At 39.8% G+C, this 71,610-nt stretch overlaps 5 protein-coding genes across 7 annotated transcripts; all 5 read left to right on the top strand.

Annotated features, from left to right (window-relative positions):
• Positions 1-5,518: 5,518 nt before the first annotated feature.
• On the top strand, positions 5,519-7,002 carry cfap97d2 (CFAP97 domain containing 2; the record flags this gene model as incomplete). The annotated part of the gene is made up of 6 exons (XM_083921072.1): positions 5,519-5,565; positions 5,744-5,846; positions 6,051-6,131; positions 6,323-6,441; positions 6,573-6,708; positions 6,889-7,002. The coding sequence occupies 6 exons, from the start codon at positions 5,519-5,521 to the stop codon at positions 7,000-7,002; spliced, it is 600 nt and encodes a 199-aa protein (XP_083777198.1).
• Positions 7,003-8,391: 1,389 nt separating this feature from the next.
• cdc16 (cell division cycle 16 homolog) lies at positions 8,392-16,169 on the top strand. The gene is made up of 18 exons (XM_083921479.1): positions 8,392-8,523; positions 8,743-8,797; positions 9,497-9,594; positions 9,766-9,804; positions 9,937-10,077; positions 10,735-10,894; positions 11,001-11,095; positions 11,676-11,809; positions 12,084-12,163; positions 12,298-12,347; positions 12,442-12,515; positions 12,622-12,747; positions 12,915-13,067; positions 13,424-13,487; positions 13,615-13,676; positions 14,653-14,788; positions 15,194-15,284; positions 15,411-16,169. The coding sequence occupies exons 1-18, from the start codon at positions 8,476-8,478 to the stop codon at positions 15,662-15,664; spliced, it is 1,860 nt and encodes a 619-aa protein (XP_083777605.1). The 5' UTR covers positions 8,392-8,475; the 3' UTR covers positions 15,665-16,169.
• Positions 16,170-18,498: 2,329 nt separating this feature from the next.
• Positions 18,499-24,675, top strand: upf3a (UPF3A regulator of nonsense mediated mRNA decay; the record flags this gene model as incomplete). 2 transcript variants are annotated; one of them, XM_083921602.1, is made up of 10 exons in its annotated part: positions 18,499-18,639; positions 20,288-20,394; positions 20,528-20,634; positions 20,850-20,948; positions 21,068-21,178; positions 21,294-21,349; positions 21,437-21,595; positions 21,691-21,824; positions 22,613-22,913; positions 24,318-24,675. In XM_083921602.1, the coding sequence occupies 10 exons, from the start codon at positions 18,499-18,501 to the stop codon at positions 24,504-24,506; spliced, it is 1,404 nt and encodes a 467-aa protein (XP_083777728.1). In that variant the 3' UTR covers positions 24,507-24,675. The 2 variants fall into 2 exon arrangements, with proteins under 2 accessions (XP_083777728.1, XP_083777729.1); XM_083921603.1 differs by having other exon boundaries at positions 22,613-22,901.
• Positions 24,676-26,506: 1,831 nt separating this feature from the next.
• On the top strand, positions 26,507-30,854 carry p2ry8 (P2Y receptor family member 8). The gene is made up of 3 exons (XM_083921604.1): positions 26,507-26,577; positions 28,071-28,390; positions 29,696-30,854. The coding sequence occupies exons 2-3, from the start codon at positions 28,074-28,076 to the stop codon at positions 30,456-30,458; spliced, it is 1,080 nt and encodes a 359-aa protein (XP_083777730.1). The 5' UTR covers positions 26,507-26,577; positions 28,071-28,073; the 3' UTR covers positions 30,459-30,854.
• A 3,040-nt stretch (positions 30,855-33,894) lies between these two features.
• asmtl (acetylserotonin O-methyltransferase-like) lies at positions 33,895-42,086 on the top strand. 2 transcript variants are annotated; one of them, XM_083921597.1, is made up of 16 exons: positions 33,895-33,955; positions 35,771-35,886; positions 36,892-37,023; positions 37,110-37,157; positions 37,260-37,324; positions 37,419-37,483; positions 37,634-37,742; positions 38,224-38,572; positions 38,659-38,817; positions 39,268-39,430; positions 39,539-39,738; positions 39,852-39,984; positions 40,075-40,215; positions 40,331-40,453; positions 40,650-40,906; positions 41,082-41,216. In XM_083921597.1, the coding sequence occupies exons 2-15, from the start codon at positions 35,794-35,796 to the stop codon at positions 40,853-40,855; spliced, it is 1,986 nt and encodes a 661-aa protein (XP_083777723.1). In that variant the 5' UTR covers positions 33,895-33,955; positions 35,771-35,793; the 3' UTR covers positions 40,856-40,906; positions 41,082-41,216. The 2 variants fall into 2 exon arrangements, with proteins under 2 accessions (XP_083777723.1, XP_083777724.1); XM_083921598.1 differs by lacking the exon at positions 40,650-40,906 and having other exon boundaries at positions 41,082-42,086.
• The last annotated feature ends 29,524 nt before the right edge of the window (positions 42,087-71,610 follow it).

Consider the following 71,610-nt stretch of genomic DNA (forward strand, 5'->3'; position numbering starts at 1 on the left):
ATTTTAAGAGTCAGGCATGAGGTGGAGGTTTTGTCATGAACAACTTTACTCCATGGAGGGTTTCACTACTGGACCAGCCAGCTTTAATGAGTATCTTTGTTGTTACGGTGTTAGGGTGTTATGGGGTTGTTAAGGTGAAAATCCTTTTATTAGACATGAATTCATCTTATCAAATTCTCACAAATGACTTTATTAAGCTTTTGGTTTTTTTGATAGAATGACAGAGCTGACTCTCATGTTTCAGATTTCTGGGCCTCTCAAAAAAACCTGAAGGCTTGAACACAAGTCAGCAAATTCAAACTCAGTTCACACTTTAATCACGCAACAATAACAGATAGCACCGACAAAAAATATACAGTATACTGTATATTTGTTTTCTCACTAATACATCATACACGGGGCATAAGGTAAGGTGAACATTAACTTCAGGTCTCTGAATTATCTTGATACAGAGAAAGAGTGAGTAAACACAGACAAAACAACGTATGCTTACTACTAAACAACAAAACAATACTGATGATACGGATGACAGCTAAACAGGAATTGCTTGGGGGGGTTTGCAGGTTTTAAACCAAGATACAAGGACGGGGACCTTGCCATGAACCAAGGCGCTGAGATGTTCAGAATAGGTGAAGTTGCCAAGGGAAACAGGAGAACATTTATAGTTGAGAACAAAACTGAGGTTACATTTAAGAAGCATAAATCTGCAATTGTGTTTGCGTACTGCAGTCGATTAGCCCAGCATGTTACTGTACTTGGCCTCACTCTGCCTAATTTGTTATCCTCGTTCCACTGTTATGTAACAGCACTGTGGGTCTTTTTTAACTTGTAAAGACTGCATCTTTCATTATTTATACCCTTTCATAGCACTGATCTATCTGGGATATAGGCCTGTATGGGTTTGAGTATTAAAATAGGGCAAACTTCCTGCATTCAGGAGGAAGTGCAGCATACGTGTGCACCAAACTGTCATCAAAAGAGCCACTTTTAGAAGGATAAAGCCTATTTCCGAGTCAAAGCATCCATTCCTCTGTAGCTTGGCAGCATTAATGGAGCAGCAAGGCTGAGAGTATACCTCGGAATCGTTACCTATTCTACCATCCATTATCTGAAAATTGTGTTGACTTTAAAAGTACTTTCTTTAAATCAAGTGTGAAGGGTTTTCAGATTTTGTTAGAGTTGTGGGTTTTTTCCACTGTTAACCAGGGGAACTGTACGTTTGCTTGAGGCTTTTGCACAAATAAAGGAGCAGGTCAGGGGGGAAAGAGGGGCTGATAACACTCCCACGTAATAGTCAAACAAAGAATGTGTATTTTCTGCATGTTCTGATGCAATGTAAAGAGTATGTACAGCGTACTCTACCAAAGCAGATAATTGCAGAACAGGGCCAACTCCAATGGAAGTAAGTAGTGTGCCCAGAGATGTCTCTAATGACTGTTTCTATTTTTAAAAAGGTCAAGACAGTGTTTGTTATGCTTCATCAACACCAATCTGATAGATGATCACTGAGTGTGTAAAAGAGAGCTTTTAAGGTTAGAGGACAGAGCTTCTGTTGGCAAAAGCTTCCTGGCCCATTCACAGCGCACCACTTTTTTAAGCCTGTTGATCTGGAAGGTATGAATAAAGTGTTGCATTTGGGCCAACTAACTTTAGAAATATGTGGAGAAGGAACGTATTATATGAAAAAATGGAAGTCTTCTTACTAACAGACCTCCTTCACTACATGTTTGTGTTCGGTAACCCCACAAGCAAGCTTAGAGCAAGTGTGATGCAGCCACCTCTAAACAGGATCTTCTCACGGGACCTGTTACCGTAGTCACTTTCCATCACACCGATTTAAAAAAAAATAAAATGTAATCCTGACCTTGGGGAATGCACAAACTCCTGCTGCTCTCACTGCGGTTCAGGCCACAGGCATTGACTCAAAATATGAGCTTTGAGGGAACTCTTGGTATTTGTCTTAATCAGCAGAGACATTGTGGCCAACAGGGCTTCTGTTCAGTGAAAACACAGCAACACATGTAAAAAAAAAAAAAAAAAAAACCCTGCTTTATCATACATGACAAAATCAGATAGGAATAGTGATGCAGTTAACTATTACAATGATGAATAGAAAGAAAATACACCATAGATGTGGGAAAACATGAGAATAATGTGATAGAATTACCTTTTTGCCATATTTTACCACTTTTGCTATAGCAATATTTGTTATTTCCTCTTTTGTTATTGTTTTACTCTACCGTAGCCTATATACTGTACATTACAACACATCCCTTACATTACATATGTTCTACATAATGTTCTACATCCTTTACACTTGAAGATTAAAAATAGCGATATCTGAAAAACATTACATTTATACTGTACAGACACACACAGCAATTCTGTTATGTTGATATGTGTATCAGGTCTTCCTGTACTCATTAACAGTCATGCAATCCCAAAGAGACAGTCGTATTCCCACAATGGTGCAATGGGAGATCCACCAGTGCACCAGTGGGACTTCCCTGGAACTGCTAGCATCCCCTGCCACTCAGGACATGAAAACAAGCTGTATTATCTGAAATACATCATTATTTCACTTCTGAATTCACAATGATACTACCTGACCTAACTCATAGAAACTACACAAAGTATTTTACATTTTCAATGTTTGTTTTTTGTTGTTGTTGTTGTTGTTGTTGTTGTTTTTTCTACCACATTCAGTGACAATGGCTATACAGTTATTGAGATATTTGACAGTGATCCATAAAAACGTGAAAATAAATCTCTACATCTTGTGTATAAAAATCACAAAAAATATATTGCATAACTGTTCAGCCCGTTGTTTTTAGAACCACACGTGTGAAGCATCACTGATGAAACCAGGTGATTTCCAACCACATCGATGGTTAATTTCCTGGCAAAAACTACTTCATAAATATAAATAAACACTGCACACAAACACACCGTGTTTTCCTGAAAAGTGTTAATCAAAGAAAGGATAGAGGAATATTTCTGAGCCACTGAATATCCCTCAAAGTCAAGTAAGGTCACTCATGAAAATGAAAAGAATCTGGTGCAACTGTTAATCTGTTGAGAGCAGCCTGAGTGTTTGCGTGAGAAGGCTACAAAGTTCAATTGCTTTTCTGGCTTTGCATGTTCCCCATTTGCTTCTGTGGGTTTCCTCTAGGTGCACCAGTTTCTATAGACCGAAGGCAAGCAGGTTAGGTTAACCACGGTTACCCAGTGTGTGCTGGGATAGGCTCCAGCACCCTGCAAGATTAAGAATGTATAGTAAATGCATGGAGATCTGGGCTAGTGTTTGCCAGAAGGGGTTCTATGGTCTTATGAGACCAAACTTCTTGGTAATATTAAATTCTATTGTTAAGTGTAAGGCAAACCCTGTGCACCAGCAGAAAGTATCACTCCTTTCTCACCTTGAAGGTTGTGGTGGCAGCATCATGCTGCGGGGGATGCTTGTGATGGTAAAGGGTGAAACGAAGGCTGCGCTGTACAAGAGAAATGCAACTTTGGGATTTTCTTTTTTTTCCAACAGATAACAACCTTCAACCAAAAGAAAAGGTTACATAGGAGTGTATTTGGCCAGGAGTCTAGAATTTGTGGAAGAAAATTGTTGTTCCCTCACAGTACATTCAGGTAACCTGACTGAACTTGAACAGTTTCACAAAGAATTGGAGAAATCCGCCATGTCCAGATGTGCTGTGTGGCTGCAGACCTATCTGTATAGAGTGTAACTGCTGCCAGAGTTACCCCTACTTAATATTGACTTCATTTGGGTCAGCTCAAGAGATTCACATTCACTTTTAAGATGAAAGATTTGGTTCTGTCAAACAAATTTTGATCACAACACGCCCACTGTGAGTAACTGTGGAAAAACAGTCAACATAAAAAGTCAGTCGTTTTTAAAGACAGTGTTAACAGAGGTTACATAAAAGCATTCAAAATCACTGCATCTGTTTTGCAACAGTGAATATGTTTTTTGTTGTATCCCCACTTGAGGCTCAGCTACATACAGTAAAATGGATTTGTATTTTATATTATCAAAAAATACATACAAATAAAGAATGTGGGCACCTAACGCCCAGTACCTATTTTATCCCCCTGGTATCTGCCATCTGTCCCATCAACACATCTCTTCTTATACAACGAACTAACAAATTGGACTGGAAACGTTTTATTGCCTGTAATTCATTCACGAGGGCTCTTCCTATGCACTGAGATATGACTGCGCTGGGGGAAGGGGACAATTAATTGGCTTGTGAGGACATCTGTGGGGAGATGTCAGACATGAGGAATCGCCCTTTGCTACGGCAGCTTTACAACAATTCCTACAGGTATACACAACTGTATTATCCTGTAATATACTCATAAATTATATGTGCAAAATTGTTTACTAGTATATATCGTTGAGTGCAGAGGCAATGCATATGTAGGTGTTTCATGTTAATATTTAGTTTATTATTATTAGTAGTATATTCATTATTTAGTCCTACAGAGTACACTGGATCATGTTACACTAAAAATTCAATTCAGTTTTTATTATGGTGCGTGAATAAGGGTGACATAACGATCTATTATAGTTCAATCTATTAAAGTTTCATGAGTGCTTTGGTTGTTCATTCTGGCGTGGGATAGAATTATTAACAGCTGTGATCTCAGTTGCACCAAAAATCATAACCAGTCATCACCAGCTCTGGGCATTAGGGGGCAGTGTTGTAATAATGATGTTCATTCATGAAGTCACATTATCACAATGGGATTCATTCAACAAATCTTTGGTGATGTACTCCATTGTGTTTTGATATCCCAAACATATATTGGGTACATGATAGCTAATAATCAAACCTGATACCACAGCATAGTATACAGTTATATGTGGTGTATGTTACAAGTTTATTTTAATGTCGTTTTATAACTTAGAATGAACTCAGTGCCCTCTTGTTATGATCATGCATTAACTTACAGCCTGGTTAATGCCAGCAGATTTTCTATGGGTGTCTTCTGTTTGCACTCAGTGTGTTAGTTTAGTTAAGTTTCTAAGTTACTGTTACCAAGGCTGTAATTGTCTACATGCACCAAGAGGGGGACTACAACAATCTATGCCCTTGACCTCATTACTTCAATCCTGTCACGTTTTTTTTCATTAAATGTAATAATTCAACATTCAGATCAATCAGATCCATTCAACTATGACTCTAACAGAAAGCCTTTAGAAATGCATTTTTAAAATTCAGTTTGTATTCCAGTTGGTTTTCAGCTTTGAACTGTCTTCTGTGTGTCTTCACACAGCAGCTCATTTTACATTTTACACCCCTCGCTAATTAGCCTATCTCTATGCCTGTATGCGTTTCTCTGTGTGGAACTTGCTAAACAAGCACATCGTTTGAAACCATTCATCTCCGCTCTCTCCAGCTGCTGTCATGGCAACCATGTATGACTGGCAGAAAACAGACTGCAGTCTCTGAGCTCCAGACAAACCAGAGTCTTCAGAGCAGGAACACACTCTTATGGGCAGATGAAGACTTGTGATACTGAGACACCAGGGCAGCCACTGACTGTGAGGTGAGTCAGAGAGGCCTGAGGGACCGGGTTAGGTAGCATACTGTTCACTTTTACGTGATTAATTCTGGACCACACTACTACAACAGAAATGATACAACTTTAAGATGTGTGTTTATTTTGCTGGTGGAGGTTGTGGGTTAGTAGTATTGAGCCTTTGTTTCATGTTTTGTCTTGACAGGACCATGATCACGCACCTGGCATATCAACCCCTGCTCCCCACTGGAAACAAATATCTCCAGCAGAAATGGGACAAGGCCTCATATGATTTACACAGGGAAAAGGTAAGGAAAAACATATTTGGTTTTTGAAGTAACTTGATATCGTGTTAATAACCTGTTTTATTCCATATTTTGAATGTTTGGACCTTCACTTCAGGCTTTTATCCTAGTCACAAACTAACTGATTTAACCCTTTTTCCATTGGTATGTGTTGAAATTATTCAGTGCCTTATACAAAGCTGAAGGTTGTTTTTTTTTTCTCCCAAGGTGAAGTCAGCTAAGCCAACAATAAACACGACTCCACCAAAAACCTATGGTCACCTGGCTGTTAAGCTGAAGAACCTAAAGGTTGTTGTTGTCTCCTAAGTTTTCAACTCATGTCCACAGGGTGGCAGCAGATGTTTGAGTCACAAATGAGAATTAAAATAGCTCAGTAAATACAGGGTGATAATGTTTTTCACCTCATTTCAAAACAGAACATTGTATTGTTAAACCTGAGCTCTATGTTTCTATTTCCAATTGTTTGTTGTTGCATTAAGCGTGAAGAAGAATGGACTACGAAGATTCAGAGGGAAAACAATATGCTTATGGAGAAAATATCCCACATCATGAGGACAACTGGAGGAGTTGACAACAGGAACTATTATGACAGAAAAAGGTCTGTTGAGGTTGTGGCAGAACTATCACTTTAAAAGTACATACTCAAGACAGGCAACACGTTGTATTGCTAAGAAATAAGGTGACCCTTGAAACTAAAAACTAAACTGTTGTGTTTACTCTTCATTGCAGCCTTGGCAATGAGAAGCGACAGCTGGAGTTGCTCCGTATTACAAAGGAGAATCAAATGATCCTGTTCCGTTTGAGCCAGTGCAGGTCTCACTATAATCTGAGGAGCTGGCACGAGGACTGGCTCAAAACTCTCAAGGTGATGGATAGCATTGCACGTTACCCACAAGGAAGGACAAATCAGCAAAAGGTTGAAAAAAATGTCTTCTTTTCTAGATCAAGTAATATGCGTTAATCAAGCACAACCACCTCCTGTACTGTATTATATGATCTTTACTATACAGCATAATAAAGATTTTATTGTATGTTCCAATACCAGGTACAAGAAAAAAACGTAAAGATGCGCAGTTTTTGTGATAAAGAGCAAAAGATCAGTGCGGATGCAAACACACACAGCCCTGCAAGCAACAAGGCCAATTGCAAACGTGTCTGAGGAAAATGAGAAAACAAACCAGCGAGAAAGAAAGTACAAGACCAGAGATACAGCGGGACCTTGTTTTTTGGGTGAACGTATGCTATTCTGCACATTAAAGAAAATCTGTTAGTTAAATAGCTTTGCTGTTTAGGGCTTCTGCCATAAATTTATGAACACTGTTGAGAAAAATATGTATGCCCAGATATCTTAATCCTGAAATTTATATACTTCACTGCTTCTGGATGTCTGCTCAAAATGTGTACAGATGGTTGTTTTGTGGTGGCTAGCAGGCAAGGTAGTCCTCGATACAAATCTCTCTCTTTCTCTAATATGCAATGTGACTATGTCTCTGGAATAATTTGGTATCTGAATGTCTCTATGCAAACATGCTGTACCAAAGGTATCTCTGGCAAGATATTTGTATTCAATTATATATTCAAGTAAGGACAACTAAGGCTCTTAGAGTTTTCTTTACTCATCTACGGAAGGATCATCAATTAGTGCACTGGTTCTCAAACTGTGGTACTTGTACCATTGGTGCTACTCAAGCTCTCTAAGGTGGTACGCGAAGGAATCTCCCAAATAAAAACAGGAAACATTAATAACTATATTAATATAATACTAAGAAAGTACTTACATTTTTTACTCAGTAGCTGAATAGTGTAGCCCTACACAACTGTATTAACATTGGTCTTGGTGGTGGTACTTGAGAGAGCCTGATATTCCTGAGGTGTTACGTCATGTACAAAGTTTGAAAATCACTGAATTGGTGCAAGTTTTCTTCATCAAACACAATACATCTGTGGTTAACGGAGGCAGATTAATGCACAGGGTGGCCCAGGCTGCAGCCTGGGGGCCCCAGGTGTGCAGGGGCCCTGGATTGGCCAGACTAAAATTCTAAATTACTACACTGAGAAAAAAAAAACTTGCCTCCTATATTTAAAAATATTAGGTCACTGATTGGATAGATATGGGACACATTTATCCAATCAGCTGTCATCGTGCGGTATTTTTGAAGGTTGCGACTTTTTTTTCTTTCTAATAAAGCATGTTTAGTAATGTGGGGGGCCCAAATAAACAGTAGCCTAGGGGCCCATGAGCACCAATATCCGCCACTGGTGGTTAATGTAATTTTCACAAATGGCAAAATAACCTTTTGTAATTGTTTGATTGGTAACAAGAAATAAAACCACGAATAAATAAATAAATAAAAGGAATTTAATGTTTGTATATTGTTTTTATACTTATCTACAATGATTTTACAGCAATACAAAGCGAAAGTGAAAAAAATGTGGAACTGTCTGTCCAGCCTTAGTTTCCCGACGGTAGAATTTTGCAGGACACCGCTTGCAGAAAGAAGCCGCGGATTTGATTTTACGCTGCTAACAAGCTAGCTCGTACTGTTTTGTGCTTAGTTTGATACACTGTTTTAAGAATGACACATTTTTGATAGTCACACGGATCATTCTACAAAAAAAAAGAAAAGTCAAAATGAATCTCGACAGACTTAGAAAGCGAGTACGCCAGTACATCGACCAGGTAAGAGTTTTTTAATTATTATTATTTATTTCTGACTTTTATGTGTTGCTAGCTAATGTTAGCTTTCAGAGCGAACCTGTCGCCAATGGTAACAAACCTTGTAATAGCTTCACTGCTTTGGCTAACTTAAAGCTGACGCCCGGTCATGTAGCCATTCACATCACGGTAATAAATATACATTTAAGTGACTCTACCTGTTTTTTGTGTGTTTGTCCACAGCAACAATATCAAAGTGCTCTGTTTTGGGCCGACAAGATAGCGTCCCTGTCTCACGGTGAGTTAGGACCGTTATTTCTTGTATGACTAGTAGCCTGTATGTTAGCGGACTAAACCCACCAATCTGCCACATGAAGTAACAAAGCTTATGATGGTAGGACTGGCGTTTAATAGATGATTCGTGTTTGTCGTTTGTTACGTGCAGTCACAGCTGCTATGAAACTTTATTTTGAAGGCGGGTTATTGTGAATTTATTTATTCATGGTTTCACATGGGACACATACTGTTTACATAGAACAGCTGTCTAATGCAAGTATCATAGTGGTTTATCGCGGATGCTACAAAGATTAAAACGATGAGGTAAAAAGAAGGTAAACAGAGTACAGCGAGATACAATAAAGCACATGTTAAAAAGAAGACAAGCGAGGTTAAAACAGTGAGCTAAAAAGAAGATGAACTAAGGTCAACGAGATACAATAAAACACATTCAATAGTAACGTAGCTACAGACAACTAGACATGAGTGCGAGTTTGTTGCTGAATTAACCAGGATTTGGTAAATCTTAAAAATGTTGAAGTTTGCAGCAAATTTCAAATGATTAATTTTCAAGTTCCAGGACTTTCAAAGAAAAAGTTGTCTCAGCGAAAGATGTTTTGCGGAATGAAACTTTACACTTGCCACAGCAGTTTCCAAACAGTCCAATGTTATTGTTGTGTAGCCTGTCATTGAATACCATTCCTCTCTGTTTGTCATGCAGAGGATCCCCAGGACACCTACTGGCTAGCTCAGTGCCTTTACTTGACTTCACAGTACCACAGAGCCTCCCATGCCCTCCGTTCACGAAAACTTGACAAGGTAATTACAGGTTATTTTGTGTAAGTTGTTGACATGTGCAAAGCTTGGAAGTGGATTATTATGGCACAAGGATATGTGCGTATTTTAATTTGAACCGTTCACAACCATATCAATAGCATTATCTCCCTGAAGTCAATCTCTAGTCTGAAACATTTGTTTTCTTTCACACAGTTGTACGGAGCTTGTCAGTATCTTGCTGCTAGGTGCCATGTAAGTAACTTGAAAACGCACTCTGTGACTGTTTTAAACCCTCTTTCACGTGTATTGCTGAATATAATGTAGAGAAATCTACCAGATATTCCCTGTGCTTTAGATATCTTTGTTTATGACTGTTTTGTCTAGTATGCTGCAAAAGAGTTCCAGCAGGCCTTGGATATCCTGGACGCAGAGGAGCCAGCTAGTAAAAAGCTGCTGGACAGGACTCTGAAAGATGACAATGGGACACCGGAGTCAACCAAGGATTGGGACATGACCCCTGCCTCTGTAAGTCTGGGCAGTCAGCCTGTTGAAAAACTGGGATATATTGAATACAGTCTGTGATTTGGGTACTCCAATGCGACGATAGATTTTGGGCTGTCTTGTTTATCAGTGTTGCATGATGTGTTCTTATTACTCAGCATTGTTATGTTCATAACCACGCTATCTTTTTCATTTTTTAATAATATGTTTGTTTAATGATCTTACTGCTAATATGTAGCTTTACTGTCGGTGTATTTTCTTTTTTAGCCTTACGCAGTTCCACAAACCCACCACTGACTATGCTTTTATTTACCATACCTCATAATTTTTAAACATTATTTTGTATTGTAAGGAATATATAAGGTTCCCAGAATCCTCAAATGCAGTGCCACATGTATTTTATGTGCATATGTTATTTTCACAAGTTTAAAGACCAACATTAGCAATGAATGTTTTTCTTTGGTTTAAAAAAACTATACACAATACATAACACTGTAGATTTGTATTGCTCTGCAAAGGGTGTGTTGAAAACAATCAGATTTTTAACAGGAAAACTAAAAAAAACAGTATTGTTAATGTTGCGGGTGGAGCATTGGCCCCATATGAATGTATGAGTCATATTATGTACTATAGACTCTGCCCTCTTTCTGTTCAATCTCTTCCCTCTGTGAAATATTTCAGATCAACAGCTCTATCTGCCTCCTGCGGGGTAAGATCTATGATGCCATGGACAACAGACCACTGGCCACGTCCAGCTACAAAGAGGCCTTGAAACTGGATGTATACTGCTTTGAAGCATTTGACCTTTTAACATCCCACCACATGTTGACCGCGCAGGAAGGTGAGGCTGATCTGAGGCTATATGTGGATTCACCTTTTCTTTATTATCATTTCAAGAATTTGTAAAATGACGGTATTTGTGAAACGTGCTTTTAATTTTTCAAAAGAGAAAGACTTCCTCGACTCACTTCCTCTGAGTCAACAGTGTACTGAAGAAGAGGAGGAGCTGTTACACTTCCTATTTGAGAATAAGTTAAAGAAGGTAGGAGGACTTTGCATTTCATTTTACAAATAATTTTATAACACATGCTGTCATTGGTTAATTACATGATTAAGACTGATTATATTCTATATTTTTCTTATCATTAACTAAGCATATGAAAATAGCAAAACCAACAATTAATGTATCTACTTTTATAGGCAAAGCCTGATATAATGTATTCCTTTCTTGCCACAGACACATTGTTGTTCCAAAGCACATACTTTAGCCACATCGTTACACAGAATGACATGTTCCCTCATTACATTGAACATGGGCCCTGAGTCTATCTCAAATATACCCACCGTCCTGCCTTGTCCTTTAAATTTGACCTCATAGTAAGCTAACAACCAAATTACGCTTTCCAGTATTGCCAAGCTTCAGGATTCACTTATATGCAGTTAAAATTCATTGAAATACAAATGAATATTATGTATATTCTTTTGTTCTGTCCCCTCTTCACCCGTCTCCTTTCGCTGCCTTTTTTATGACCTTGCTTTATCTCCTTTCCCACCTTCTAACATTAAAAACCCAACACATGCATCAATCCACACACTCTCTTCTCTTCTCCTTCCCAATGCAGTACAACAAACCCAGTGATTTGGTGGTGCCAGAGATGGTCAATGGTCTTCAGGACAACTTGGATGTAGTGGTGTCTCTTGCTGAAAGACATTATTATAACTGTGATTTCAAGATGTGCTACAAACTCACATCAATGTAGGTGTCTTTGGGTTTCCTCTCAGTTAATTGACCTTTGTTTGTTGAATTGTTCAGCAAGTAATGTGGAGATTTATAAGGAGCCGCTCTGTAAATGTTGTGTGCTTTCATCATACAAACATCATACAATTTTCAATGTGTAGTCTGCTTTACTGTGCAGCTTTGCCTAAAATTCATACATTACCTCAACCAGAGACAGTGATTTGTTAGTAGCAGTGAGAATGTCAGTTAAAAATCCATGACCACTAAATTCTGCTCTGTTTTTATATTTCAGGGTGATGGTTAAAGACCCCTTCCATGCCAACTGTTTGCCTGTCCACATAGGAACTCTGGTGGAGCTTGGAAAAGCAAATGGTAAAATATATATAGCTAGGCATCCATTCTTGCATAAATTACTTTTAGTTGGATTGCATAGGCCGACCAATCATTATAAATGTTAATTGGTTTTGCTGAGATTCAAGCTATTTGTGTGTGTGTTTTTCCTGCAGAGCTGTTTTACCTCTCACACAAACTTGTAGACTTGTATCCAAACAACCCAGTAAGTGTTGCAGACACATCACCATCCATCATTTCCTTCTTTTTTTTTACAATACATGTATAGTATTTGATAACTAAATAAAAACCTTCATCAGGTATCCTGGTTTGCCGTCGGGTGCTACTATCTCATGGTTGGCCATAAAAACGAACATGCTCGGCGATACCTCAGGTATGTATTTGCACACGCAAAAGGAAGTGCATCCTGTTTGAGGCCACATTGCACACTGCATAGTTTTAGATGCAGTTATAGATATTGGGTATTCTGTCTCTTGTAGCAAAGCCACCACGCTGGAGAGGACGTATGGTCCTGCGTGGATTGCCTATGGCCATTCATTTGCAGTGGAGAGTGAGCATGACCAAGCCATGGCTGCCTACTTCACTGCTGCCCAGCTGATGAAAGGGTAGGTACATGACTGACAGGTCCTGGAGTTCTCAAATCCACATATTAACCTTTTATAAATGGGTGCTTTTTTAACCATAGACATACCTGTTTTGTCAGCCTGTATTGGTAATTTTGCCAATTTTTGACAACACTTTTGACACTTGATGTCTCCTGCTCCTCATCCAGGTGTCACTTACCCATGCTTTACATCGGTCTGGAGTACGGTCTGACCAACAACTCCAAGCTGGCAGAACGTTTCTTCAGCCAGGCGCTTAGTATTGCTCCAGAGGACCCGTTTGTCATACACGAGGTGGCGGTGGTTGCCTTTCAAAATGGAGAGTGAGTCATGCCGTCACAAACGCATACAATGAAAGGCCTTATGCCTCCAATTTGAGAAAGGCAGTCTTGTTGGCACACAAAGGGAATAAGAAGTGTGAAATGTGAACTGCATGCAACAAAATTCCAATTCACCTGTTTTGTATTCGGGTGGCAGCAAAAATCTCAAAGAATCAGATAAAAATTGTATGCAAAAATGTATTTCTGTAGTGTGGTTACTGCCACCTTAAAGCTATATTTATACATACAAAATTAAGTAACTCATAATACACTTGATGTAAATCTCACATGCTGACGTCTGATCGATTTTATAAAACATTCTGATGTGCCGTAACAAAGTTTTTGCGCATCTGTTTTAGCTGGAAGACAGGAGAGAAGTTGTTTCTTGATGCAATGGAGAAGATCAAAGCCATAGGGAACGAGGTAACCGCTAATTTATTTAAATAAAAAAGTATGAATGTGTGAACTATTAACGTCTTGGAAATATGACCATGTCCCTTTTAAGAGTTCCGTAATGTATGTTTTGTGCTATTTTTCTTTTAAACGTAAGGTCACTGTGGACAAATGGGAGCCTTTGTTAAACAACTTGGGTCATGTGTGTCGGAAATTGAAGTAAGTATGAAGCAGTTTTTTTGTTTTTGTTTGAATGAATGGCCATGAATAGGCTCAGCTACACTTGCAGCTCTGCCCTTTTTCTAAACGGCATGATGGATTTTACGGTCTTCTTTGAGGTAGCACATAGTACTAGTACGGAGGCTAAATTTATCTCGAGTGGATGATTGAAGAAGATTGGAGAGTGCACTATCCTCTAATTTGTTCATCCCCCCCTTATCTTATTCTCTTTCACCTTCCTCCTACAAACTATTTTCAGAGATGTGCTCACTGGTGATGTTGCAATCATTCAGCATAGGTAGGGACCTCATTGAGAATTCATGAAAAGACCCTTTTAATTAATTATGCATAGCCTTCAGTCAATAGATATAAGGGGCTTGCAGAATGTGTGCCACACAAGTGGTTGTTTTGAAAAGGTTTGGACTGATATTTTAAGGAGGGTTTCATCCATACAAAGTGAAGGTCTCACTTCAGTTGTTGATGCATTATCCTTACATTTATAAAGTTTTTTATGTTTCCATTCATCATATGCACACACAGCTGGGCGTGCGCTGATATGAAAACTTAGATTAGTATCATCACCGTGCTTCAAAACATACTTCATTCACTTTGATAATAGCTACTGTGCAGTGTTTACAGACAAAGATATGTTATTTTGTTGTGTTAATACCTTTGGCTGCCACTTTTTTAAGATAAGGTGCCATAATAAATGATTGCCTAGCCCTACTAAGTACGCATTGCCTTCAAAAGGCAGGAGTATTGAAAATGCTGTTACTTTCCTTGTGTGTAGATGGCATACAGACCTATGATATTGTCCATCAATATATATCGGCTGTATTTGTTGTCTTTCCTTTACTAAATACAGGCATGGAAAGGTTAATGTAGTTCATTAAATGTATTGTTATTTTCTGCAAACATCATTAAATATTTTTCGAATCAGTTGATATGTAATCGTATATCGTTTTTGTTTCTATAGAAAGTACGACCAGGCTCTGGAATACCACCGTCAGGCACTGGTGTTAATCCCTCAGCACGCCTCCACTTACGCTGCCATAGGATACGTACACAGCCTCATGGGCGACTTTGAGAGTGCTATTGACTACTTTCATACGGTAAAGTGCCATTTCGTTTTGTTTCTCACTGAAAAACCTTGAGTAACCTTAAGTGTTTAGCAAGACCTACCTGTACAAAGGACGGTTGAGCATCCACTGAGAGTGCATGAATAGAGTAACCATGGAAATCGGAACATTGAAAGGAGAACAGGGTGTCATTGAAGGTCATTTTGTTGAAAAGCTAGCTGTCTATTGAAAAAAAAAGATGTACATAAGATCAGCTCTAAGACCGAATAAATAAATACTACTTACAAGTGCAAGTAAACACCACCTGCTGTACAAAGTTGAAATGAAAATGAAGACTAGATAGAAAAATATATTGCATGATAAAAGTGACTGTTTTTTCCCCAACAGATGTGTTTTTGTAAGAAATGTATGAAGTTGGTGTGGTTTCTTCCTGTGCAGGCTCTTGGACTGAAAAGGGATGACACTTTCTCTGTGACAATGCTTGGCCACTGCATTGAGATGTACATTGGTGACACAGATGCCTATATAGGTAGGATACAGATGTTCTGCAGATTCAGAGGAGTTGTTTTTTGGTCTTTGAAATATCTGTTCTCAGATACTAGTGGGTATTTTAAGCTTGTGAAATGATGATGTGTTGTCATTTTTGTCCACAAAGGCACAGACATCAATGACAAGGTGCGAAGCAGCTTGAACACACCAGCACTGATGAAGATGCTGAACACATCAGAGTCTGGTGAACTTCTAGCCACGCCAAGATTGGAAGACCCCAGCATCACGTCTCTGGAAACGCCACTGCCAAATCAGGACAAGATGATGTTGGAGACGCCTCTGCGACTCTCTCTAACGCTCGAGTGTGATATGTACGAGAGCGACGTGATGTTAGACACCTTGTCAGACACCAGCACGTGATCTCAACCCATAAGGTGGTGGAACTGTCATAGCAACAGCTCGTCATAGGTTCACATATCCAAGCCCAAGGACAACTGTCAAAGCAATATCGGCACCTGTCCTCCACCAAAGGTTTCCTGTGGATTTCCCCTCTTGTGCATTAGATATGGTTGTGTCTGCAAGTGACAACACATAAAACATGCCAATGTGAACATTATGAGCATGAGTAAAAGTGTGGCTGGTGTACATCATATTAATTTTGCAAGAATGCACTTTAAAAGGGGAGTTAACATGTGCCTTGGTAAAGGTGTTGAGTACTTTAGCATTGGACCTTGGGTTAAGCCTAAAGACATTGGGAACATGTGACCCTCTGACGCTTGATTGAGCAGAGCAAACACAGCCTGAACACCTCACATCTAAAAGACTAAAGTCACTTATTACTGCCTATGGCAGGGCCCTCCGTGTTGCTTAACCTGTGGATTTACAAATTGAATAAAGAGCCAGCTAAATATGAGCAGTTTTTGGTGAAAACAATTCCGGGTAATTCCTACAATAAACCATGCATTTATCTTAAAAGAAAGCATATCTGTGTTTTGTGTTAAACAGAATAAAGTGGTTGATTTGTAAAAACCCATAAAACATGTTTAAATGACAGTGCTGGGATAATATTCATATCCTTAATTTCCTTAAAATCCTCGCTGAGATCCTGCACATTATATTTCTGGTGTCTAAATGGCTGAGAATTTTTAATTTACAGTACGAAATCGCCCATACATGTTAGTAAAGTTATTAGTTATAGAACTAAATCAAATGTCATTTGAAGATTGGAAAGGTTAAAATGGAAAAGACAGATGAGAGTTCTTGTGCAGCAAAGCTTTAACAATGTGAAACACAATGTCCCACTGTGTGAAGTGCGAACCACTGTAGATCAGACCGTCCCCTCAGATGCCATGTTACGGTTTAGGGGAGGAGTGAGGTCTCCCAGCCTCACAACTCCTCTCCGTCCCTTCTCTAACACTCACAGGTCAAATAGGCGTCAGTGTTTTGCCGTTTGCCTCCCGGACCTTTTCCCAATGGAGAGCGGTTGTAATAACTTCAGGAGAGATGGGCTGTACTCCGTCTAAGTCGGCCGTCATTTACACCCAAGACAGGGTCTACCGGGACCTGGACACCTGCTCCACTTTTGTCCCCAGCCTGAAGAGCTCCGTGTCGACACCAGAGACGCCTCGGCTCTCTGTGGAGACCAGCAGTGGCAGGCAATCTTTCCTCAGTGGTGAGTTTAGGGTCATTTTATAAAAACCAAATCCGCTTCTGATACACGTCCTAAAGTTGTCCACCGGGTTTTTAGAGACAAATCTCTCGCTCTTTTAAATGAAATCACTGTTTATAAAAAGTTAATTGTATTACTGCTGGGCAAAAAGCAGATAAACAGTGCATCACATTAAGTACGCTTAATAGAATAAACTTCCAATGAAATACCCCTTCGAAAACGTCATTTTTGTGGACCTTTTTCCCTTTTCCCCAGTTCCCTGCCGAGACGTCCACGGTCGGTCAGTGAGCCAGTCCTCCTACCCTGAATGCTGGAGCTCTGCGGGCAGCACCACCCCCGGCAGTTCACGCTGCACGGATCAGATGAGCTCGAAGCCCCGCGGGCCGACACCGGACCTGCACGCTGACACTGAGGGCTGCGGGACTGCTTGACTGGCTCCACCCTGCAGCAGCGGAGAGACACTGGGACATTTATTGATGAGCACAAGTGGGAGTTCATTATTTCTCACCACATGCAGCCTACTTGTTTGGAGCCCAGACTGCTTTACTTGTATGCAGTGATCCGGTGCGGTTAAGTGAAGGACACGCTGATCGTTGGTGAAAACCAGCTGTGAGATGAATGCGATCATAAATAAATGTGTCTGAACTAAGTATTTGCGTATGATGATAGCCTATTTAAAAACCAGGCCCACGAAACAATACCAAAGAAGTATGGCATAAGTTTGTTGAACTTGACACGTTGCTGATTTAGTTTAAAATGTAATTATTTGCCCAATTAAGGGATTTTATAGACAGTGGTTGAAAGTAACCGTAAATACATTTATTCAAGCACTGTGGCCTATTTGAGTAAATACTTTTTACTCAACTACATTTAACTAATTGTATATTCAGATATGCATATCATACACGAATACATCATGTTATCAATTATGGTAGGCCTATGCTATTATAGGTCAGACTACCCCGCAGTAGGCCTATATGAAAACAGTAATGCATCAATCATCAATAAATGATCCAATAATATACATATTATTCTGAAATGAACCGCTGTGAAAAATGAGTAATTTCTATTCTTTAGTATATTTTTGGTGCTAATCTTCCACTTACCCTATTATAAAAAACAAACAAAGAAACTATTGATCCTTCTGAATAATGGTCCGAATACTTCTTCCACCATACAATATCAAGCTTTGATTCCAGGGTTTTATTAGTAGTAGTAGTAGTAGGCCTTTCTAATGTTAATTAAAACAGCATTTAATAAGAAAAGACAATGAGATTAAAATCTATTTTTCAACAGTGTCCTGGTCAAGATATGCAGCTTAAAACAAACCAAAATCTATCTGAAACCATGAAAATAACTAAGGACAGTACAAATGACCGAATAATAATCCTACAGTCCATAAGAATAACTGAATAACTCATGTTCATATTATTATTTTGGTTTCACACCCTAAAAAAGGGGGCTGCGTGCTTCCAAAGGGCTTATGCAGACAGTTCAGAGAGCTTAATCTCGCTCCACTCGCGATATTAGTGTACTCTCGCGAGCACACAGCGACTTAACACGGGCGAGAGGAAGATGGAGAGAAATGAGGTCTGAAAAGGACCAAATGACCGCGGGCAAGGAGAAAAGCGTCGTGGAGATCCAGTTCAGAGACATCCCGAGAGAGCAGGACAACATCCCCGGGAACCTGAAGCAGAAAGAGGAGAAGAAAGAGGTTTTCACTAAGGTGCGTAGGCGAGCTTGTGTCGCATTGTTTACGCTGTGTGGGAAATGGAGGAGGAGGCATGGAGGGAGGAGGGATCATTTCAGCACCGCGGACAGCGACAGGAGGAGGGATTCACAGTCTGTCACATACCTGTAGACCTGAATACCCTCAAATCATTCTAGATTTCATATTGCCATCAGACTTTATTTTTATGTAAAGCCGACCACAAAAAGATGTTCACAACACAGTCTCCAAACAGCCCGCACTCCCCGTCTATGGATTAAAACGGGTTCTCTCTTGCCATTTTACGATTTAAGAAGAAGAAGAAGAAGAAGAAAAATTACTTTATTTATCCCGCAACGGGGAAATTAAATTTTTTCACTCTTATTATTAATCATGTTACACACACACAGGCCCGAAATACACACATGCACAAACAGGACCTATACATGCAATTAATGGAGAGATGTTTGAGCGAGGGGGCTGCCAGTGACCGGCGCCCGGAGCAGTTGGGGGTTCAGTGCCTTGTTCAACAGCACCTCGGCAGTGCCCAGGAGAAGAACTGGCACCTCTCCAGCCACCAGTCCACGCTCCATACATGGTCCACACAGGGACTTGAACCAAGGACCCTACTATTATAGTATCCTATATTCCAATTTCCCAAGTCGCCAAATAGTTGCCAAGGTGTCATGGGAATCTGAGTAATGCTGCAACTTTCATTGTCAGCATTTATTACTCTATATATTGGAGTAATTCAGTTGTTTATTAACTAAAATACCAACAGAGCCCAACGTGATGCCTTTAAAATGCTTATTTTCTCTTTGTACATTTGATTGTGTTAAATTTTTGTATTCTGTTTAAAATAGAATTTAAAAATCCCCCTGAGTATCTTTAAGGTTCACAACAAATCATGCTTTTTAACTCTGTCAGACAGTATAACACCAGCATACTCTCCAACCCTTTGTTGATAGACTTCCCAAATATTATTTGTGTCTTGTTGTACACACCTGTTCCCAAAAAGGCATATTTGGCATCTATGGCAACCATTAGATCTGAGGGTTTGATGTTTGCCTGCACAGCATGAGTCTGTAACAGTTGGCCTTTTGACATGTCAGGTGGGTTTGAGGACTGAAATGTTACTCGCGCGGTTTAGCATTGCACTTTCCATGAAATAAAGTATGTGAAGCTCCAAAAGTGCTGCAACTACGCTTCCCATAATGCAACTCAAAAGTGTATTCTGTAAAACCCTCCCTGCCTGGTAAATGCCGTCATCGTTAAAGCTGCTCATCCCCAGTTTGTAACTGCATTTAGGCTTTCTGATTAAAATGACTCTGATGACATCATCAAGGTTATTCCTCTCCCAGACACATTGAAGACATTATACAACTACAACAGGCTATGTAAATCCCTTATATGCTCCTTTTATGAGCATGGAGCAGAAGAAATACACAGTAAAAATCATTATATCTAACATTTTTCTATACCCTGATCACATTCACACAATTCCATTATGTCATTCTCTGACGTGTTTCTGCGAAATCTAGAGACGTCCACATCTCAAGGATAGATGTTGTTGAAACCCTTTTTGCAGAAATACATAATTACTTACACTACAATTAAGCTTCTTCCTGCTGAACTAAAGAAATAACATATATTTGACTGATCACAGGTGGTGATTCGAAGGCTTCCACCCAACCTGTCAAAGGACCAGCTAGAGGAACAGCTCAGCCCGCTTCCATCTTATGACTATTTTGAATTCTTTCCAGCTGATCAAAGGTAATCATGATCACCATCATCAACAAATAACGTGTGATATATTTATACTTATGATACTAAATCCTGTTGCTTTCTCCCTTACATGATCGTGTTTATAGCTTCTTCTTCTCTGTCTCCTTCTCTCTTTCCACAGTCTCTACCCTCACCTGTTCTGCAGAGCATACATCAATTTTAAAAACCCTGAAGATATCCTCCTGTTCAGGGACCGATTCGATGGCTACGTCTTCATTGACAACAAGGGTATTTGTTTTAATTCAGTTTGACCATGGTGGCCATGTGGACACACAGTGCAACATATTCTGCTATATTGAGCGCAAACAAAGATTTGTTTGTTTTACAGCTACAGGTTAAATTTTATGGAGCGAGCCAGCTGTAGATCTTTTGTTGCCATTGTTACTATTTGATTGCTGGTCTGTTAAATGATGAGCTGCCTTTCTATTTCAATATTTACTCAGGCCAAGAGTATCCGGCAGTGGTAGAGTTTGCTCCCTTCCAGAAAATCTCAAAGAAGAAGCTAAAAAAGAAAGATGCCAAAACTGGGAGCATTGAAGAAGGTACTGAAATACAGAATTAAAACATTCTCATCATATGCAATGACGTAGACATTATAGTCAGCTTTGAATATTTAAACGTATGTTGCTATAAACTCATCCTGGATCTTTTAACCCCTCAGACCCAGAGTACAAGCGGTTCCTGGAGAATTACTCCTGTGATGAGGAGAAGTCTATGGCCAACCCTGAGACTCTGCTGGGAGAGATAGAGGCCAAGACCAGAGAGCTCATAGGTAAAGTACCATAGACATGGCAGATTATAGTTTTTTAACTAAATTATCAAGATTCAGGTGTAAAGGAATTCAGAAAAATCACTGAACTGCTGTTTTTTTTTTTGCTCAATTTTAGCCAAACGGACAACACCACTGTTGGAGTACATCAAAAATAAGAAAATTGAGAAACAGGTAGGAAATTAAAAAAATGCTTGAATGAAAAGAAATGACCTAAATAAAAAAATAAATCAATTCAAATGTGTTAAACTTTCTTTACAGAGAATAAGAGAGGAGAAGAGAGAGGAGAGAAGAAGAAGAGAGCTTGAAAAGAAACGTCAAAGGGAGGAGGAGAAGAGAAAGCGACGAGAGGATGAGAGGCGCAAACGGAAAGAGGCAGAGAAGCAGAAGAAATTGTCTGATAAAGACATCAAAATTAAGGTAACTCTTTATGACTTAAAATCATTTTCATACTTGTTTATGTCATTGTAGTAACATGTAACAATGGGGTGTTCCGGTATTATCTGTATATTCAGCTCCTGAAGAAGAGTGACAGGGATGATGATGTGGATTCAGACCGAATGAAGGACAAAAGTGACATTGGGGAAACAGAAAGAGGCAAATGGGAGAAATCTGGAGGACAAATGAAGTCGAAGGACCCCAAAGAAAAGTAAGGACTGGTGTGAGATGGCCACTATTTGTCCAATATGTTACTGCTTTACATTCAGGCCTACTTAAGGAGTTACTGGTAACTTGGTGAGTGTATCTTTTGCTAATGTGGCTAGCTTTGTCTCATAAAATAGCTCCCTATTTAACATGAAAAGAGATATATTGGGGGAAAAAAAGGCCGTGGAGCATCTGCAACAAAATATAAACATCGACATTTATCGTTTCAGTTTGACAGTGTAATATAATGTGGATGAAGAGATCAATAAAAGTATAGATATATTTCCATGTTACAATGAGACGTCAATCCTGCAGTTTTCAGTGTTAGTAAGCAGCTTTATTCCAGCAGGTCAGGCGTTAGGTTGTCAGTGGGAAGGGTCTCTGCTGATTAATTAAATAGCTACTTTAAACCACTTAGTAGAGGACATTTGCAGCCAAAAGGGATCTATAAAAATGACTTCACAACCTGGCAATACAAATATATGTTTTATATATTCTAATGAATTGTTGCTGACCACTTTTAGATAATTAAAGGCACAAATATTCATAAACGGGTGCAGCCAGGGTTGGAATATGCTATAACTAAGTAATTGTCAAGTCTCTTATTTGCACTTAAAACAACAACAAAACCTGTTTTTAATGTTTTCAAAGCAGGTAAAATACCCTTGAATGTAAATGTACATCTTTATTTCATGGTAGGACAAAGCATACACCCTGATAATAACAACAACTCTATCTGTAATACTTATATGCAGTATGTGGTGTCTGTCTAACCTCCACTCTGACCACTAGAGGTCAACCTGAGAGTGACAAGGAGCAGAGAGAGCAGCACAGCCGCAGACAGAGAGATAAGGATCACCGTGGGAAAGACGAAGAGAGGAAACGACAGCGACACCACTATGAGTTTGATAAGTTTATGCGGCGCAAAGATGAGACCAAATGGGGGAAGGGCTACTGCCAGGACCGAGCCAAGAAAGAGGGGCACCATCATGGTTATTCTTACTGTCCTGACAGTGGAGACAAACTGGGAAAGGAGGACAGGGAGGACTTGGGTAACAGGAAGGAACGTCTCCGAAACAAGGTGAGCGAGAAGGTGAGCATGAGATGGGGGGAAGGTGACAACTAATTATTATGTCTCTCATGATGTAGACTTGTAACTGTTTTGTTCTGTTTTTTACAGATGACAATCATCAGTTCAGAGAATTCATGGTTCTTTACTTTCAGTGTATATAGAAACGATCTCTTTAAGGACACCCATAAGCCATGATTGAAGGTCTTAAAGCCAGCATAGAGATAGCACTTAAAGGGATAGGTCACATTATTTGAAGTGGGGCTGTATGAGATACTTATCCATGGTCAATCTATTACTTACAGTAGATGGATTGATTGGCCACCTTCAGTTTGGAGAAGCAGAGAGGAGGACAGGCATGGAAGCTAAGAGAGAGGAAACGGTTAGCAGCTAAACATATTTTAGTCACCTAAAAAAAAATCAATATCAGTTTACGCTATATTTAGAATATTTTCACCACTTTATTTTGCCGTTAAACAGCCCTAATCAATTTTAAGCTGGGGTGGAAGTGAAGGAGTATCTTGACAAACTAATGGATTGGTGCGGCGTAGTGGTAGACCAGCAACTGCCATGTCCTGTGAGGTCAAAATATTGTTTCTGTTAAACTGATATTGATTTTTTTTAGGTGGCTGAAATGCATTTAGCTGCAGGTTCCATCCACAGCAGTAAATTGCTTAGCTTCCATGTCTGTCCTCCTCGCTGCTTCTCCAAACTGGGGGCAGCCGGCCGTCATATACTGAAAGAAATACACTGACTGCGGATAAGTACATCATACAACCTATTCAAAAACTCCTAACTATCCCTTTAACTTGACTATTGCAGCCAGCGTTCTTCAGTAACCTTATTCCTAAATGTCATGTATAAAAGAAAAGGTTTTCCATTTACATGATATTTACTTTCATTACTATGAGGCGCAGGGTTTGATACTTGAAGTCAGTCTTTCAGCACTCTACCCTTGTTTATATCAATTTCCTTCAGGTGCTGCAGCTTCCTCCCACAGAACAAAAGCATGCAAATCAGGATGCCCGGTGGCTCAGTGGTTAGGGCAGACGCCCCATGTACAGAAGCTAAAAGTCCTCATAGCAGCAGCCCAGGGTTCAACACTGCACTTCGGCCCTTTGCTGCATGTCGCCCCCTTTCTCTCTTCCCAATCTCCTGTCAACCTCTAGCTGTTCTCTGTATAATAAAGGCATGAAAGGCCAATCAATATTGATTATTAAATTTACTCAGGTCATCATTATTCTACTGTACACAAGAAGTGCATTTTAATAGTGAAAACGGTGTTTTCTGTACCAGCTAGTACCTCAGCCCTGTGTGACTCGTAAAAACAATACGCAGGTAAAGCGGATGAATGTATATGTTAATATGTATATTCAAAGTGTGTGCTGCTTGTCTCTCCCATGTCCCTGCTCTCTTGTCTCCATGCAGGACCGTCCAGCCATGCAGCTCTATCAGCCCGGCGCACGCAACAGGAAGCGCATGAGCTCAGCAGGCAAAGGCTACGACTGCATCCCTGTGGGCCACTCACCTGAACCTGGGTCAGAGCATTGCTATGAGGCTGTCACTCTGGCAACGGGGCTGGAGAAGGGGTTTGAGAAAAGCAAAGATGAACAGTGAGCTCTCTGGATGTTTATTGGGGGAAAAAAACAAATAAATTATTCAGTTGATGGCGGCAGGTTTGACAGATTATCAGTGAGCTTTTAAGAATAATACCCCACTGAGGGAGAAAGGCACTTCAAAAGCAAACAGTCTTTTAGACATTTTCATCCGTATTAGACGTAACAGAATTCAGAGCTTTGACTGTTGGTTAAGATTTTTGTTTTGCTGGAGCATCAACATTTTTAGTACACACTAAATATTTTAACTGTCTCACTGTTTAGTATTCAAAGAAAAAATACGGAGAACAGTGGGGAAAAAAAAACCTTAACTGTAACCATAACCGTCTGTTTCTTGAAGTGTGTTCCTGTAAGAGGCAGCTCAACTGTGGTGTCCATCAACAATTTTCTGGTGAAACCATCCTCAGCTACAGCTCTTGTTCCCAAGCCTTTGTAGACACAGCTGAACCTGGATGTTTTTAATAATCCTATAGACTCAAATTACATATAATGTGAGTAGAACAAGCAATGGATGTAGAAAACTTCACAGATGAAGTCCTGTGTGTATTTTTGTGTGTAAACCTGAGCCAATGAGAGGGGATGGGAGTTGTTGATAAAGAGGACAACGTTTTACCATTTAATCCTAGTTTTTAATGTGTCTTATTACACTTTATCCCTCTTATTCTAAGGTGTCATCCAACAGGGATAAGCTTTGTACATGATCATCCATAAGCCAGGAAGAACACTCTACATTTCTATAAAGCGTTTCCTACGAATAAAATGTAAAGTTGAAAAGTATGACCACATAAATGGAAACAATTAGTTTTCTATGCTGTGTGCATGATTTTCTATTAATCATGTCAACTAAATGCCACAAATATTGATAAAGTAATGTGTATGTTTAACATGCCTTATATTATTTTTGCACACAACCTAACGTTTGTCTACCATACCTCTTGTATCATAAAGCTTTTTTCTTTGAAGTTTTGGGGAAATAAAGCTCTTGTACCGTTATAAGAGATGTAATCAGTGTTTCAGTCATTGTGGTGTTCTCTGACAGTTTGGGTGAGGCAACATTTGTCTGCAGCACTGCCCATAGTACACACTGACATGGAAGATATGAGTCAATTATAGTTAGCGATGTGTGAACACATATGAATAGTGGTATCTTATTAGTGGTTTTATGCTCGCCGAGGTGTGTAAATAATGACACTCAAGGCAGTTTATCCGAACTTTCTTTTCTCTACATGTTGAAAACAGAATGAAGGCAAGTGCACATACATTTTGTTTTTTTACCTGTTGTGGGTGATGATAACATTTTTTATGCAATGCTTATGTATTTCAATAATCTTAGTAATCTCACTGGAAGTGTCTGTGGCAGTGTGGCGCAGATAAAGCAGAACTACCGTAATCAACAGGAAGCCAGCAGCATAAGAACACATCCCGTGAATCTCGTGAGCAAAGCGTTGAAATCTCTTCTCATTTCACCTCAAAACAAGTCTTTATCCTTTGTGATCCGACTCAACCCAAATGTAGGGTTTTTCTTCTTGAACATTTGCATATATGTCATAGGCGTTATCTATGTCACATCTCACTGATTGTTTCTTCCCATTTCAATCACAGCAGCGATATGACTGATAATGAGTAGAAGTGAAAGTAACACCCTTTGACACGCCATCAACTCCCAAGACATTCAATAGTACTGAGGTGTAATTGCGTTTCCATTCAGGTTCCCTTTACGCCCCTTACTCTTCCACATTAACAGGTATAGTTGTAGAGATTGTAGGGATTATTCATGAACCACAGGTTGATGAAAAGGGCAATTGTGTAGATAATCATGATGACTAAATGTACGTGTTCCACATAAGCATTAGGGAGTTTTAGACATGTCATTTCCCAGACTGACGGTGATGTTTGGCTGTTGCTACAGTTGGTAGAATAAAGCTCGTCACATGATCCATTTCCTCTCTTTCTCTCTGGAACTGTAACACGTTCAAATCTCATTTCCTCAGCAGCCACAATATCTGTACGCTCAACTGTAACCAACTCGTATGCCTACCTGCCTCTTTTCTCGCCTGCCTCCCTGTTCATAGGTGAGTGTTCAACTGACTCCGACTGAGATTTATCAGATCAGAAGTGCTCGCCTTATAAATAGTTTTTATCTTTTTTTCATTTCAGATATTGACTAGACATGGGTTTAAACTAGTCCACGTGTCAGTTTCTCAATACTTGCTATACTGCTATGTCTACCTTTAACGTAACAGCAAAAGCTATTTGTTCAGAATGTGTTGTTTTTACATGTGCCCATTGACTTGATATCATAAAGTAAAAGAGAAAGAGAAAGATCTTCACAATATGCTATTTATTTTTTTTAATTTTTGGACAATATTTAGTTGTCTAGGATTTACAGGGTTCTCACAGTTGATGTAGTGCTTGAAACTGTTCGAAATGTAGGTTAGATAGGATACGACAACTAGCCTACTTACAAACAGGTGACACGTTTAATGTGTCTCACCCTTCTATGCTGTCACAAAACATAATTAAGGTAGTTTATAGCACAATTATATCTAATTTAACTTGATGTAGAACAATAATCTGAATATGCACTGTATATAATAAACAGCTGTAATGTGGTGGAAAAGCTTGAAAGGTGCTTTAATTTGACTTTGGAAAAGGTGTAGAAATCCCAAAAGTTAGATCCAAGGTACAACATTAATATACAGTAGCATGTGATATACAGGATACACTCACTTAAGTATGGTATGAATGTAAAAATGTCATAGCATAAATATGCATCAGGTAAAAGTCCAGGGAGAAAGAAGGTGAAATAGATCAAATGAACAAACTTATTGTATTTTATTCATTACTCTTTTATCTTTTTTATTTAAAAAAAACAACCCACAATTGCCTTTAACCAGAAAAGTCTTAGTTTCCTAATTGTCATTATTGCAATATAATGTGTTTTCTGTTTCTGTTGTAGTAATGGGTACTTCCCATTGTATAGCTTTCAGTACAGATTACCATGGCTCAGTGATGTGTGGTATTTCATCATCATTTGGTCTGTGGTAATTGTCCCCACCAACATTTGCACCAAGTGTCAAAGAAAGTGTTTGCATTCCTTACAGTGTTGACTTCCTCGTCACAAAAATACCATTCAGTTTTGCTTCAACACACATTTTAAGCCGTTTATAATATGGTTATTGGCAGTTGGCAGTTGTGAGTCTGCATCCCCAAACATCTTCATGTGTCGATTTTACACGAGGTACCCGGAGCGACAGTTGGCACTTTTCACCACAAATCAAGCGTGTCCTTTTCCTGTGTGAAAACTCCACCCAGCACATGTGCTTCTTGCACGCAAACAACAACACAGACAGCACGGAGTATGCTGCTGTGTCTGTTTTAACACCTTTTTACATCGGTCTGTTTAAGAGGAAATATTGCAATCAGTAGCTGGCATCCCTCTAGATAAGGTCTAGTGTAGCTTTTCTTTTCTGACGTTTCATGCTTTTTAATTTGAATATTACAAAACAATGACATGATATGAATTAAGATGTTTCACAAGCCTTTGTTAAACCCCTGTACACAGGTGATGAGAAGCCATTACCACCCAGTCATGACGGGAAATTCCAGTACCTACAAGCCAGACAATGCCACCCGGTCCCTTTTTTTGAATTTCAGCAACAGTATTGGCATCTCTGTCATGTATATGTTCATCACTGCCATAAGCCTGATAGGAAACGGCCTTTCCATGTGGCTCCTCATCTTCCGTACCTCCCCCAAGACTCCCTCCATCATCTTCATGATTCATCTCACCCTCACCGACTTGGCTGTTGGCATTGCCTTGCCCTTTCAGATCGCCTACCAGCTCCAAGGATACCACTGGACCCTGGGACACAAGATGTGCAGGTATTACATTTAAATTGCAGGACACTATTAGTGTGGGACTAACTAAGAATGTGACGTCTTGAACAGAAATGTTTCGGTTTTCAACTTGTTTTGTTTACCTTATGTTTGTCAGGGCAAACATTATTTTCACACATTATTTATTTTTTACAACTCGTGTACACTCATAACCTGACTCTGCCAGATGGATTGATTCGCATTTGCTCAGCATAACCATCTGGGAACTCTTGTTTGGAGATCTTTTGGGAAGGGGTGAAAATACTGGTTGCTGATTGGATAAACCATCTGTCTATTACCAGCATATGGGCCAAATCAACCAATCAGATCAACAAATCGTATGACATACAGTACTAGCAGCGTCGGGGCAAAGCTCAGAAAGTAAACAAGATGTCGGTAAAGGATATTTGACGTTTGTGTAACAAGGATTTTGCGATAAAGGGCACAATTTCAGGTGCACGGTCCATATCCGAACAGAAGGATCCAAGAGAAAAAAGCAATAGCGAGAAGCCGCCATCTTGTTTACAATGAACAGTCACTTCTTGTTTCTTCACACTTAAATCCGCCCTAAAACCAACACTGATTGGTTCAGTCGCTTGGCAAACTTCTCCAAATTTTCTCCGTTGCACGTTTCCAGACTGGTCTGTGAGTAAAATACAATAGAGCTTGTGAGATCAGGATGAGGCTAGTACACCCACACTCCACAAATTTGAGTAATTTGACATTTTGAGAAATACAAATATGGGAGTAGCCTTGTATTGATCCATTCATCTCAGCCTATATCTTGGCAAGAAGAAAATAAATAAGTGTTTGTACAGTGTGAAGCTACAGCATGCAGCCGGTTAGCTTCGCATAAAGACTGTTGGCCTGGCACTGTACAATTGTAACAAAAGTTGCCTACCCACACCTCTTAAAGCTCACTATTTTTGTATGGGTTATTGGTCAGATTTTATTTTGGCTATGTGCAGTGTGCAGATTTCCTGGTGGTTTCACAGTGGTGAAGGCTCTAAAACCACAACTTGTTATTTTTACACTTCGGTTCTTGCACTGAATAAACAAATTAGGCATAAAGTGTTAATTAGGGAGCTCTAGAGGGGCTGGCTTATTACCTTTGGACAGAGACAGACTAGGTTTTCCCTCCTGTTTACAGTTGTTCTGCTAAGCTATGCTAAGCTAAGCTACCGAGCTGCTGGCTTTAGCTTTATACTGAACAGACAAATTGGAGAGTGGTAGGCCTATTGATCTTCTGATCTTTCATTTTGCTTTAGCCAGTGATTAACTAACACTCTTTGTTAATGTGTCCACCTACAGTGTCATGACCCTTGTCTTCTACACCAATATGTACTGTTCCGTCCTGACCATGATGGCCATCGGAATTGACCGCTACCTGGGCATTGTCAGGCCCATGCTGTTCAGGCAGATGAAGAGGAAGTCCATCGCTGTCATCAGCTGCCTCCTCATGTGGGGTTTGGTTCTAAGCGTGCTGTATCCACTGATGACCACAGACCTGACCTTTGATATTCCTGAACTCGGTATTACCACATGCTTTGACGTGCTGAAGAAAGACATGCTCCCATCCAAGGCTGCCTGGGCGACCTTTGTCATGGGCATGGTGTTCATCCTCTTCCTCTTCCCCTTATGTGTCACGACATTCTGCTATGTCAGTGTCATATGCAAACTGTCCAGAGACTCCAAGACAGCCCAGAAAAAGAGAGCGATACGTCTTGCTGTAATGGTTCTCCTGGTCTTCATCTTCTGCTTTGCCCCCAACAACATCCTCCTGTTGGCTCACAGTATTCTGAGAATCTTCTACGATCAGTCTCTCTACATGGCTTACAAACTGTCTCTCTGTTTCAGCTGCCTTAACAGCTGTCTCGACCCCTTTATTTATTACTTTGCTTCCAAGGATTTCAGACAAAAGCTGAGAAAGATAATGAATCTGCACAGCCTGAGTAGTGCGGACTCAATGAGGATGGAGCATAAAGAGAGTTTGTTCTCGACACATTGCAATTTCGAGGGTCCAGAGAGAGAACACAGCAAGGTGTCTTCGATGCGACAGCACACCACAGCATAGACAGTTTGTGAGAGAAAGAGAGGCTTGAGACAAAGGAAGTAAGAGGAAGAAAGGGTGTTAAAGGTTGATTGTTTCAAGCTCTTATCGGTTCTGTCAAAATAAATTTAAAATGAACTTGGACAGCAGTCTTTTTGCTAACTGAATTGTTTTTCTTGCATTACCCTACTTTGTAAAAACATTTATTGTATGTGTATTTTAATTTCAGCTACAAGCATCAAAATAATTATTTTTGATTACAAAAAATGAGCATGCAAACGTGCAAAATGAAATGTGAATTTAATCTTTGTATCATATAAGAGTTCTCTGACTGACTGTAATATCATTTGAAACATTATCTCTGTACATGTCTCTGTAAATATCTGTATTTTTGTACTGCGTTTATGGATTTGTATCATTGACCCCTTTCACCTTTTACTAGTTTAAAGTTCCTCCTATTCTTTTATTTTATGTTTTTTGTTTTCTCCCTTTACAAAATAAATGCATTATTATTTTTAGTGTTATTATTATTTATGGAAGTAGTAGTAGTAGTTCATTCATTCATTCATCTTCAACCGCTTGTCTCTGTCAGAGTCGCGGAGGGGCTGGAGCCGATCCCAGCTGACATCGGGCATGAGGCGGGGTACACCCTGGACAGGAAGCCAGTCTAACGCAGGGCACATAGAGACACACAGAGACAGACAACCATTCACACCTATGGGCAACGCTTAGAGTCATCAATGAACCTAACATGTGCATGTCTCTGGACTCTAGGAGGAAACCGGAGAACCCGGAGAAAACCCACGCAGACACGGGGAGAACATACAAACTCCACACAGAAAGGGCCCCAGCTGGGATTCAAACCGGGAACCCTCTCGCTGTGAGGCGACAGTGCTAACCACCACCACACCATGTCACCCAGTAGTAGTAGTACTATACAAAAAAATGTCAAATGTGGGAGGAATGGAAATAAAAGGGAAGGAACTGCGGAGAGCAAGTAGTCATAACAAGAGTGAGATTAGGGCATACAGTGTTGAACAGTACAATGCACTTTATAGGGCATCACATGGGAACTTAGGAGAGGTATCTGCCGTTGTCAGAAGTATGAAGTGAACAAGGAAAGGTTAAGGAAGAGACTCTGGGAATAGGGTTGGGAGGACAATAAATATTTAGGATTTATTAATCAAAGAAGAAAAATGTAAAGCCTACTTGATTTTCTTTTATGAGAATCTGATTTAATGAAGATAATCAAATTTTGGTATTTTTCTTATTTATTTATTTATTTAATTGTATTTACTTACTTACTACTTCTATTTCTTAATGGGGAAAGTACTCTGGTTCTAGTCTAGGCACCAGAGAGGTTATAATAATCTGTTTATAGCATTGTAACCATAGACATATAAAGAGTAGATGCCGCATCGAACGTTGGGCCGCGAGAAATGCGGCCGCCATCTTGGATCGGTCCTTCTCCCAGATCAGTTCTATGAGTGACTCGTTGAGCCTCTGAGTTGAGCAGCAGAAGGAACAAGATGCCAGAGCACTGTGCAGCGTATTCCTGCTCTAATCTAATATTACAATATTACAATTCATAATCAGTACGGTACAGTACAATTTTAAACAATTATACATAAATCCATGCATTTTTGAATGTTATAGTGAGTCCCTCAGGCTGTGGCAGGTAGATACATATTTAGCTGCCAGAGGAGCTGCTGTCCCTTATTATATTATTATCTTCTCACAGTAGAGGCGTGGAGATTAGCCTCTGTGGGAATGTTAGTTAATTTACCCCCGGCCAGATGTGTGTGTGTGTGCATGCCTGTGTAGATATGAAAGGAGAAGCAGGGAGGAGAGGGGTTGTCGTACATGTGGTCCAGTGTAAATGGTTGCACATTTCCAGCAGTAGGTCAGCGGAGGATGTGCTGTGGTTTCATGAGAGGAAGACACTTCAGAGACAGTTCATCTCAGGTCACCTCAGATATTCTCAGTTTTGTTTTTTTTAAATATTGAACATGACTTTGAGATGAATTATGAGATAATTTTTCATGTCATGTCACTTTTTTTTTTAAAGTTTAGACTATCAAAGGAGAAGTGACAGAATCTGACCAATATCCTTTGCTGTTAAACTGTTTCATCAAACAGGAGCAACATGATGTGGGGTTTATTATAAAGAATGAATTAGAGATTTACGAGGCAGGCGTGAACATGTATTTCCACTCTGTGCCCGATATTCTCACAGCTGAACTAAATGTTAAACACATTTTGACTTGGTTCTCCACATCTCCACTTAAAGCAGGACGAACGTCACATGTTTGTAAACCAGAGCTGATGAGTCCAGGCTTTTTTAGTTCAGTTGTACCACAGAAGTTGAAACAGTCTGAAAAGAAAAAATCATACATTTATTTAACTAAGGAAAAATCTTAAATGGTTTGTATAATTTAAAATGGATATTACTGAACTATGCCCCGTGTTTTTGTTTGCACATTAAATACAATTACTACATCATTAAAATATGTAATAAAGAAGACATTCACATAATTAGACCTTGCCTAAAAACAAAGGACACAGTCATTTTAGATACTATACAAAGTACTCCTCCAACATCACTGTCTTTACCAATTAGAGCTACACTCTCATTGGTAACTGTGCAAGAACAAAACAGTGTGAAAATGATCGATTTAACAAAATTTTATATATATTTTTATACCACACACACTCGCTCAAATGTGGACCCTCCCTCTCCTCTCCACTACCACGACTATTCGACTGGCAGAGCATGGATAATTTCTGAATATTTATAAACATATAGGGTTCGGCTCTTGTTTTTGTTTTTTAGTGCTTTAAATGAAAGTGTGTCTGTTTGACTTGTATTTAGATGTGTCCAAAATGTCATCTCTCTCTCTCTGACCTAATTGTATTGATACTCTTGATTTATATGTATTTTAATTTTCTCTGAGTGTGTGTGTGTGTGTGTGTGTGTGCGTGCGTGTGTTTGTGTGTGTGTGTGTGTGTGTGTGTGTGTGTGTGCGTGCGTGTGTTTGTGTGTGTGAGAGAGAGAGAGAAAGAGAGAGAGTGAGTGAGAGAGAGATTTATGTATTCATGTATGAAATATAGCCTATTAATACTCTATAAATGATTTATCTTGTTGCGTTTATATTTATAGTGTTTGTAAAACACCTATCATACATCACATATATCATATATCAGAATATTCTATTACTGTTAATCCCACTGTGAATATTAAAATACGCTGAACCGTGTCCTGTCCTTACACTGAGTGGAGCGGGCGACCGGGCCAAGATGGCGGCTCCACCGCTCGTCAGCGCCAATAGGCCCAACGTTCGATGAGGCGTCTACTCTTTATGTCTATGATTGTAACCTCTTTGTTATGGCACTTGCATACTGGATCCGCCCACGTTCTTACACGTCATCACGTACAATTTGCGTCGTGACGTTGGTGATCGTAGCGTTTCATGTAGCAAGCTCTTGAAGCGGCTACCTCTGTCAGTTTCTGACCGGAGCAGGTAAGAGATATGCTCAACATCTACTTTAACGTAACTCTCAGACTCTCAAATGTGGTTTATAATGACTGTTTATTTCACCGTGTCACTTTTTTGGTTTGATAACCAAACAATACCGGAAGTTAACGCACTAACTTAGCTACCGGCTAACGTTAACATAGCTGCAGGGTCGTGAACTAAAGTTATGTACCTGCATTAAGTCTAAGTTTGATGTTCAACAGTCATTTGATATTCACAATTAAAAACTATTATGCATTTAGACCTTTTCATTGAATCATAACAAACCATATGTGCAACGTAAATGCTAATATGCTTCATGTATCACCAGGCTTGTTTTTGAATAATATATTTTTTATGATTTTTTTAAGATTCTTTATGATTTTTTACAAAACCTAAATCTACTACGCTTCCTTGTCTTTTGACCTGGAGATGTCAAACCACTTGTGCAACATAAAGACCAATATGTTTCATGTATCACAAGGCTTGTTTTTGAGTATAATGTTTTTTAATGATTTTACGTCGATTTTAATTGATTTTACGTTGCACAAGTCAAAAGATAAGGAAGCATAATAGATTTAAGTTTAGTAAAAAATCATTAAAAATCATAAAAGACATATTATTCCTAAACAAACCTTGTGACACATGAAGAATATTAGTCTTTACGTAGCGCACGTGGTTTGACGTCTCCAGGTCAAAGGATAAGGAAGCATAATAGATTTAAGTTTTGTAAAAAAATCATTAAAAACATACCATTCAAAAACGTGTTTGTGACACATGAGGAATATTAGTCTTCATGTTGCACAAGTGGTTTGACATAATTCAATGAAATAGTTTAAATGTATAATAATAATCATTTTTATTCTGAATATCAAATGAATACTGACTTAATACTGCTACGTTATGGCATATATGCTTCAAACTGTGCATTATTTAACGAAGTGTGATTATATCGGGCTGCTTTCAGAGAAGCCACATTTCCATGTCGGCACAATAAACCCGTAACATTGTTTGGAAAAGCAGTAACTTTATTTAAATGGCTTTTTTAAAGTAACATATTGTCTTTTTTGAAAGCAATATTTTATTCGGCCTATATTTGTATGAGAAAAATGTATTTCCAACATGTAAAAAAAGAAAACGGAATAGGACATACAGAAAATAATGATATGACACGATTAAAAAGCATGGAGATACATGAATAACAAATACTTTTTTTTATTTATTTTTAACATGTCTGAGTGGGAAGAAGTATACCCTTATTAAATCCCACCCTTTCTCCCTGATGCATTATTAGTTACTTAATATCTTCCTCTGCCATACAGTTATTATTTTTTTTAATTACTTTTTTTTTTTTTCTAAACTCAACCACATTTTTTTAACTTAACTTGCCAAGTATCTTATAAAATACAATTTATTTCTCATATATTACTATCAAAAATATATTGTAATTTCTTGCATATTTACTTAACGTAATCAAAAAATGACTTGCTTTTTGATACATTTTAATATCCAAAATATAAATCCATTCAGAATTTAAAATACATGAGTAAATAACAAAAAAAAACCATATAACTAAATAAAGTAGAGCGAAAAAAAAGGGAAATTAAGAAAGAATAAAAAATATAATCTACATAAACAATAAACAAAAAATGGCGATCAACGCTTAAAATGAGTTATAACAGAGGAAAGCAGCTAACCCTTGAGACCTGTCCTTAAGATTACTGCATAACTTTACAGCTGCAGTCATCTGACCACTTATTGATGAGTCTTTTACGTAACCTAGGCCACGTTTGTAATGTTTAACTCTGTTCATCACGTTAGGGGCACTTAGACAAGAGGCCACCATGGTGCTGAACCCTGTCATTTCCAAACTCGCTGGGAAACTGGTTGTGCTGGCGAGTGCTTCTCCCAGGAGACTGGAGATCCTCAGCAACGCGGTATGTTGGCCTCTGGCTCTTTGGCTCACCGAAAGTGTACACGTTTATATATCACAACAACTGCACATTGTTTGATTGTGAACATATAAATTGTTACATATTGAATTGAGCTGGAGCTGGAGCTAGGTTTCTCTTTTGTGGTCCATGGCTGCACTTTTTAGAACCAAAAACTGGACTTAACACAACAATTTGTGGCAGGTTGTCATGGGAATGTTTGCATCATTTAAAAACTACTTCAGTCAAAATTACAGATTTTATTCATAAAATAGTAACAAATCAAAGACATTTAGGTGTTTCTGTCTTGTTGGTTAGCACTTTCGCCTCACAGCGAGAAGGTTACAGGTTCACATCCCGACTTGGGCCTTTCTGTGTGGAGTTTGCATGTTCTCCCCGTGTCTGCGTGGGTTTTCTTCGGGTTCTCCGGTTTCCTCCCACAGTCCAAAGACATGCACGTGTAAGGTTAATTGATGACTCTAAATTGCCCCTAGGTGTGAATGGTTGTCTGTCTATGTTCGTCTCTGCGATAGACTGGCGTCCTATCCAGGGTGATCCCCGCCTCATGCCTGATGTCAGCTCCAGCCCCAGCGACCCCGACAGGGACAAGCGGTTGAAGATGGATGGATGGATGAATGAATGAATGAATTAAATGAATGAATATCTTGTAAATCTTTCATGATCCAATCAGTATATGTTTAAGGGCTATAAGAACCATAAATGACTGAGGAAATCTCATCTCCTACTGTCTCTTATCTTATGATTACTCAGTCAATGATAATGAACGGAATGATAAAGGGTTTTTTATTTATCACTAGACCGATATAAAGACCTATTTAGCTTAACAGAGATATATCTGAATTGATGTGTCTCGAATTTTGAAGATGTGTTCAGGGTAATTTAGGAACTTAGTCACAGTTCTTTATATGTAAAATGAATATTCAAATATTGAAATCTGATGTGGATTGGTGTAAAATTGTATCCTTCATTTCTTTCTCTCCTACATTTCAGGGTTTACGGTTTGAGGTGGTACCATCCTGGTTCAAAGAAACTCTCGACAAGGGACTTTTCAAAGCACCTCATGAGTATGCCGTTGAGACAGCCAAACAGAAGGCCCTGGAGGTGGCCAGGAGGATGCCCTTTGTGAGTTAAGATCCTTTTTGAATGACAGAATAAAATATCCTGTTGAATTACGTATTGATAACATATTGTATATGCATTTGCTTTAGAAACACCTGAAGACTCCAGACATAGTAATCGGAGCAGACACTATTGTGGTAAAGAAAAAAGCATTTCAGTATTTTATATGCTAACAAATGCAATATACGTATATTGTATGTTTTTGTGTTAACTTCATCCAATGTTTTTCATTTCCACAGACTGTAGATGGCATGATTTTGGAGAAGCCAGTGGACAAAGATGATGCTTACAGGATGCTGTCTAGGTAAGTGTCACATAACATTGTTTCTGAGTTCACATTAGGCAGGATCTTTTACATATATTTTTTTTTACATCTCTTCTCTATTTTTCTCTTTTAGCTTGAGTGGTAAAGAGCACAGTGTCTTCACTGGTGTAGCTATTGTCGTCTGCCATGAGAAAGAAAGTGAGTCACAACTGGTTAGACTTACAGTAATTCTGTAAACATTTAATGAAACCAACTTGTTACTTGTAAATGTGTAAACACTTTAAATGTAGTGTTTTCAGTAGCGGGCTTCAGTAGTGGATTTCCTTTCTAACTCTCCCTACCCCCCAGACGATGAAGTGGATTACCAGCTGATTGACTTCTATGAAGAAACAAAGGTGAAGTTTGCTGAACTCTCAGAAAATATGCTGTGGGAGTACATCAATAGTGGTGAGCCCATGTGAGTATGAACTAGAGAGTGAGTTGTCAGCTATTAAATTAAGGTCCAACTAGTTTGATAGTCGATTAATCACTTTAAAAAATGTAAACATTCTCTTATTCCAGCTTCTTAAATGTGAACATTTTCTGAGTTAGCTATTGATTTCTCTTGGTGTAGTAACCAAACATTCATCCAGTTGAGGTCAGTAATGGGGGTATGAGCTCCCTGAACCTGTTGCCTTTTGGACTTTGAGGCCTGAGTTGTGTTCTAGCTGTGTTTGCCTTGTCCTATTTGACTCTGTGCGTGTGTGTGTGCGCAAAAAAAACAACAAATTGTGACATGGTTCAGCGAGGGTGTTATTTGATTTGTTCTGCATTTGAAGTAGACAAAGAAGATGTATCGTTGCATAACCAGCCCCTTTTGCGTATGTGTGCAAATGTTTTTGTAGTAATCTATGAGTGTATATGTTACTGCCTAAGTGACGTGTCTGTGTGTGTGTCAGGGACAAGGCCGGAGGCTACGGTATTCAGGCTCTCGGCGGGATGCTGGTGGAGTACGTCCACGGTGACTTCCTCAATGTTGTGGGTTTCCCCCTTAACCACTTCTGCAAACGGCTGGACCTTATTTACAACCTCCCTACTTCCTCCTCGGACCAAGAAAGTGCATCTGACGGGGTGAGCCACAACAGCACTCACACGACCTTGATACTCTCTGAGACCCCAACTAAGACCAGCCCCAGCCCCAGCTCTTCGGCCAAACACAACCCCTCGTCCAGCCCCAAACAGAACAGCCCGTCTGCCAATCATAAACACCGTAGCCAGAACAGCTCTTCAGACAGTCCCGTCCATAAGGTTAGCTTCTCTCACTCTATGAGCACAACCTGTCACCTTAATTTTATTATTTAAAAAAAAAAAGTAAATATATCCCCTTTTTTTAGGTGAAAAAGAAAGGCAGTGAAAGTGAAGTAGACTCCGGAAATACAACATTACCAGTGACCACCAGCAGAGGGCAGATGATTGATCATGAGGACAGTGGAGCGAAAAAAGAAGACTTGCAGCGAATCATTGATCTGATGGATGGATTTAAAGCCTCAAAGGTAATACGAGATAAAATGTGTATTACTACATTGTTAAAGCTCAATGTGATGTTTATTTCAAGGTGAAATCTAGCTTTTAATGATTGTTAGTCTGACATTCTGGGAAATACATTTATATGCTGTCTTGGGCGTTGGATTACAAGCTTCCACTTTCATGTGCAGTATGTACATTAAATGCCTGGATGTTAGCCCAGCAGGCATGTAGATTGGGAGCGCAGTGAAAAAACTGCTCCCATAACTCACAGCTACCAGCTTCTCTAAAGCTTACTGATTAACACGATGTAACTTGTTTGTTTAATCTGCACCAAAAGGAAGTGTAAAAAGGAAACTAGTTGTAGTTTTACGGGAGGGACAATTTTTTTTTTATCAATTTCAATCTTCAAGCATCAGTCTAAAATCAAATTTACATTAATAAAATTGCACTGCTTCTCATTTCCCAAAATGTTCCAGGCGCTATTTACCGCATCCAAGATGTGTGTGTTTGACCTGCTACAACGCAGGCCAGGGCTGGATGCAGCACAGGTGGCCCAGGAGATCAAATCCTCCTTGAAGGGAACTGAATGCCTGCTAGAAGCCTGTGTGTCTCTGGGACTGTTGAAGAGCAAAGAGAGAAGTAAGTCGGCACTCATCTGTGTTTATCATTACATGGTGATCACTTAAAGGGAAAGCATGTAATACTTAACTTAAAATGAACCTCTCACATGTTTTTGGTGCCTTGCAGCATGCCAGAAGCCACTGTACAGCAACACAGATCTGGCCACATGTTTTTTGCTGTCAGACGCTCCTCTATCGCTGCGGGGCTACATCCTCCATTGCAATGACACAGTGTGGCCTCTCTTCTCCCACCTTGAGAGTGCTGTGCGGGAGGGAACCAACCAGAGAGAGAAGGCTTTTGGCAAGACATCCAAGGATGTGTTTCAGGTGATTATCTCCAAGTTCAGACTTCAGATAGATAAAATGTAGGGGTGGGGGGGTTAAAATATTTTACAGATGCTATTTATTTGTTCCTGTATGTCATTTGTTTCTGTTTAAAGGATACTTTCTACAACAGTCAAGAAGTCAAACTGAGATTCATGAATGCCATGGACAGCATTGCTAATGTTACAGGAAAAGCTGTAGCAACAGCCTTTGACCTCTCCAGTTTTAAAACTGCCTGCGACCTTGGGGGTATGGAGAGAATGTGAAGTATTTAAATTGTGTCCCTGTATAGTAATAAATCATTCTTTTACATATCATCTTTTTGTTTTGTGTTCTTAGGATGCACTGGTGCCATGGCCTATGAGTTTACTAAAGCCCATCCCGGGTTGTCTGTGACAGTGTTTGACTTGCCAGCTGTTGTTGAGATGAGTGAGCATTTCCATCCTCTGCACGCAGACAACAGGGTCTCATTTGTAGCAGGTCAGTTTGTGTATCTGCATCAGAATACAGTCTTGACTGATGATGTTCGATGAAAAAAAAGGTATCAAAGTATCAACTCTCTCACTATGTTACCATAACTCATGGCTCTGTACAGGAGACTTCTTTAAAGATGAGCTGCCCAAAGCAGACTTGTACATCCTGATGAGAATTCTCCATGACTGGTCTGATGAGAGAGTGCATATTCTACTGAGTAAAATAGCAGATGCCTGCACACCAGGTAAAATCACTTTTTCATTACTACATATTTTCAAAGCCAAAATAACAACTTAATGGTATTTTTGTTTTCCTTCTTGATCTTTATTCTTGGCCTAAAGCAAATTAATTCAAGGGGATAAGGGATTATAAAACCACCACTGTTGTTGTCTAAAGTTGTATATTTGCATACACATCATGCGCTTCCACCATGCTGCCAGGCTGTGGACTCCTGCTGAGTGAGATCTTCCTGGATGAAAACAGAGGGGGCCCGAGTCGTGGGCTGCTCCAGGCCCTCAGCATGAGCGAGGGGAAACAGAGGAGCATGACAGAATACAGTCTGCTTTTGAAGAGCCATGGTTTCGTAACGGCACATGTCAGACATACAGACAACCTCCTGGATGCTATGATCTGCATCAAAGTGTGAATGACAACACCCTAAGCAACACTATATTGAAGTTCCTGTGATATACTTTAGGTAACCTTTGCCAAATTCAAGGACAAATTTCTGTTGTGAGTCTGTAGTAGCATCTGTGAACCAAGATTAAGTGGGGAAAAAATCAGTTAACTTGTTTTGTATGTCTTATTGGGGATTTTAATAATTTTCCTGTACACTAAGGTCTAAGTCAACAATCTCTTCTGTTTTGCCGTAGGATGTGCAGTGCTCATAGCTGAGACCATGTTGGACGGAAAGACACCCCACTCTGCTCTGCAATCTCTGAACATGCTTGCCCAGACTGAAGGGATAGAAAGGACAAAGAGACAGTATGCAGACTTGTTGAGCAAACATGGATTTGGAGACATGCGTGTGGTTCACACTATGAACTTCCTTGATGCTTTTATTGCCATTAAAATGTAGCATCTGGATAATGCACACCAATCCTCATGCATTTTATTCATTTGATTATGACAGATGGTCTTTGTTCAGTTTCTGGCCTTTTGATCTGTGGTGGAAGAAATAATGAGGTCCTTAACTTAAAGGAATACTGCTCCCACAAAATGACCCCTTGTATATCAATTACTTGTTAAGCGTTGCCTTGAATTTGTGAAGAAAACTTTGTTCTTGTCACATGCTTCCACGGCTAACAGAGAATCAAAAATCAGAGAAAAGTCTTGATGCATTCAAGAAATAGGGGTCCATGTTTACAGCAAAACTATATCAAAACATCTGTTTATAAACTCCAGTTGTCTTGATATTACGGCCGTAATGCTCAGCACCTCCCAAACATGCACACAACAGTTCCACAGTACAAATGGTAATTTTGTAATATTTTTAAAGCAAAACTACTAATACCACAATAGATGATACCAAATTGTACTTACCCAATTACATAAGTGTTATCAAGAAAATGTAATTAAGCAGAGACACAAATAACATTTTTCAACAATCTTTGAAGCTTCTATGGTACGATGCAGTGAGAAAGCTTGCCGAGTTTGTTACACATTAAACTGTAATATCAGATACATCTAAAAAGTGTGGTGCAGTTGTGACTGTATCCTTTGTTCGCTGATCTACAACCATGATAAATTCTGCATTAAAAAAAAAAAAGCAATGTTTGTTTATCAGTAAACTGACACCAGGCTCACTGTGATACTTGGGTAACATGGTAAATTCAGACTTGTACTTGAACAGTAAAGGGGCAATGTTTATCCTAAATGCAAGCTGATTACTGAGGTGGGAAAATAGTTTTATTTTTATTCACATACTTCTCCATCCAAGTGATATATATCCAGGATTGGATAAGCGCACAAATGGAAACACTTTCCTTGTAATTTGCCTTCTGGTGGTGTTACATCCCTGGATTTCTACATATTACTGGATTTTAATGGGCAAAACAGCAGCTGTTCAGGTCACATGAGGTAAGAAGTCTGTACCAGTCAAAGGCTCATGGTTTCTGTAAAGCATCTACAGTAATACACCCAGTTAAAATTAAAACTCTTTCTGTAATTGCTTAGCGTGGCTGTGGCTTCCTGATTCTAGAAACACTCGCTCTGTGGTCAGATGTTTGACAGCTGTGGTGTGGCTGGAGAGTTCACCCTACCTCTCAAACACTCTCAAGTGTCATAATACGCTGATGCAATCTGGATGCAATTGGTGAAAGATGATTAACAAAGAAATATTAAAATCTAAGCAGCGTTCTCACCAAAATAGGATGTAATTTTTGTGAGACTTTGTGTCTCAGCAGGACGTGACTTTGTTTACTTCAGCTTTGTAGGAGGCTGGAGGAAGATTGCTAGTGATGAGGGAGGCTAAGCCTTCTTCAGTCGGGCCCTGTCAAACACACTCGGAGACACGGGTGGTGCATTCATCTTGGTCTTGTTTGCACTATTTAAACACAGCATACAATATTGCCACATTTGGTCTATTTCACCATAATTGCTCTTTTCTGCAAAGAATAATCAAACTGACTACTTCTCCTCTGACGTTAATCTATCCCAAATTAAAGCTGCAGTGGAAAATGCTCACTTGTCACTGTTCTGCTTACAGTAGACACAGCTGAGTGATATTTGATACTCTAGAAATGTAACCCAAATATTTATTTTGCAGTTGAAAGCATTGCACAGTGCTTTACGTCCTTGCTGTGTACGTAAACAGCCTCAAGATGGCATCACAAACCTGCAGATCACTCCAGAAACTGTTCCCTGTTTTGTTTAACCGTCTAATTCTTTCCAGTGGACGTTTGCTATAGAGATCGTTTGAAGTGACAGTGTGCCATCAGAATTACGGTTTATGTTGCCAGATTTGGGAATTAATTTGTGCTTTATGCATATGGTTGGGTAGGATAGTCTCTTAATGCATAGATGCATATGACACCATCCCTTAATTCCTTACAGATATAACTCTTGGATTTCAGTCTTGAGGCTGCGGCTAAAGCAGCTAAACAGCTGATGGGAATGTGGGAATATCTCAGGGCCAGGATAAAAAGCCCTTATTCCTTGTGACACTGAAAGTTTATCCTTACTACTCTTCATTTTGGATCCCTCTCTAAGTATTTTCCTTGAAGGGTAATAAGGGTGGTCATGTTATTCATGGCTATTTTCTTGTCAGTCTGGGCTCAGGCTCTTTATGACATCTAACTGATTTCCATTACTCAGATCTTGTTCTTTCAACGAGGAGAGACAGGCGGAGGGTGGACTCAAGTTCAAATATAACCATGTAAATCACATGAGGTTTGTTTTATTGTTAACACACACACACTGAATGTATCAAAACACCATATATTGCAATACTTTCATGCCGGTAATTTTGAAAGTCTGTATTGATTCAAAAAATGCAATGCTTCATACACATTGCATTACTGCTCAGTTCTATTTTAAAAGACACCGAATTGTTGTGTAGCAGGAGAATGTCAGGCTGAGCTCTGCAAATCAAAGTCTGAGTCTGTGTTCCCTTAAAACATGATGAAGCATTTCCATGAAAGGATCTGCATATCCGTTCGCTTCCAGTGTCCCATCTGCACCCGCTCACCCTCAGATGCCTCAACTTGTGTACGAGCATCAACAGCAAAGCCTCTGCGAGGCTTTTCTAATGAAAACCATTCAAGTCAATCAAGTTTACCAGAGACCAAAGGCCAGTGTAATTTGGGAAAATTGCTGAAACTCCAAAGTAATCTTCTGTAATGTGATCTTGCCTATTGAACACTGGCTGTACTGTACGTGTCGGATAAGAGCTCAGTCATTTTCTTCAAATGCAGTCTTGACAAGCAGCATGGATATCCACCTGCAAGTAATCATCATTCTAGTGTTAAGTGCTTTGATATTAAAATGACTGATTTAAGACCATTTGCTGCTAGTAGATAGCGATTTGAAAACGCTTCCATATGTTGATAGCGAGGATAAGCTGGGCTTGTGAACCAGTGGGGACTGCGTGTTGTGTTTGCTGTTGTAGAACGGCCAGTGAAAACACATCATGACTTTAGTGTTTCAGTTGAGAAAGCAGACTATACGTTTAACAAGGATGACGTAATTTAAAGCCTGTTGAATAATCAGTGGTGGAAGAAATGCTCTAAAACTTTAATTAGTAACACCACAGCGTAGAGAAACCCAATTACAATTAAAGTCTTGTTTTCTAAATCTTACTCAGGTCAAAGTATTACCATCAGCAGAATGACCCATTTCAGAACCACACGTATTATGTTGTTGGACTATAATTATTGATGCATTGACGTGTTCATCACGCTAATGTTGCATGTGGTAAAGATGGTGCTAATTAGATTAGCTATACTGCTGGGAGTTTAATATTAGATGTATTTGTTCAATATATTTTGTATTAATAATCTGAATTGGCAAAGTAACTAAAGCTGTTACTGAATAAATGCAGTTGAGTAAAAGGAATACACTATTTGCTTCTGAGAAGTAGTGGATTTACTCCGCATAGCATGAAAAAACTCAAGTAAAGTACAGTTTAAATTTACTCAGTTACATTCACCAATGCATATTAAGTAAGTATTAAGTAAGTAGTCATTACTTTAATGTAATGAGTGCAAAGTTTTGTGACATTTAGTATGTGGATTGCTTTGTGATGTACATTTGTACTTCAGTAAAGTTAAATGCAACTTCTAGTGTAAACACTTGGGGGCAACATTGCCTTACAAACACCTACAAAGACTGAGTGTATCAAGTTATATTGTTTGTTGACATTCTTATGAAAGTGACTAGAAATGACAGACCATTTCATTTCTGAGATATCTGATGATTTTTTGTGCAAATACCCATGTCAAACTTTTGTGTTATCACAGAAAAAAGAAATACGTCTCATTGTTTACACCGGAAGCATCCCTGTGACTCTGGGAAGGATACACAGGATCTAAATGGTTGCATGAAGAATAACAACAAACACTGTCTAATCAGTCATTTTTCCTGAATTGCCTCTCAATGCTGCACTCTTGCTCGGGCACCTGTTTCAAAGAACGGGCTTGTTTATCAAAGTCCTCCTCTCACAACAAACAGAATAGGCACGATGATGGCTGGCTCCTCAACCCACATCTGATTTCAGAAAATGTGCAATTGTTCAAAGTGAGTTGTGCTTCATTGATTTGTTTCAAGGCAGAGGAAAAATAACCTCAGGGCTTCTACCAGTTAGAAATAACAATGGAGTCCTTCTCTGCTGTTTGTAGTTTTTTGGCCTGACATCAGTAGTAGATCATGGAGGGATTTTCACCGCGGATTTAACTGCTGGTTGAGACTTTGTGAAAGAGTACTACTTTTCATTGGAGATGTTGGAGTATCCGATTAGTTAATTATAGTTATTGTACTCTATTACAGTGATTCAGCATGTATTTTAAATTGATTTATGTATGCTTTCATTGTGGTGCGTCATGATGTAAACATTTCTTGATTTGTTTGACTTTAGACGATTTAAAGGTTTACATTTTTGGGAAACAGGCATATTGCTTTGTTCTTCTGAAGTGTTAGAGATAAGATCGAAACCAGTCTCACGTCCTTGTGCTCAGCAGGAGTAAAGCCAAAAACACACCAAGCAGTGGTGGATTGCTGCCCGCTGTTTGCCGCGATAATTGAATTTTTCTGTGGCCAAGAGGCGTGTTCATGTGTTTCAGGCGGGAATAAATTCTTTGTAAACATAGGTCAACATATCACAGGGGTCACAACTCTGTACCTGATTGGTTGAGAGTATTCTCGGGCTGCAAAAAGTTAAACTACCCCCAACTTTTAGTTTGGCCTCATTTCAATTCTGCTTGGTGTGTTTTCAGCGCAAGGTGATGGTTAGCTTAGCTTAGCCTAGCATGAAGCCCAAAAGCAAGGAGAAGCAGCTAGCATGACCGTTCAACTTTCAAAAAATATGCCTACTAGCACCTGTAAAGTTCACTAATGTATTTGTTTGTTTAACGTGTGCAAAAACAGAAAGACAACAAGTTGTGGTTTTAAGAGGTGAAGTTGGAACTTTTTTTCCCTGCCTCGCTGACCGTGTCTATACAGTTATGACTGTTCCGCAGATTTCAAAGCGTCCAGCAGCAGGTCAGACAATGACAGACAGTGAAAATGTCAGTACATGTACAGCGTAGGTTACAGTTTGCCCATAAATAAACACTGCAGCTCCTCGGTGTTCCTGTGACTTGCCTCCCAGCTGTTGGGCATTAGTGAAGGGAGAGTCAGTGGGATTAAACCGGAGCAGAGTGTGCTGCTCTCTGGCTCTGGCTTCAGCCACAGCACGCTCTGCTCCGCTCACATAGCAAAATGTAAAAAAAATGTATTTACTCAGGCTTTTATGTTAAAAAAAATATTTATTCAGCCTTGTTATTGGACAACAACCGTGCAATAACGTGTGAATTGTCAAAAAAATAAACTTGTAAACAAATGCACACACGTCTACACCCGGGACATGCAGCAGAGATACCTTTGGAGCTGGTGCAGACAGTTGTGTAGATTAAAATGAGAGTGTATCTGTTGTGTAAGACACTTTTGGTCTAGACACCAGATTATAAACCACAACTTGTGTCTTTTATACAGATCTAACAGAAAATATAACATGCTAGTTAATTAGCTTTAGAGGTGTTGACAGGCATATTTCTGCTCTTTGGACACAACAGAGGTTGGCTAGCTGTTTACCCCTGTTTCCAGTCTTTATGCTAAGCTAACTGCCTCCTGGTGTTAGCTCCATATGAGGGCATAAACATGACAATCTCCCCATCAAAACTTTTGCAAGAAAGCTAAAAAGGGCTTTATACAAAATGTTTAACTATTGCTTTAAGGAAACAAAAAACATATTGTTAGCATATGATCAATCCTAATAACTCCCAACTTTTACTAAGGAACATGTGAACATCAGCAGGGTGTTAGCGAGCGCACCACCATTCAGCTCACAATCAGTACCCATTTGCCCCCCGCTAAAAGCCAACAACAATCTCATTAACATATGGAAATATTTGTTGCGGTCAAATACGAGAGACTGTTTCCCCTTCCTGTCTCCACGTGATGTGTGAGGTGTCACTCAGGGATACAGTAGGGGAGGAGACTCTCTGTGCAGAAATGGTTGGTGACAGGACTTTCATCCGACCCACTGAGGGCTCTTTGTTGTTATTTTGGGAGCTCTCATGGGTGCAATCGGAGAGATCAGCAAACAGACGGGTCTCATCTTTGCACGAGCACGTACACACACATTAAGCCAGAAATGCACATGCGCACTAACAGGCACCTGCATATACAAAAAAATCGAATGTGCTCACTGTCATGTCAATCAAAATGGCTGCTTTTTGGTAGGTACTTGTGCATATATCCAAAATACATTAATTCTCCATAATGAAGAAGTGATTATTATATTAAAAATTGAGGATTTTGTAGTTCCAAGTGCTGTAATAAAGTGCGTATGGAAGCTCATTACTGCCATGAAAATAAAGAAAAGATGAAAAATGAGTCTGAATAAAATTAAATAATAAGGGTGAGCCAACACTATGAAAAAATAAGTCATAATGTTGGCCTACGATCTCAGAAGTCAACGTTTGACTTTCTATAGGTTTAATTACTTTCTGATCATTTTTACTTATCATGAGCATTTTTAGTTTTTTCATGTCAAAGTTTTGATGTTGTTTTTCTTTTCAGTCTCAAAGTGAAAATCTTTCTTTTAAAGACTTAAGTGAATACTAGTAAAGCTTGTTCTTATGCTGGTTAGGTTTAAAATCAAGACCGTCATTTCCGGAAAGACATGATGCTTTTTGTATTTTGTCATACTTTGGGCATTCTTTTCATTGCATACAGTTGAGAGATGAGAGGAAATGAAGGAGAGACTGAAGTAACACAGGCCACTGGCATGATCAAAACTGGGGACTTTGCTGTCTATAGTTACCTTCTCAACCCCTAAGGTATGTGTCATACGGTTAGCTAAGTCTCATGTGGGATTTTAATACTTTGAGGATAAAAAATAATAAAAATAATTTAACTCTATTGTGTGAGTGTGGCAGCAGATGTTTCAGAGCTGGATAATTCAAAACCTTGGCGCATAAAACAAATAATATGCATGCTAAGATATCACTAGGGCTGAGTTAGAAATTGCCTCTTGTAATTTAGGTAAACTAACCCTTTTAAAGAATTAAAAACTGGAGGAAAAAACGGCATATTTCTTGCCACAATTGTGCGTTTGAAAATTACACCGCATGAATGGAAATGAAAGTCTCCAGTTAACAGCTTAAGTCTATTTGATTTCACATTCAAAAGGTAACAATGATCATAACCTCTGACAGTGTAAGATGCAAAACAAATGTTTAGCCTATCAATGGATTGTGCCGAAAAGATATTTATGGGGTTGACAAAGTTGTCTTTGTGTCTGTCTTGCTGTCTGTTATCACGAGTTGAGGGTGCTTCGGCAGTGGCCTCTGACACAAATCACAGGCGGCTGCTGTTTAAAACAAGTGAGGAGATATATTCCTCTCACTGTGCGATGATGACCCTTGCTCTTAACCCCCTGCAGCAGCAGTTCTTCCTCCAAACAATAACAATCAATTCCCTCCACATCTGACAGAGCCGAAGAACAACTTATAAATGATATGCATCTCCTGCTGGTCCCATGGCAACCGCCTTGACTTTATTGTTGCGTTTCTTTGATCCCGCCAAGCTTTGATTCATTTCTCTTTCACCCTTTTAGCTAAACATATCATGTGAATTTGAAGCTTTGTTCCTGACAGTCCCCGTCTTACCTCGCTCTCTCCACAGGCTCCTGACGCCTCCCAGAGGAGCCGCGGAGGAGGAGAGGAATTCCACTGGATTCAAAGACTTCTCCGGGTTTCTTTTGACTCTTCCGCCTGTGTTGCCTTCCCCCGCTCCTCATGTTGACCTGTTCCTCGTGATCCCCTGCCAAACCATCTCCCTCGCCCTGGGTGACTGTGGCTGTATGTGCATGGAGGGTTTTGAGCTTCTACACAAGTTCCAATGGTAGGTTTCTTTGCATGTCCAGGCCTTTGATTAAGAAAATGAAGAGAATAAACTTTGGTCTGATTCATTTGGCTTTTTTCAGCAAGTTGCCAGGTTTCTGACAAACTGGGTGTATTCTTATAGATTCCATTGATGAATGGCACTTTGACATGGTCTTGAGACCCGTCTTCAAAAGACTGGGACGTTATATCTGAAGGACTTTCACCAAATGAGAACGTAATGAAAAATGAAAAGTGTGTGTTTTCTCAGTAGCATCTGGTTTCAATCAAGGCAATATCCTAAACATGACCAGTTTCTTGAATCAGCTACCCTCAGCTTGCCTCCCAGATGTGAGGCACTCATTATTCCAGTCAGGCCTCTCCGACAGCTACACACAAATCCAACTTTTTCACAAGTAAAGCCCACATAGAAGTCAGCTATGTTGTTTTCACTCTTATAAGCTAGTTTATAATTGTCCAGTTGCTATCATAGTCTGGTCAGAGACACTAATAAGACTTGGGTGTTGATCAACACTGTCTGTAGAAGTAACTTAGTGTTTGCTGCTTACCTTTATTAATGCACATCTAGAATCTTACTGTTTGAATTGTTGTCACACAAAAAACTGGACATCATTTAGCCTTTATGTACTAAACATAGCTTCGTGGGGATCACCATACTATATTCGAGTTTCTTAATGACAAGGGAAGTTAACTGGCGTTTAAGATACCACCTTCTGGCTTTGTTGCTACAACCAAATAGTACACTCAATTCCCCATGTCTTTCTCCAGCTCACAGTTGATGTTTTGAAATTCAAGACTTGTAATTCCAATAGAAATGTGAGATGCTGCAGGGAGCTATAACAAAATCCAATATACTGTACAACATGAGTCTTGTGTTCATAATTTCGGACATCATTCGTCCTGGTTATGTCTGCTCAAACTCCAAAGTAAGATGTGGACGTAATGTAGTGCATCAACTCCACTGGCCTTCATTACTCTACAGTATTATTTGTGTGTCTGTATTGGTTAGCTGGCAGAAGATGTACAGAACAGGATACAGATACCAAAAAACGTGCCAGAATATTGTGCCTGACGTTTGGACAGCCATAATGTAGCTGGTAAGGTGTCAGTTCTGTATATTTCAAGTTATGCATTTGAGGGTTAAGCTCATTTTTGTACTTGTGCTTGTGCTCTTTGTATTTATTTATTGTATTTATTTTATATATATTTGTATACAACAGTAGATGTGACATAAATACAATAAATAAGAAAGATCTAAAGCTTTTTACACATCAATATATCATTTTTAAATTAATTGTTTGCCACAATAGCCATTAACAAATTAAACTATATGGTCTATATGACTGCCTCCCTCTGTTTCAGGCCATATGCAGTACGAAATCAGCACAAATCAGCACCACATTGCCCATAAACTTCACTACTAACTGCTGCAAAGAGGGCGTTGCCACTTGACAGAAGCCCTCAGGGATAATTCAACGATCAGAACCCAGGTCTTGCATACCTTATTATATAGCTTAAGTTAAAAGCTACTAAAACACATCCTTTCATAAACTAACACGGTGACAATCAATAAGAAGTCACACTCTGTATGATGCATGTGTCACAGTGGAGATGGGATAGCGTTGTAAGCAGATTTGGCACTCACTGTTTCAGCCTTTCACTTATTTGCTTTGCTGTGGCTCTCCAGTTTCACATGTGCATTTTAGTATGGGAGGCTGTTTATAAATGTTTTCTTTAGAGGAATTCAATACATACTTTATGAAAGGCCCTGCAAATCTGCACAAGTGTTTTCACTCATCCTTGCTATTTTAGACCTGTGCCCAGGTTGAAGTTGGGCGGAGCTGTGGTGGGAATGATGTAAAATCATTTGTACCAATCAGAATGATAAAGGTGTAAGTTGTGCAGGTACATCAAAAGAGGAAAACAGGAAAAACTAGAGCACTGTCTGTACATCCACTCACAACTCACAGTCAAGAGAAGAGATGTGTAGAGCCTTTAAGATAGTTAGAGCGTCATTTGAGCCTAAAAAAAGTACACTCCTAGTCTGCAAAAAAGCTCAGTCATGTCACAGATTTTTCTTTTTAAGGCAATGCAGCAGAATCACTGAATCACTTTATGAAGGCAGATATCTTGCTGTGCACAGTCTTATAGGAAGCAAGCACATGACAGTGCAGTAGCTCTTCTGCCTCGAGTGCAACATAAGTCTAAGGAGCATTTGTGACACTGATGGGGAGCTATTGGGAAAATATTGCTTTCCTAATACTCTTAAGGGCCACACATCATTTAAATATAATTTAGTCTTCAGTAAGTGCTCATAGTGCAGTATTTTGAAAAAAGATGAATAGTTAAGATAAAATAAGATAAGTAAGCAACCACTCTTCCTCTTCTCCCTTTATTATTCATAATATGACATATTAAGTAACTTGATAATGACGGGTACCAATAAAAAAAGAACATTACATATTATGGATGTCGAACTCTAGTTGACTAACTAACTAATTGATTAAGATTTTACCACCTAATGTATGTTCTTTGCTTTCTTAATTTACATTATTGGACGATTCAACAAAAGAACAATGTTTTAAATCAGCTTTAATGCAAATACTTTCATGAATACACCATCAAACGTATCAACATTGTTATCAGTGCATCAGTTCTTCCTTCCGTCATGATTTAATATCCGACAAACCTCAAAGCACTTATAGATACTTAGAAGAGTATGACCTGGAATAGATCGCTTATTAAAACTCCTTACCCTCAATGACAACCATGTGTGCAATGCAACAAGTTACAGCAATAATGTGATCATTGCTTTCCCACATATTATGAGATAGAAGAGAAGAGCGAACAGTGCCTGAATTGATTGAAACCGATGTTTCAGTGATGACTACATTCAGCTATGTGTAGTGTAAGATTGCCTAATGGGTAGGTCAAAACCACAGCCATGTTGTGTAATATTGGCAAACAGAATAGCACTGAATTTTGATTTGATGACCCACTAATGTTGACTTATTTACAGTGGGGTTGTCATTACTTTAGACTGGATAATGGATGAAAGAGGTAGGACAATCAGTGTCTTAGATGAAGAGAGCAGAAAACCTTGGACATAAACTCAACTGATACAGACCTACTACAGTACTTCAGTCTGGCAAACACGAGTTATACCATATGTACTGTGGGAATAAGGTGTCAGAAGTTGGACTTTGTAACGATTGGCTGTAAGAAAATGCTGTGCGTCATTACGATGAAGTCTTTACCCTCGTCAGTCATTTTCTCACACCTGACTAACAACTGCTATTATTCAAACTGAAATGTCAATACTGACTTTACCCTCAGCACAGTTGTTGTAATATGAGTTTTAACCAATGGAGGGCAGTATGACTATGACGACAAGCATCATTACAAAGGCTAAAGCCCAAATAAGCTCAGTTAACACCCTGAAATGCTGGTGTTTGGGTATATAGTGCATGATATATCAACTACGTGGTGAATGTTCAGATATGACACTCTAACACCTTTACATCCCTGTGATTATAACTGATGAATGAAAGGGAAAATGTTAAGATTGTTGTGATTGTCAAGTCAAAAAACAGGGGGAAAACATTTACACATTGATCATCACATTGCAGTCATGTCTTCTAATAAGCATGACCTGTTCTACATATACCCTGTCCATAAGCCCAAAAGGTGTTTCCCTTTTTAACAGCATCATTCTCTGATCTGTTAAAGACTGGAGTAAGAGATTTTCACTGATACGAAGATAATATTCTGTTCATAATGTCGATGGATCAATAAGGTTTAAGAGCAGGATTTTACAGATTGAACCATGCGGCCATTTGTCCACTAATACGTTTTAATACGGCTCGTTTAGATATTTCTCTCCTGTTTTTTCTCATCTTTTACAAATATTCTGCCTCTGGAAATGAGCCACCAATGTTTTCTTACTAATCAATGTCTAATCTTTTGTTTGTTTTTTTATATTCAACCACATTATTTTTTTTGTTTTGTTTCATGTGTAGTGTTTGAAGAGCAGCGGTGGAGCCTGGGGACTGTTTGGGGTGAGTTAAGCCTGGGCAGCAGAAAGCACCTGAGAGCCATCCTCAAACCTGAGGGTAAGACCCACAACATGACCTCTGCAGTCTGGGCAAAAACACAAAGAAACAAAGACTTCTACCAAGATAACTACGACACAAAGGGGAACCATCCATGGCACCATTGTGGTGGAGTAATTTCTAAAAATGTGCTTCATGTAGCCACTGATTTATAGTGAGTTTTGATCCTGTTAATTCTTGCTGTCAGCTCAGTTTCTCTTTGATTTTTATATCCACACATTATTTAACCATTACACATATCACTTTTTCACATCCAACGCATTTCTCAAATTTCTTTCTAGATTTTAGGGTAAAATAACAAATATATTTTCTCCCCTTACACCCACATTGAGTTATTACTGTACCCCGCCTGCGTTTCTCCGAAGAGCTACAGCAAACAGCTGCCTGATTAATAAGTTAGTTCCTCTAAATATGGCTCAGAGTCATGTATCTTTAAAAATTACTTAATAATGGTAATCAAGATTATCAACAACGTACCAATTATATATTTACACTTTCCTCTGTTAATTATGTATAGTTCTCCTTCACCGTTGATAAAAGGGCTGCTTTTTCGGTCTCAGGTGGATTGTTCATCTTAAGTGTTTATGATGGTGTATTTGTACCACAGCTAAGCTATGCTCCCTTAAAGTGGCAGCGAGCTAAAAGGGGCTTGTTCCTCTACCGTGCGTGAATCAACCACAATGGAGGAGTTCCTATGTTTTATTTATTGATATGCTTTAGTAGGGGAAGACCTAGCATTCATTATCATAAAGGCCTCTAGACACCGAGTCACACACAAAAGACCCAGCCATCTCACAGTCTCTCACAGATCAACACATGCACAAGATGAGCAGGCCGCTTTGCTGTAGCGACTCCTCGCCAGCAACCATCGGTAGCTTCAGTGACAGAAGCTGACAGTGTCAAAGTATCTTTGTCTCTCGCACATAAACTGTCCCTGAAGCTGTCGTTGTGAGAGAGATGTAAAACACAGGCGTTTTTTTTTTTCCTTCATGGGGGGAAGTTGTTTTCATTCCCCCCTTCTAGTTTAAAAAAAAAAAAAAATATGTCATATCTTTTCTGTCAGGGCCCTGGGGCGCCTGGTGGTGCTCCTGTTAGAGGAGGAGTGTAAGCATCTGCAAACCCAGCGGAGTCTGACCATATTGTACCTGCGCTCGTCTTCATCTCGCTTATTTTGTCAAAAGCTCAAAGCCGTGCATTTCAGACAGACATGTTGTCATCTGATCTGTGTGAGTGTGGATCTCTATGCATGTGTGTATGTTTGTGTGTGTGTGTGTACGTACAAGTAAAGGAAGACAGCCAGTAGGAACAGATGTGGGGAAAGTCAGTAAAAAAAAACTCAATATGAACCCTGCAGAGGCCTTCCTCTCTCTCTGTTCAATTATTTAGAGTTAAAGAAAAGAGGCAATAGTAACATATTTCCACAGAAGCCACTGTGTTCGGCAGGAATGAATAATATATTTATCTAGTCTCATCTTTGCCAAATAGCCGGAAATGGAAACAAATACCTTCAATTGGAGTCTTGGCTCTTGTGTTTTCCTTGAGCTGCTGCTATGTGTACTCATGCAGTCATATTGAAAAATTCCTCAGGACCAAATATTATGGAAGTGCTGACAAGGAGGATTTTTCATGGTATCTAGATCTAGTACACTTGGCAGTTTCAGGCAAAGCTTATCCTCTCTCTCATCTCATGTGATGGGAGGGAGAGAGAGAGAGCAAGAGAGAGAGAGAGAGAGAGAGAGAGAGAGAGAGAGAGAGAGAGAGAAAAAGTGCTCACCTATTTAATTTGATTAGAGATTAGAAGAGGAAAAGAGTCACATTTCCTCCCTGGCACGTCTCTACTTGGCGCACTCTGAACCTGATTTTATAAAGAGATGTCACAGCCAAGCACCACGGTAATGCCTGTAATTACTCTGAACTCAAATAAATAAATAAATTTGCTTTTCTTTGTGAAAGTCTGACAGGTTTTCCAACATCGTTCACTGGCAAAAAAAAAAAAAGATATCGCAGCGTGTGTGTGCATAAGCGTGTACTTTTGAGTGGCTGTGTAGTTTGAGTGTGTGTCTTTTGTGTGGGTGTATTTACATATAGTGAGGCACTTGTAAAGGAGAAATTCAGACAGGATGAAATTTTGACAGCTACAGTATAGCTTGTTTTCCCCTCTCTTCTTTTTTTGACTGTGATAATCTCCGCTCAGCCGTGTGCGCTGAAGGCAAACCTCCGTTTGAGACTGATAAGGTTCGAGGTGAAGCTTTGTAAATAATAAGGTTAGAGTTTCTACACAGTTGCTAGTGCTGCAACTGATCTTGCTCCTATTAGTGACAATTGGCTGCGACCTCACCTGCTCACCCATGCTGTCATCACTGAGGGTGTATCTACAGCAGCAGTAGCAGGCGATTAGATCATCCACTCTGGTCGTAGAAGGAGACATCCAGACAAATGTTGCTCTGCTGAACCAAAGGAGGTCTGATGCATGTTGTCATGAAGGTTGGTTCCTTGACTTTTGATATTGTTCAGCTGCAAAAAATGGTTTTATATTTCCCATTTTAAGGTATAAAAAAAGCATATTTGCACGTACAGTCACACTACCACTTGGAGTGGCAGAAGACTTTTAGCTAACTATTTCAACCGTTATTCATGAGTTCTACTTTAGCTACAACATAAATATGTTATGTATAACTATTTCAGCCATTTATCGATCACTGTTCTCTAACTAATTCAACCGTTTATCCGATTTTTTTGTAGCACTTCCACCTCACAATCCTCACATCTACCCCCTGACAATTGCAGAAGTACCTCCTGGGGTAGAAGTATCCCTGGTTGGGAATTAATGTTGTAATCCATCAGAATTGAGATACATTGCTTCTAGCAGCCTCCATCTTGTCACATTCATGGTCGCTATGTGGGTTGACTTTGTTTTTGCTCTTTTGCAAACTTTATTGACACACATTCACCTCTCTACTTCCCGTCCGTCCCCAATACGTTACCCGATTTCGAATTACAAGTGAACGCAGCATCACCTGGCAGACCAACTGCTGCTGACTGATGTAGACAGCGTCACTATCCTTGCAGGAATTTGCATATAGGGAGGGAATGTCTCCACAGACACGGATATTGGAATACTGGGCAAAGAGGTAGGAAGTACAAGTGCTTTTAGTGGGTCGTATGATCAATCACCACTGTTTTAACTCACTCTTTGATAGATAGTGACTTAAAACACAATCCATTAGATGAATATCTTATGGATTTAATTTTTTAAATTAGCCTGTACAGGTGTACCCAATAAGGTCTTTAAACTAGTGGTGGGACACAATAAAAAAAATCTAATTAATTAGAGGCTTTGTAATTAATTAATAAATCGCATTAATTGAGTATCAATATTTGAGAGGAAGCAACATTTTTCAATTTAAATAGATTTTAGTATAGTATGACTTAATTCATGAATACACACAACAATGAGTTTAAACAACAACATATGTGTTTATTTTTTCCGAGCACTAACTTTTTTTTAAACATTGACGTCTTAAACAAATTTGTTTTGGTTTATAAAAAATAAAACAGTGCTCAGCACGGTATATTAAGAAAAAACCTAACATTGCAAAAATATTTAGAATATCCTTAGCATAAAATAAACAGTTAAACATAGAGTGCTTTTTCTCCCATGTTTTAAAAAACACAAAAACAACAATGCTATTCATCCTCTGAGACTGAAGAGCTCCGGTGGCAAATTCTTTCTTGTACAATTCTTACACAACCGTGCCCTTGTCCACGTTTCCACTTGGTCTTTTCTTAGAACTCAAATGTCCGCCCACTGAACCCAGCAACAACTCATCTCGCTTCTCATTGGTTTAATTTCTTTTGTGTTTCCTGTGTATCACTACTAAGGGCCTTGCGGGAACTCGTGCAATGAGCAACGTTAAGCACTGGCAAAAATAAATTGCGATGTATTGCGTTATTTTTTTTGTTGCGTTATTTTTTCTGTAATGAATTAATCAATCGTAATTAACGTGTTAACGTCCCAGCCCTACTTTAAACTTAAAATCATAATGCTTGTGATGTCACCTGGGTGTCAGTTTGGGTTTAAGGATAATTCAGTTTGGTATTAAGTGTTTTTTGGAGCTTGAATCCCTATTAAAACTAAGGCTATCTCTCTTTAATCTATGTCTGATGAGACCCTCAATTTTATGAAAGTGCAGTAGTTGTGGAAAATTACAGTAACACCTTCAACAGAACCAAAATCTTTCTACCAAGAAGACATATCTGCTTTCTCTCTCACCTTCCCATCAATGTTTTTCTTCTCTGAGTGACAGTCATGCTGATATTCAAGGCCTTCCAAACCTCGCTCTCCGTCCATCATCTCGTTTTTCTAGTCAGCGAGTGTCAATCAGCAGCTCCTCACTCAATTTGGCAACAAATCTCTTCATGCTCACAATGCCTCCACGTCCCATATCTATGTCACAGTGGTATCAAGCAGTCACACCTCTGTGGCAAAGCAGATGTTCAGGATGCTCTGATGCTAGCTGTTTTTCCCCGACGAAGCCCTACAATATAAATTATAGATGGCGAAACAATCTTTAAACATGTTCATTAAAGACAACACTTTCTTTAAAAAAAAAATCTACAATACAAATCCCCCACCCCTCCCATGTCTGCTCTATCCCCACATTCTCTTTTCCCAGTCAACTGGTTCGTGTGAGGGGAAAGAGAGAGACAGTGCCTCAGCAACCTTGACTGGAGACAAGCAGGAGACACATGCGTGACTGGATCGACTTCGCCTGTGATGGCTGTTAGCTAGCTTTCCTCCAGAAACTGCCTGCCTGCCTGCCTGCCTGCCTGCCTGCCTGCCTGCCTGCCCGCCCGCCCGCCTGCCTGCTGATGTGCTATTACTCGCTCTGGAAGAGATGCTTGTGTGGAGGATGACACATTATTATCCTTTAATCTCGGTCTCAGCTTGTTGAGCATCAAATTGAAATATCCTGAACAGATGTAAAAACACATGTGAGCCTGGGCGCGCAAGCTGTGCTGCGCTTTGTTTCATCTATCCGTGATGTGAGCCTTAAGGAGAAGCTTTTTAAAATTTCATCACTATTCAAAAGGATAATTAATACGTACCCCCAGGCTTTGATTATGCGATACCCAGTGTGTAGTGCTGGTGTTGCCATAATGAGCCACTCATCAGTGCTCTGCCTGTGCCTCCAACAAACATACAGTTTGCATAAGGTACTTAAGATTCTGCTAAGGCACCATCATGTTTGCGTGTGTATGTGTGTGTGTGTGCTTATAAGTGTATATGCACCTGCTTATATGCCTGTGTAATATGCATGTGAAGTGTGAGTCTACTTCTAATTTGCAGCACAATGCTATAGGTTAGATCACACTGGTTGTTGCAGTTTGTTTACAAGAGGACCCCTGTCAGATTGTCAGCAGATAGCTGGGCTCTTTCTATAAAGCCTGCCACTGCTTACACCCACACACCCCTCCCTTACATACAGAAACACGCACACACTCTCCAGCTTGTTCCCAGCCTAAAAGCTGGCAGGGAGACGGTGGTTGTCAGCGAGTGGGTGCTGAGGTGATGCAGCAGCAAGATGGACAGGCAGGTGGAGACTGACAGGCCATGGAATACGAAGGGGAATATTGGGAGTTCACACATAATGAGACCTGTCAATTTGAATGCCTCAAGGCTAAGCAGTGAGCAGGCCGTGGCTGACAACTGAGGCAGCCATTTCTTCTCAGGAAAAATATTTCAGGGTAATCTCTCACCCTTGACCTTGGCCATTCTCTAAACAATACCGCAGCAATTACTCTCTCGTTGTATGGATGTAACCACTGCTTTCTGAATGGTAAAACACACCAAACGGATGCTACTGACAAAACAAAGCTGCCTGTTTTTAAGTATGACCTGCTTGATTTGAGGGTTCGTATCAGGGTTTGTTAATGCCAGCTAATAATTTCTCTTCCGGTGAGAAATCAAGAATCAATGAGTGTGATCTGTTCTGGTCGGACCCTACCCAGGTGCATCTTTCTTGTGTGTCGGCCTGACAGATAATAGGACATCACTGTCACAGGGGCAGGATCTCCACTGACTTCCTATTTCCTTTACAATGTGCTGCTTCTGCTTAAAGACACTCAGGGAACCTGGTCGAAAGTAGTGGGGGTATATTGGGAATAGAGAATGTCATCAGAGATTTGCCCAGGGCCTCAGATACCCTGTGATGGAGCTTTACCCTGTTAGGAATTTAGCATGTTCACCCAGTGCTGAAGTGACACTCAAGAGGGGCACTGGGACCTGCTGACAGCAGACGGACCTGCACAACTTCTCTGTCCTTAAATCCAATTCCATGCTTGACACCAGACAGAATTAGCTTTGGACAGGTGAGTGATAAGTTCCCTGGGTGCTTTCACCAAATAGATCTAAGCCGTCTTACGGAGGAATGGGGCCAAGGGTTTCATATTAAGCTGTTCCGAACAACAAATTGAGCTACAGTATAGAGCATATGGTAATCCCAATCAGTGTTAAGGATCTCTTTGATAAAGCAAGCCAGGCATCTGTGTCTGTTTAAAGAGATGATCTTATCAATTACTAATCAATAGTTCTCCTCCGGCTTAAAGTGGATGAAATATACATTTTCCCCTGTAGAGTATAGCGCTGAGAAAATCATTAGGTTTTCAGGGTTGCTGCTTTATTGACTTGTGTAAATGATCATTCACCAGAGAGACTGTTGGATTTTGAAAGGATAAATAATGAAAGGGGAAACGATCAGAAAGCAAACGGGATAATTAAGCTAACAAATTGGAATCACGATGATCATGGTCTTATTTTTCCGTCTTCTTTCTCTTTTCCTTGCTTCCCCCCCTCACCTTCCCATCAACCCCTCTCTCCTCCACTTCTAATCTTTGAGTGACAATCACGCTGGGTTTGAAGGCCTTCCAAACCCCTCTCCCTCTCTCCCTGCATCCCATGGTCTCTCTGGTCAATGGATGTCAATCAGAACTTGGCCCTCACGCAGATTGGCAACAAGTATCCTCATGCTCAGGAAACAATTATGACTGGGCTGCGGTGAAAATGGATTCCCGTGTTGACTCTCCACACTGCGCTGCTCTTCTCCCGACCGACGGGGTCCTGCCATGGGAAGCAATTATTGCTAGATGCCAGCTGACAGCCCGTTTCTATTGCCAGTGCGATCAGCCCTCATCCTCAGGCTTTCTCTAGGCAAATAGCATCCTCAACACTCAAATCAAACCTCTTATCAACCATTGGCTTCTTTCAGAGAAATAGATTGTTCCCTTTGTTCCCCCGGACAATGCAGTGGGAATAAGGCATATACAGAGGCGGACAATAAAGAGGTGTTTTGATTTTGCAAGCACTCATCTCAAACTGCTCCATCTACCAGGCGTCCAAACCTCAGAGAGGCCTTTGCGAGGATGGTGTGGAGGGAGATGTAGCACTGCCCTGTGCGCCGGACATAAAAAGCAAGTAAAGAAAGGAGAGAACAAGTGAGGAGGAGAGAGACAGAGTTCAGTGAGTGCCGTCATACGAATGGACATATGAAGTCATGTGCATAAAGGCTCCTACTGCTCTTGTAATATTGGTGTGCTGTTGCATTTTTAGATATTATTTATTTAAATAATTTCACACCAGTGGGGTTGTTTTAGCCGAGAAAGAAAATCAGGGAAAATACTGAATACTAAAAGTTTTTAAATAGCTCAAAACTATAGTTATTTGTGTCAACCGTAATAACTGCTCTAAGAACTCTGAACTCAGAAAATTGGTGTATCAGGATAACAAGTGATTTAACTTGTAATTTAATTTGTTTAGGAATTGAAGACAGGGAATTCTCTAGGAAAATGGGTAAAGATTGATGTGATGGCTTAAGAGGATGAGTGTAAGATGAATGGGCCTAAATTAACGAAAACGGTACAATTAATTGTTATAAAAGTCAAACAGTCATCTGCCACTTTGCTTATTAATTGAATAAACACATCAAGGCAAAGTTCAGTCAATCCTTTAATAACTTTAATTAATGCACATTGTTCTATTTTCCTCTCCCTCTCTTGCTCTAGCTCACTGTTTCCCGCTCCCTGTGTACCTATATTTGTGAAATAATAAATTAATTAGAATACACACTGCCACCAACTAATTATCATGCAAATAAAGCAGCAACAAAGCATAGTGGGACAGATAATCTGTGCCAGATCGTGGGTGAAATTCCCCAATGTGCTCAGAGATGTCCACCATGCAATTAGAGAGAAGAGTGAGTTGGGATGGGGTGGGAGAGGAGAAGAAAGCGCGGCACTAAAGGACGGGAACGGCTGTCACTTATTCACTGTCAAATTAATTCGGTCTTCTCTCCCTTGTGCCTTTCTCTATGGCAAAGAGGCTGCAGTGTCTCCCTTTTATTTTGTCTTTGTCTCCCTTCATGTCTCACTCCATGTCTGAGGAAACGCAGTGTAAGCACTAAAAGCCTCATAAAGGCACGTTCATTACAACCCTCAATTCAGAACTAATTAAACTAAACAAATGTCACCATTTTTAGGGTCTAACAAATATTAAAGCCATTTAATTTTTATTTTCCTGAGGTTGATTGTGCAAGAGGATAGGCCATATAGCCATTACAACCAAATACGAATGAGTTTTTACCTGTGGAAGCAGGACTTAGCATATGCGTAATAGCACATTTCAGCTGGAGTGAAGCTTGTGAGCCAGCAGTTGTATATCCTAGGAATTTTGCAACACCAACAATGTATCCTCATCAACAGGTTCCTATAATATCTCACGAAAGTTATGCACAAACTTCTTATCTTATGAAATATGACCTTCTATTTAATGCCATGAATCGGTGACAGGAAGTGGACCACAACAGTTAGGTTTAAGAAACAGAAGGTGATGATTAGGGTCAGGCATTAAAACAAGTTGGTTAGGATTTGAAAAAATGTCGTGGTTTGGCTTAGTACTTCTGGGACACAAACACTCTTGTCTGGTTCCCCAGGTGATAGGTGTTTCCAACCTGCCTCCGTAAGCAGAGATAAGCAGTTCTAAACTATGTCCACTGATTTTAATATGTGTATTTACATGACATAAATAAGTGGAATACACATGAACTACTGCACAATATTTTCCATAGTTATATGTATGAACAGTAAATGAGGACCGCCTGAACAACAATAAACAACAACAACCACAACAATAGAGAGGCATTTTCTTATCTGATGCACACATCAGCAGCACAATATAATTTATTTGCCTTCCGAAACCATCACAAATCACCTCTGCAAAAATACGTTTCCTGATCTTACAATGCTTTGGTTAGGTTGAGGGAAAGAACATTGTTCGGGTGAGATTTAGAGTTACTATTTGTTTATGGACTGGATTCAAATTACCACTTTGTTAAGGTTTGTTTGTTAAGACACCACTCTAGTTACAATACAGCCACACAGTTAAGATCAAGGGATGATCATGGTTCCAAGAAAATTGGCTGTTGGTAGAAAACGTGATGCAAGCCGTGTGAGTCTGACTTTTTGGCTCAACGTCACATTGCTTCTTTCTTTGACAGTCAGGAGGGTGGATGGGTTAGTAGCACTTCTGTCCCTCATATAGTCAAATGCAGTTTGCATCCTGTCACAGACCTGCAGTTAATTGGCCTTTTCATTAACCATAAACACGATCCCTCACCTTGACCACGTTTTTTAGTCGCCTAACCATTAAGATGACATTTTTTTTTAAACACAACATTCAAAGTAGGCCAATCCTCCCCAGCTGAACAAGGGTTATGATGCTCGCGTAAAAGTCAATGCCAGAATCACTCTCGTATTGGAACGAGCTTCGTCCGTTTAGTGTTTTGCAATTTTGTATTTTTTTCTGCACTGTGTACGGCATTTCTGTAACTTCTTTTTGGGGTCCATGCTTACACTCTGGCACCTGGTTGCTATGGTTTTTCAGAAACATCTCTAACAGCAAAATAAAATAAATGCAGGCAGGGTCATAAGTGATGATTCGGAGGGATTGTTCTTTTATGAGTCTATATATTGCTTTTAAGGAAAATACTACTCTGTGCCTAATGGGTAATCACAGCCTAATGACTAATGGTAATTGTCATAACCATGATCTCTCCCTAACAGTAAAATGTGCCAAAAGTTGGGTGAGCATTTTTAACATTCCGTTTACTATGTACAGATTTTGTAGGAAGTGAAATAAAACAAAAAACATTGGCATTGGATGTAAAGCAAAACAAAACACTTGCCATTATAAATTCTAGTCCTGAGTTTTCCAGAATTGCCCAATTTTCTAGGGATGCTGCTTCACTCACATGCACCAGTGGCTGCAAAATATATGCACCCTTTGCAATAAGGTCTATTTAAGATGCCAATTTGTTGTCTCCTTTTCTCTGCTGCCGCCCTAACTGCTCATTTGCAAACTCTTCTGCAAATACTTCCTGAAAACCAATGGTTCTGCAGTTGCTGATGGTCATATAGCATTTAATAAGCCCTGACTCTACTCCAGCATCCAACTGCAGGCTCTCCAGAGTCTGCTTTGCTGGGCTCTGTGTACGCTTGCGGGGACTGTCGAAGTCAGAGCCTAGACAGCAAATACGTATGAACTCTGCATACTTTTTACGCACATAATAAATCCGTTCCACATGAGTCAACTGACTGAACTTATGTTTAAATGCATCCACTACAATCCCATTACCAAACATTTTAAACCATAGATCCATAGATCCAGTGATCTTTGTTTATGAAGCCCTTCAGTGATTAAACACGCACAGACACACAAACACCAAATCAATCACCTGTTGTATCAAACCACTTGTACTTTCCGTGAGTGGCTTCAACTTCCAGGCATTAACCTACTTTAGAAAACTTCTCACAGGTAATTACTTCCATAGACAACCCCCACACAAAGACAGTGATAATCCTATAAAATAAGCTGCAAAGAGGACCTTGTTTAAAAATTCAGATCCGATCTTGTTTCATCCCTGGTGAATTCAAAGCACACATCAAGGGTGCTAAGGGAATTAAAATCAAAGAAAAGAACCAATCAGATGCACCCCTTTTTCATCAGTGGCCTTGTAGGGTAAATATGCCACAAAATAAGAAAACAAACAAGAGCAAAAGTGTCTTATTATCAGCAACCCCATTATCATAACGCCCTAATTTGCCTAAATCATGTCCTTATTAGGCCCAAAAGTCTCTCTGTCCCCCGTGGGTAATGAGAGACCAGGCTGGGATTCTTCTCTCAGCTCTGACATGTCTTTTATAACTCTTACACTAAATGGAGGCAATGATGAACATTTCAGTCGTGTGATCACTTTCTGTGTACCCTTGATGTCAGAGGGGAAACGTGGTGTGCCCTCTTTTAATATTTGATTGTTTTTTTCTGTGTAATTTGGTCCAATTCATCATTTGAGCCTTTCATTTACTCGCTCTGTGACATTTTTCCAATGTGGATGTCCTGATTACTGGACTCTGATATTGTGTTAGCCTTTGATATCCAATTTCTTCTCGTCCCAATTTTGGCCACAGCAAATGCAGAAAACTTTCCCCTCACTCCATTCCAACTTTTTGCAAATTTTGCAGAGAATATATTTGCCATGTCCTGCAAATGACATAGTTAAATTATTCACAATTTATTCACATAATTATGATAAGGGCATAGCTAGATAATCTTAATGTTTGTTTTCAACATGTTTTGATTAGTGCGTGTTTCAGAAACAGCTGGATTTCTTGGAATGTATTCTTGAAAAACACAGGAGGTATGCAAGCTTGGCTGTGCAGGACGAGCTGTAAGCAGCCCAGGCTCCAGGAAAGGACAGCAAAGCCAGATGAACATCACATATAACACAACAATTAGTGTTATCCAGAGGATTGAGCCTGGGATGTGTCCATGAAATAATAAGCTGCTTGTCAAGCACCCCATGTTTAACGTATCAGCAGCTATTTTGAAGAGCAAAACATCAGTCTTGTTATAAATGCTGAAAACAGCTACAAAATGCTGAGGAACTCATTTCGCCACATTGAAAAGGAAACGGGATCAAAATGTTCAAATTATTCACTCCCTCGATCTGTTTTTACTACCAAAAGAAAAACAAAAAAACCCATCAATTATAAGTTTAAAATGTGAGGGAATCATATTCATTATTCTCATTACACACACACCAAATTGCATCAAGCTTATGAAATATTTCTTCCTCCTGTTCAAAGGCTTGTTAGAGCTTGTATTCAATTACAGCTGTAGCAGTAACATGCTGTCAGGTCTCTTTAGCCAATCATTAGTCAGGGACTATTCCTCGCTGCACAGTCGGCCCGGCAGAGTCAAGCCAGCAAGCGAACGACAGGCCTAATTGTTGTTCGGTGGCTTAAGGTCGGCTAATGAACCAGGGGGCTGATGGAGGCTGTTGGTGCGAGGGTGGCAGGGTTTGGTGGGGTGGGAGGAGGCTGAGGGCCGCTCTCAACACACAGAATTTGCAAAACTTTCCTCAGATCAAAGTGGGGAGGAAGCAGGGCATTTTAGGAATTTTTCAGCTCCAGATTAGGTCCGTCTGAAATGTAGCTTTAAAAACGACGGGAAATGGAGCGGGATGGGTTTCCTCCATATTGCAGAAAAAAAAGAGGCTATAATTATGACTATATATCCTGTTAGAGCAAACTGAGAGACAGTTTTTTCCGATTAACATCAATCGCTGTCTGTTAACTTAGGAACAACTAATGTCTGACCTTCGGCTAAGACGGACTGAATAGTTGGTGTTTGGAGGGTTAACTTTTACTGGGTAAATTGCTGTATGACTTAAAGTGCTTCATGTAGGTAAACTCTGTCTGTCATTGTTCCTCTCTTTCTCATACCTTTCTAGAACACCGCAGCTCTGACCAAAGCACTTTATTCTGTGTGACAGGGCAATGACGTGAGAATGGACTTGAGTAATGCGACTACTCTTTGAGCCCTTTTTTGGCAAAGAAACAAAGGGAAGCTTAGGTGAGCCGAGACAGTCACAATGCTGTTGATTCCCTTTAGGCTTCAGAGGACGGGTAGCATGTTGTGAGAACCTGTCATAGCTTTTTAGAGCTGATGGGGCAGAACTACTGTACACTACCCACAGCATCAACCAACTCTTAGGGAAGTCGAGGAAATGTAGAGGTTCTGATTTGAACTAATGACTGTGTGACAGCCACCCTACCAAGGACTAATGCTTTTGGGTCAGTCTGTATTTCCAGAGTGGGATTAAAACACCATATATTTGTGTCACTTGCCATGATCAGTAATGTTCAGGACGTATTGCACATGAGGAAAAATTCTGGGACAATGTGCATATCCAGTGTCAGTGGGCCCCGCCTCCATTTTATTACATCAATACTCAAATATTTAAAAATAACTAAATCAAATTGGAGATTGAAAAAAAACAAGCCTAATTTCAGGCTTATGTAGCATATCAAAATAACAAAATATACCTCAAATTATGAAACATTAGGCTGTGCCAATAATGTTAGCCTAAATAACCAAATAGCATGGGGTTAGCATAATCAGACATTTCATTTACTCATTCTAAACTGCATGAATATTAATAGTTCTGAAAAAAGAGAGGCTCTGTTTAAATCATATTATCTAAAGTTTGTTCAGTTTCACTTTTATTTGTATGGTTTCATCAGTAAGTTTAGAGCAGAACTATTGCTACGGAAAATCTGAAATTCCATAATAACATGCTATTTGGTAGGAGAGAACAGTGTGAGATATTTTAGCCAGTCTGAAATCTTAGTATGAAGCCAAGAGTACATGAATTGCATACTATTTCCGGTGAAGTGCAAACATTGGACACCATGCCGGCTGGTAGTAACACCAAAGTTTAACCTAGGTGGTAACGTAAATAGCTCTTCATCATACATTTCTTAAAAATCTGTGATTTTGTCACCTGTGACCATTTGACTAGATGCCATTTCCAGCAGCCATGGCTACATTTCTCCAACCGGCAAGGAGGTTCTCATGAAGAGACGGGGTACTTACAGCTTAGCTTGGTGTTTATTAAAAAAAAAGTATGTAAAATGATTGTATACATATTAGAACGAGCCTGGTACAGACATCTGAATTGCAGCCGCACCTCGTTTGGTTCAGCTTTTTAAATTGGTCTGATGTTGTGCTCCGTGACTATCTTGCTACAGAACATTAATCAAAAATGAGAACGGAAGTTTTATTAAGCCAAACTAAAGAAATAACAACTCGTAAATCGATAAGAGTCTTTGATCAACGTGAGAAGGGTTGTTTTAACGGCTCATGGCAACATGATGTCATGTTGAGGGAAGTCAAACAAAAATGTCATCATTCGAACGAGACAGAAAAGTAATATCTTGCTTTTCTAATGTTTTTCTTGGTTTACCAGTGGGAAGACTGTGGGTGTTTTTATTACTACTGGTCACTAGGGGCTACATTCATGTATAGCCCAGCTGATGGGAAAATCATCAATCTCAGTGTTAATTTAGTCTGCCAACAGCTACTGTAAATTTTCCGTCAAATGCTCAGAGGGCTTCTACACAAACATGGCTTTATAATACTTTTTAGGCGCTATATAAGTCAATTTACCACATTTAACATTACCAAAACAGTTAGGAATGTTTGGAAGTGATTAATAAGTGCTTTATTAACATATAATGTGTTGTAAGTCACCTTTTAAACCTTTAGTAAATATGAAATAACAATGGTGATTAGTAAATAGTTGATATATTATAGATCTCTTTGATCTGGGGAATAATGTGAACTACTGTATTACTGAATCATTTTCAACATTTAGAAACGTTTTACTAAAGGTTTATATGGTGACTTACAACGCATTTGTTATATGTTAACAAAGCACCTATGAAACATTTCAAATATTTATAAATGCTTTGTTGATGATTAGTCCATTATTAAGTGCTACCCAAATATGGATCAAACTGTGCAGCTTCCTGAGGGGTTCTAGTTTTTCCCTGTTTACTCAGAGAGCAGCCCAAATAGCAGGTCTCCTTGTGAGTTTGACTATGTCACTGCATTTCATCAGAATACCCCAGACTCACCATCAGTCTGAACCAGTTCAAATAGCTCAAGTCAATCTCTCAGCAGTCGGCGCAGAGGCACGAGGCCTAATAAGCACATGCTAAATGTGATAAGCTGCTTTGTAGCTGCGTTTTGCCTGTTATTTTTTTTCCACCATTCTTTTCTTCCACCCTGGTGATTTACTCACTCCAGGCGATGTGCGCTTTCTTTTCAGCATACAACAGAACAGAGCAAATAGATTTCTATCTCAATTGGTCCCTCGGTGTCACAGTGGAAAGATACTTGGACAGAAGACAGGGTGAAAAGGGATTTTTATGTTAGAAATATTCAAGTGCTAAATCACAGTATGCACTCTGAGGAGGTTGAGTTTAGTATTTTTAAGAGGCCCCTGTTGGAAACTGTGACTGGAGGCTGAATCCAAAGCGCAGCGCAGCTCAGCTCAGCACCACTCATGAAAATTCATTCACAAGTACCTGTGCAGAGGTCAAACCAAAGTTTGGGAAATGTTGGCAAAACATCTCCCACACATGAAACCCATTTTTGTCATAGGGGAGATGGATAGGTGCCATTTGGTTTCAGTTACGGTCTTAAGAGTAGACATACATGGAAAAATGTATCTCCAGGTTAAATTTGTCTTACATTAATGTCTGTGTGTGTGTGTGTGTGTGTGTGGTTGTCCTGTTTGATGTATGCAAGTGCCCACATCTCACTCCTGCATTTCTGAGCACATAAAGACAATGAGCCACTTATAAGTACATAACTCTGGCGTCTCCGTCCCTCTTACCAAAGGGCACTCGGACCAGCTGGCGTATTGCACAGCCAAAGAGATGAAAAGCAACTCTCTGCAACTCGCCAGAGTGGTACTGATGGAACCTTTTAAGAGCAGAATTGCTCCAGTGAGTGAAAACATGGCCAACACTTTGGCTGATGTCATATCCCAGCTGTTACCTCAATCACAACAGGTCCCACCACGACTAAGTGAGTCTCAGTGCGACGCATTCCACGTAACGCGCAGTTGCTCGATAAAGCACAGACAGCTTTTTGAAGCTCCGTGTCTCCGCTGGTACTCTTGTGACCCCGCTGCCAACTACCAGGTCTCCAAAGGCATACTGGTTAAAAAGAGCCAGGCTCAATCAGCACATGCTTAGACTGGTGATGACTCCCCTCCCCTTGTTGCTGTTAGTCTATCAGTGTTCCCTTGTATTGCCCTCCATTTTCCACCCTCTGTAACAGACGGCACTCCCATGCAGCTGTTGAGAGGTTGTCCCTGATGTCATCTTAATAGTGCCCTGCCCCCTCTGTTTAGCATCCATCTTTCAGCATGTGTACCTAAGCATTTTTGTTTGATGACATCTTCTTTGTGATTTTCACAGTTCACGCCGTTGATTGACCCCCTTCTTTTTCACTAGCTACTATGTGGAATGTTGATTGTGCAGTGGATTGTGTTATAATGGCATGAGGGACTGGGAGTCCGAGTCGAAGCAGTGAGTTTGCTGTCTTCTTGTGTCAACAGCCATTTTAGCCTCCTTCTCATCGAGAAGGGCACCACATGGCCAGTGCACACATGGAAAGGACAAGCAGTTATTTGGTTTTGACAACCCGTGCCAGTGAGACCTCAGCCTGACTGTCAGTGTGTGTGTGTGTGTGTGTGTGTGTGTGTGTGTGTGTGTGTGTGTGTGTGTGTGTGTGCGCGTGTGTGTGTGTGTGTGTGTGTGTGTGTGTGTGTGTGTGTGTGTGTGTGTGTGTGTGTGTGTGTGTGTGTGTGTGTGTGTGTGTGTGTGTGTGTGTGTGTGTGTGTGTGTGTGTGTGTGTGTGTGTGTGAGTGCGTGCGTGCGTGCGTGCGTGTGTTTATGAGAGTCTATGAATGTTATTGTCTGAGGTTTCCAGAGAGAGTACCTGAGCAGAATGGCCAAATACCAGGTATACTTGCTATCTTTCTCGCCCAGGGCAAGGTAAGACATGTTAGCATTCATAGACACAAAACACTAGAGGCCAACTAGCTGAAAACAGGAAGGAAAGTGGACAAATGACATGCAGAGCACAGTAAACCTCATTTGGGGTCAGGGCAGGGGGACAAGGAGGTGGAAGACAGTGGAATATGGGTGAATGAAGTAGAGTAACATTTGTTTGTGAATATGTCTCAGTGTGCATTGTTGGGCCCAAAGCTTGTTGTTTCACTGTTAAATGAGTGGCATTGTTGTGATTCTGTGTCATCAAGTATTCAGCACTAACACTCGATGGAGTGTCACGTCAGAGATACAGGTAAGAGAAAAAAAGAGAAGAAAACAGAGAGAAAGACGGAGCGAGAGAACTCCTGTCAGTGCTGACTTGATTAGGTATCACAATCTAACAAAGCAGAGTTTACTTATTTACACTAACACTCCTCGACAGTTCCTGCAAATTCCTCCAATGTTGCCAAATGCAACTGTGAAAAAATATCCAAACCCCCAAACAAGAGGAGACTCTATTATTATTTTAATTATGCTCTTTTTTGTTTCATTTCCCCTAGCTGAAAGTCAGTAGAGGAGCGTGTGAGTGAGAGAACAAGCGTGTGTGTCTAGTGTTAGGAAGCACCCCAGTGATTTTTTCAGCAGGTACAAAAGCTGGCACGTAGGAAATAGCTCTTATTAAAGTCAATACATATACATATTCCTGATGCATAATTTATGGCTACTTCTGTAGCATTAGAGCGAGCACTGGAGAATAGCTTCACACACTACCACAGTTTGGGATTTTTCAAAGTGCTTAGAAAAAGGTGCACAAAATATGCCAAAAACAGGGCATGGATAAAAATCTTGCATGTTTTAGAAAAGCATTAATACTGTTCAACTGAGGTCACTGCAACACTATCTCAGTTATGAGTATTTATTTCACATGGAGTATTTTGTGGTCAACCACAAAGTTTCCTTTTTGTACGACATTTTTATACGACATAACTAACTTGGTTTTGACTGGATTAGGATTTTAAAAACTGCACAGAAGAGAAGACTGTTTTGGTATAAAGTAAAAACATTCTTGTTCCCATCTCACGTGTCCACTGTGTCAGACAACAGGTTAATGGGGCAAAACAACTCAATTAAATAAGTCAACAGTTTGTGGTTCCCATCATTAGCGGTGTAGCCAAGCCGGCCAGAATATTGCACATTCCAGACTAAAGCAGGCCATCTGGTCCCCG

Source organism: Echiichthys vipera, assembly GCF_963691815.1.
Source record: "Echiichthys vipera genome assembly, chromosome: 10".
Taxonomy (NCBI): Eukaryota; Metazoa; Chordata; class Actinopteri; order Perciformes; family Trachinidae; genus Echiichthys; species Echiichthys vipera.

Excerpts from the sequence above, each read along its gene's own strand:
- asmtl (XM_083921598.1), top strand. The coding sequence starts at position 35,794 with ATGGTGCTGAACCCTGTCATTTCCAAACTCGCTGGGAAACTGGTTGTG. Across the intron at positions 38,573-38,658 it reads CAGACAGTCCCGTCCATAAG|GTGAAAAAGAAAGGCAGTGA; the intron begins GTTAGCTTCTCT and ends CCCTTTTTTTAG. Across the intron at positions 40,454-41,081 it reads AGCAGATGCCTGCACACCAG|GATGTGCAGTGCTCATAGCT; the intron begins GTAAAATCACTT and ends GTTTTGCCGTAG.
- cdc16 (XM_083921479.1), top strand. The coding sequence starts at position 8,476 with ATGAATCTCGACAGACTTAGAAAGCGAGTACGCCAGTACATCGACCAG. Across the intron at positions 9,805-9,936 it reads ATCTTGCTGCTAGGTGCCAT|TATGCTGCAAAAGAGTTCCA; the intron begins GTAAGTAACTTG and ends TGTTTTGTCTAG. Across the intron at positions 13,068-13,423 it reads GTTGCCTTTCAAAATGGAGA|CTGGAAGACAGGAGAGAAGT; the intron begins GTGAGTCATGCC and ends CATCTGTTTTAG.
- p2ry8 (XM_083921604.1), top strand. The coding sequence starts at position 28,074 with ATGAGAAGCCATTACCACCCAGTCATGACGGGAAATTCCAGTACCTAC. Across the intron at positions 28,391-29,695 it reads CTGGGACACAAGATGTGCAG|TGTCATGACCCTTGTCTTCT; the intron begins GTATTACATTTA and ends GTCCACCTACAG.